General features: G+C 49.5%; 6 protein-coding genes across 6 annotated transcripts; 4 read left to right on the forward strand and 2 right to left on the reverse strand.

Moving 5' to 3' along the window:
* Positions 1 to 2,018: 2,018 nt before the first annotated feature.
* Positions 2,019 to 6,803, reverse strand: LOC136933445 (reticulon-3-B-like). The gene is made up of 7 exons (XM_067228841.1): positions 6,539 to 6,803; positions 4,861 to 5,068; positions 4,498 to 4,636; positions 3,750 to 3,819; positions 3,377 to 3,423; positions 3,239 to 3,297; positions 2,019 to 3,032 (listed from the first exon to the last, which is right to left on the reverse strand). The coding sequence occupies exons 1-7, from the start codon at positions 6,615 to 6,617 to the stop codon at positions 2,984 to 2,986; spliced, it is 651 nt and encodes a 216-aa protein (XP_067084942.1). The 5' UTR covers positions 6,618 to 6,803; the 3' UTR covers positions 2,019 to 2,983.
* A 259-nt stretch (positions 6,804 to 7,062) lies between these two features.
* On the forward strand, positions 7,063 to 20,230 carry map4k6 (mitogen-activated protein kinase kinase kinase kinase 6). Its single transcript, XM_067228795.1, has 31 exons — positions 7,063 to 7,503; positions 9,101 to 9,158; positions 10,254 to 10,344; positions 10,509 to 10,573; positions 10,765 to 10,820; positions 11,212 to 11,259; positions 11,586 to 11,628; positions 11,850 to 11,922; positions 12,008 to 12,139; positions 12,353 to 12,415; positions 12,553 to 12,634; positions 13,076 to 13,186; positions 13,372 to 13,450; positions 13,580 to 13,632; positions 13,829 to 13,875; positions 14,377 to 14,415; positions 15,714 to 15,747; positions 15,847 to 16,105; positions 16,208 to 16,302; positions 16,514 to 16,555; positions 17,027 to 17,111; positions 17,332 to 17,411; positions 17,620 to 17,680; positions 17,858 to 17,975; positions 18,147 to 18,205; positions 18,380 to 18,483; positions 18,626 to 18,881; positions 19,000 to 19,083; positions 19,160 to 19,230; positions 19,726 to 19,781; positions 19,883 to 20,230. The coding sequence occupies exons 1-31, from the start codon at positions 7,411 to 7,413 to the stop codon at positions 19,968 to 19,970; spliced, it is 2,625 nt and encodes an 874-aa protein (XP_067084896.1). The 5' UTR covers positions 7,063 to 7,410; the 3' UTR covers positions 19,971 to 20,230.
* A 266-nt stretch (positions 20,231 to 20,496) lies between these two features.
* hmgb3b (high mobility group box 3b) lies at positions 20,497 to 24,960 on the forward strand. Its single transcript, XM_067229068.1, has 5 exons — positions 20,497 to 20,524; positions 22,123 to 22,307; positions 22,484 to 22,635; positions 22,815 to 22,989; positions 23,242 to 24,960. Exons 2-5 carry the CDS (start codon positions 22,158 to 22,160, stop codon positions 23,383 to 23,385), a joined length of 621 nt encoding a protein of 206 aa, XP_067085169.1. The 5' UTR covers positions 20,497 to 20,524; positions 22,123 to 22,157; the 3' UTR covers positions 23,386 to 24,960.
* Positions 24,961 to 25,521: 561 nt separating this feature from the next.
* Positions 25,522 to 27,589, forward strand: LOC136933352 (mitochondrial ornithine transporter 1-like). Its single transcript, XM_067228664.1, has 6 exons — positions 25,522 to 25,594; positions 25,807 to 26,065; positions 26,283 to 26,423; positions 26,727 to 26,893; positions 27,197 to 27,355; positions 27,447 to 27,589. Exons 1-6 carry the CDS (start codon positions 25,522 to 25,524, stop codon positions 27,587 to 27,589), a joined length of 942 nt encoding a protein of 313 aa, XP_067084765.1.
* Positions 27,590 to 30,197: 2,608 nt separating this feature from the next.
* On the forward strand, positions 30,198 to 38,216 carry LOC136933353 (short transient receptor potential channel 5-like). The gene is made up of 13 exons (XM_067228666.1): positions 30,198 to 30,326; positions 31,107 to 31,358; positions 31,509 to 31,826; positions 32,325 to 32,528; positions 33,563 to 33,899; positions 34,308 to 34,447; positions 34,917 to 35,117; positions 35,293 to 35,414; positions 35,589 to 35,784; positions 36,793 to 36,999; positions 37,135 to 37,176; positions 37,275 to 37,364; positions 37,458 to 38,216. The coding sequence occupies exons 1-13, from the start codon at positions 30,198 to 30,200 to the stop codon at positions 38,214 to 38,216; spliced, it is 2,997 nt and encodes a 998-aa protein (XP_067084767.1).
* Positions 38,217 to 38,749: 533 nt separating this feature from the next.
* On the reverse strand, positions 38,750 to 51,782 carry alg13 (ALG13 UDP-N-acetylglucosaminyltransferase subunit). Its single transcript, XM_067229142.1, has 24 exons — positions 51,651 to 51,782; positions 51,185 to 51,268; positions 51,027 to 51,077; positions 50,635 to 50,681; positions 50,457 to 50,529; positions 50,172 to 50,253; positions 48,606 to 48,768; positions 48,456 to 48,525; positions 48,169 to 48,277; positions 48,011 to 48,075; positions 46,958 to 47,058; positions 46,756 to 46,871; positions 46,237 to 46,465; positions 45,872 to 45,979; positions 45,653 to 45,791; positions 45,347 to 45,467; positions 42,500 to 42,535; positions 42,350 to 42,405; positions 40,556 to 40,627; positions 40,269 to 40,452; positions 40,062 to 40,184; positions 39,918 to 39,958; positions 39,406 to 39,583; positions 38,750 to 39,287 (listed from the first exon to the last, which is right to left on the reverse strand). The coding sequence occupies exons 1-24, from the start codon at positions 51,768 to 51,770 to the stop codon at positions 39,031 to 39,033; spliced, it is 2,625 nt and encodes an 874-aa protein (XP_067085243.1). The 5' UTR covers positions 51,771 to 51,782; the 3' UTR covers positions 38,750 to 39,030.
* Positions 51,783 to 68,314: the final 16,532 nt, after the last annotated feature.

Consider the following 68,314-nt stretch of genomic DNA (forward strand, 5'->3'; position numbering starts at 1 on the left):
TGATGGACAGGAAACAGGAAATGGCTGTTAGGAAGTATAGAAGCTATACACTGTCAGAGCAGAGCCAAGGGTGTGGACTGGGGATTGAACCAGTGTTTGTTCTGCTAATCAGTCTCTGCCTAGTTATCCATTTCCTGCTCCTGAGATTCTGCTGAGTCATGGATTAAACGTTCACGTCTGACCCAGTCCATGATGAACTCATCTCAGCCCCCCTCACCACTCGCCCTGCATGTATGTGTGTGTGGTGGGTGTCATTGAGTGTGTGTGTATGTATGTGTGTGCATGTATGACTGTCTGGATGTGTCTCTGAGGGCATGAGGCAATTACATTTACATTTAGCAGACGCTCTTATCCAGAGCGACTTACAGTAAGTACAGGGACATTCCCCCCGAGGCAAGTAGGGTGAAGTGCCTTGCCCAAGGACACGTCATTTGGCACGGCCGGGAATCGAACTGGCACCCTTGGATTACTAGCCACCTGACTCCCAATTCATTTGAGATGTCTGTATGTGTGTGTTTGTCTAATGCCAGACATCCCAAGTGTCCCGGAAGTTCCGGGAGTCTCCCGCATTTCAGTACCGGCTCCCTGACGCCTGCAAATGCTGTACAATCTCCAGGAAATCTGGGATTTTGTATTCAGAGCGAGCGACTGTCCAATGGTCATGTATGGTGGAGACAGGTGCATATTGCACATCCAGAGTGGGGTGGGGGGGGTGTATGTGCTGGTTGAGGGGGAACATCATGCGTCTGGATTGCGTCCCGGGGGGGGGGGGGGGGGGGGGGGGGAAAGGGGATGTCTGTAATGCTGAAACGTCCCCCATGGTGCCTCCCTGAAGTTAAGCTAGCTGTATGTGTGCGCCTTGGTCTGTGAGTGTTTTCTGCGCGTGAACAGTTTTCTACAGCTGCCAGACGAGTCTGCATCATTCATTTGTATCATGTCTTCGGACAGAACTTACCACCTCCTTATACAATGTTAATCACACAAAGTCTTGGGCCCTAGTATTGATACATTTCAGAATGAAAGCAGAGGTCGGTGCCATTTCATTTTGACCATGTCGTCGCGTCTTCTGCACCTTCGCACTTCTAATGTCCAAGTTGTATTGGTCTTTCGTCATTCATTTTTATTACACCATGCTACTGTGTAAATAACTACGTGTGTACCGCATACGTGTGTGAAGCTAAAGAAGGAACCTTCATTCATCTCACAACCTGTGCTGTGCACACACCCAGCTGTGTGTGTGTGTGTCGGGGCTGTGAACTCATCCACACTTGTCTAAAATTGTTTGCACTGAACAAGACACTGATGCTACATTACGGTCTGTGATACCATGGTTGAGATATTGTTGCCGTGTGCCTGATAGCTTCCTCTGCACCGTGACACGTTACAGATCGTTCCCAGGTACAGAACGTTCCCTGACTTCCCACCGAAACACTATGCCCTTTTGACCCTTCATTTTACGCTGTGCTGAGAGCGAGACACAGGTGGGAGAGAAGGGGGTGGGGGGAAAGGAAGGTGGGTGCACGGGAGTCAAGGAGGACATGGGTTTACTCATAGAACGGGACGCAGAGGATAGAGGGAGAGGAAGGTAGAGGAGAGAGAGGGGATGGTAGAGAGGAAAGGGGAAGGTAGAGAGGGGGGAAAGAGAGGAGAGAAGGTAGAGGAGGGGAAGAGAGAAAGTGGGAAGGTAGAGAAAGGAGAGGCTGATGGTAGGGAGAGGGGGAATGTATGAGTCGTAGAAAGGGAGGCAGAGGAAGGTAGAGGGTAGAGGGAGAGGAAGGTAGAGAGGAGAAGGTAGAGAGGGGGGAAAGAGGAGAGATGGTAGAGGAGGGGAAGAGAGGAGAAGGTATAGAGGAGAGAGCAGGGAAGGTAGAGAGGGGGGAAAGAGAGGAGAGATGGTAGAGGGGAAGAGAGGAGAAGGTATAGAGGAGAGAGAGGGGAAGGTAGAGATTGGGTGGGGGGAGAGAGGAGAGAAGGTAGACGGAGGGAAGAGAGGAGAGAAAAAGGGGGAAAAGAGACAGTTCTCATGGTTTCCTTCTCTTTTATTTCAAGTTGATGAGCTGTTTTCCAAACCCTCAGTGCACAGAAGCTCCACCTCAAATCAACAGAACGACCACAAGAGTTCATCTCTCATACATATAAATTAAAAATGATCGTTATTTCCAAGACAATTTTTTACAAACTACAACTAAACTACCACAACAGATTGGTTGTCATTTTTTTTGCGTTTGTTTTTGTTTGTTTTTCCTCCACACACACAGACACTAAACAGATGAGTACAAACGTTTGCTTTGAGAGGCGCAACGGTAGTGGAACCTCCCGGGCCCAGTAGCCCGGTCACTTGAAACGTTGACACGCACACACAGGGCCCAGTTCACATGCTCTACAACTGCATCCGTTCCTCCCTCAATCCTCCGGGTAATGGTGTGAGGACAGGACAGGTAGCAGATGTGTGGTAGCACAGGCTAACACCCACCCAGTCACATTACATCAGAGGAGAGGAGGGAGCATGTGTACATTGCTTGAACAGGGCCCATGTCTGTAACAGTATTCACACTCGGTACATACACACCATCCAGGTAGCAGCTGGCAGACAGACTAGGCAGGCGGGCAGACAGGTAAACAGACTAGAGACACACACAGACAGGTAGACAGACACAGACACACAGACATACATATAGACAGACAGACACAGGTAATCAGGGAGACAGTAGTGCTGAGCTGCTATGACAGACAGGTGAGCTGCACTTTATACTATACTGGCTAGTTACAGACAGAGTTACACCGGTTCAAACAGGTTCAGACTGGTTCTGGTGGTTGACAGGATTCCAGTGGTGGATGGGTTGATCACTAGTATTATATTCTGCTGTTTCACAAGCATGGGGAGGAATGGGGGATGGAGGAGAGGGGAGGGGGGGAATTAAGGGATGGAGGAGAGGAGTGCAAGAGGAGAGGATGGGGGGAGAATAGGTGGAGGGAGGAGGAATCACTCTGCTTTAGTGCGCTTTATGGCCCCTGGGAGCTTGTCTTGAAGCCTGGAGGAGATGAGGAACACGAAGGAGCAGAATGTTAGCAACCATATAATCCAAGAATACTAAAAAAAGATCTAATCAATTACTAGTCAATTTACAAGTCTCCTAACCAATCACTGGGGAGACATGCGCCTCCCAACCAATCCAAAGCGAGACAGCTTTCCTAACCAATCACAGACGGGGACAGGGGGGGGGGGGGGGGGTCTTACTTGGCCATGGTCTCCTCCACCCGAGAGCGAATCAGATCAATGTATCGATCAATCTGGGTCTGGTAGAAGACACAGGGGTTAGCTAACAGTTTGCATGCGCACACACGCACACAGATAGTCATACGAGTATAATCATACCTTGTTCTTCTCATATATCAGAGGTGTGCTGAAAAAGATGATGTCAGCTGGGGAGAGAGACACATAGAGGGAGGAAGAGAGATCATGTTAAGGGAAACCACAGGGAGACCACTAGGTGCCGCTAGCCTATGTGGTAAGCAAATACTGACTGTTTCTTGACTCTTGATCCTTGATCTTCTGTACTTTCTATTTGCACTATTTGTGAGTTGCTGGATGAAAACCAATGCTAAAGGAATTAAATGTTCTGCTTTGTGTTGCTGGGGGGGCTGGCTAGGTGTTGCTAGGGGGTGGCTTGGTGTTGCTAGGGGGTGGCTTGGTGTTGCTAGGGGGCACTAGGGGAGGCTGTGTGTTGCTAGGCGCCGCCGGGTCTTACCCAAAATGAGGATGGTGATGCCATTGAAGACAGCTCCCACGTAGGTCATCAGCCACATCACACCTGCCAACTGGAACACACACACACGCAGCTCAGAACACACATTCCCCAGAAGTGCACGTATGGTTGGTAGGTGGACTTTGAGGGAGTCCATGTGGTGTTTGCATGTTTGAGTATAAGGTTATGTGTACATGTGTGAGAAGTGGTGTGTGTTTGTGAGGGTGCGTGTGCAGTGGTTTTGTTTTATTAGTTTCACGCAACGTGTGAGGGTGTGGTAGACACCTGTAATGGCTCATATGAAAAACCACACCCAAAAGACATACAAAAGGTTAAATATGAACATGCAAAATCCCCAATACATCCTAAATATTAGTATTCAAAAATTGCACACAAAAAAGTGAAGAATAGTACAAATTGCAAAGAAGCAGTTGTAATTGTAATATTCACATAATGAACAACATTTTGTATGTGTGATCATTATATACAATTCAAGTGTTTTGAAAGCAGGGCATCTCATAGACAATGACACGAGGAATCTGTTAAATGTGCATTGTCATTCCAGAAGATAAAGATAATAATAAAAGCAAGTATTTGATAGAAAATGGGACATTTTATACAAAGGAAGATGAAAAGGCCTAGCCTGTCTAGATGGTAACTAGTGAATTCTGAAGAAATTAATCACGTAAGAAAAAGACAAAGGTTTGAAGAACGTTGATGTCAAATTTGTGTGGTGTGTGTGTGTTCAGACCTTAAGGGAATCCACCAGGTCCTCCACTAGTAAGAGACGGCGTGCCTGTCTGGTGAAGCGGTTCACGTAGGTCAGCGACACATCCACTCCCTTCCGGAAGGTCTCCGCAGGGACGCTGATGTCACGCTCCATCAGGGCCCTGCCGCACACAGGGTTGAACGTTAGAGGGGAAGTCAAAATACAGCTCTATAAAATACAGCCCTGTTGAGTGCACTGGCCCTTTAAACAAAGCTCTAAAAAAGGTCCAGTCCACTCAAAACACAGCTCTGTAAAGCACAGCTCTGTAAAGGGTCCATCTGCTCAAAACACAGCATTTACATCCAGTACAGCGTGTATTACAAGGGGCAAGAGTCTGGCACCCACTTGAAGGGGTGGCCATCTTCAGACTTCTGCACGGCCTGGATGACAGACTTGTAGATGCGGAAGGTGATGGAGACGCAGAGGAAGGCCAGCAGCAGATAGGACACTACACTGATCACGCTGAAAGTCGCCAAGGAGACCAGCACCACTAGGGATAGGCCGAACGCCACCGCCGACTTCTTGGGGTCACGCCAGTAGACCAGCTCTAGGGCTGGATATGGACACACACACACACAGAGAGAGACACACACACCACACACACGGGATGGAGAGGGTAGGAGAAGAGGGGAAAGAAAGAACAGTTTGAGTGTTGATTGCTTTGAGAGCTCAATCCTTAAAATGGAACAAAATTGTGTCTATCCAGGCTGGTCATTTTTCTTTGGCACCACCTTCCATTAAAAATGCCACAAACTTAGGCTATATTCTAGAAATACTAATACATTCTACTTGAATTCTGTCCATTCGCTAAAACCTTACAGGGCACATAGTCACAACCGACTTGTCCCACACAAGCACACCGGCAGAAGTGCTACGTCATCGTGACAGCCATCTTGTAGTGACCAACAATGAACCAGCTAGTTTCCTCATGCGGCTCCAACCTCCATCCCCATCCTCACCTCTCAGCCTCCACTCCCTACCCCCCCCCCCCCTCCTCCTCCTCAGCCTCCACCCCCATCCTTCATCCCCTACCCTGAGCCTCCACACTCCATCCCCATCCTCAGCCTAGCTAGCAGGATAATCCATGTTACAACACAGGGGCTCACATACCTCAAAGACCACCCTGGAATGGAGTCATGTGTTAGGCCTTAGCAATTCTTGGGTAACCGACACAATAGAACCTCATAGTGGTCCATTATTTCCCGGTCACAAGCTCACAACAAGCTGCTAAACAGGCGCTCTACAACGGGCAATTGTGTCAGCATGCTCCGAGTGTGTGAGATATCCACTTGTTCGACTAGTCGAGGTTCATCGTTTATGTTAGTGGACTGTGACGGGATAGTGGTTGGGAGACAAATGCTCGTCAATATGATGAAGGTGGGCACATACTGCTTGAGCAAAGGAAACCAGAATTTGATGGCTGGCTAATTACAAATTGCCTTCTTAAAAACTCTCGCTAACAGTTACGATTTGCTACTGTACACCATCGCTAATGCAATATCAGAACGTACATAAATACTTTATAAAAGTAGAGACGTTAAACTGAACGTTACAGTGGGGATAATTGACCGCATTGAAAACACCTGCTGCTATATCCACGGCCTACGAAAGTGTGGTCCACAGCAGGATGTTAGTACCATTACCACAAGCACAGGCTGTTGGGTTAGCTAGACATCTTTTTTGGCCAAATAATAACGTCGGGTTCTTTCGTTTCGGATTATCTACCTAGCCGATGTGGGTGTACTTGCTACACATGCTAGTTAGCTAGCAGACATGTTCGTCAATCACTGTCAAACTGCCAAACCCCGCGCCCTGGCTCTAGCTAGCTGGCTAGTAGTAGCAGGTTAGAGCTAACCTAGCATTTGCATCATCCTGTTCTTCCGAAAGAATGATGCTGCTGAACGGGAGAAACCAGCAACGTAAAACATACTGTTGAAAATGGGTTTCGACATTAGTTTGACATATATGGAGTCCCCACTATACATTGAATTCAATTCGTTAATGCAGATGAATGAATACAGACCTGATAACGTGGATTCTTTCATCGCTGCTGCGGAGTTTTGAGAGGACGAGATGTGAGCAGACTGGGCCGTGGGGTCCATTTTTAGGATGATATCGCCTCGAAAAGCAAGTGAAAAAGAAACCCCCAAATTAGACAAATACTACAGACCTGTACACTCAACTTAAATTTGGGCAAATTCCGATTGATTACGCAAATCGTGATGGATGACTAGCTGGGTTACAACTAGTCCCGCCGTTGCTGTGAAAATTGTGTTTTCTCAGCACAACGAGGGGCGTGTCTTTGAGAGTGGGGGCTTTGAAGGTGTGGTACCCCATATTCCGTTAAAGTAATAGGCCACCTACATTTGAACCTTCCGAAATTGGAAGGGGGGGCGGGGGCGGGGGGGGGGGGGGCGTGTATGTGGACAGAAAAATACAAAGAAAGAATGTATGTTTGTTTGATGTATGAGAGACAGAAAGAGACAGGAAGAGACAGAAAGAGAGAGAGAGAGAGAGAGAGAGAGGGAGAGAGAGAGAGAGAGAGAGAGAGAGAGAGAGAGAGAGAGAGAGAGAGAGAGAGAGAGAGAGAGAGAGAGAGAGAGAGAACGAGAGAACGAGAGAACGAGAGAGAGAAAGCGATGAATGAGGGGGAATTCACTTAGACGCTTTAAATAACTTGTTGTGTTTGTTCTCAATATGCAATTCAGGCTTCTCATGCAATTCAGGCACTTCAGACAGCATCACTGCCCTACCGCTAGCTGCTGTTTTTTGGCTCCCCTGCACAGCCTGTGATGTTGCACGAAAGCTGTGTAGTGGACGGCAGCGGAGGAAGTGACTGATATTCACAAAGGAGTCAGCGACGAAACAACCCGAGCGCCTGCTCTTGCCGCAGCAATGGATGCGATCGGTGTTTCCTATACGAACCCGTTAGATGACTACGAGCTAATACGCCGAATTGGGAGCGGCACATACGGGGACGTCTTTAAGGTATTTCAATAACATCTTTCCTAATTGCACAAACGAACACGTTTCTACAACGGTTCAGGTTCCATTTACGGTCTCAAAGGGTGGCCCTACACCGAGGAAGCTGCAGAACCGTTTTTCCCCGTCCCAGGAGAGACACCTGTTGTTCCGCCGTGTTCCGTGACCGATTGCCGCGTCAGTTGGCCATCACGGCCCAAAATGGGCTTAGAACTAGTATTTTTTGCAGCTGTATTTGGTGTTAGTTTGTCAGTTGGCTATAGATTCACTTCTGCATCCATTTACACATTACATTGTATTCATTAACCAGACGCTTTTATCCAAAGCGACACACAAATAGAGCAGAAAGTACAGCAGAAAATCAGAAGTGCAGTTCTAACAGTATTTGTGGTCACACTCAAGGAACGTTGTGCATCCCTGTCTGTGATCACCTGTAGAGAGATTCCTTAGTGCAAACGTGTTGTGAGGTAAACTCTGCAACTGATAACCAGTTTGTGGTGCAGTCTAGTCATATTATTATTATCATTATTATTAGCCTAGGCAGTATGGTTGCATCAGTTCCAGACTTATGTTGTTGTTTATGATGATGATGCTGCCTGATTTATGTCAACAAGCCTGTGGGAACAGCATTGGCGGAAGCTAACTTCCTGTTCCTGTGCATGTTATATTACATCATATGATACCTTACACGTATAAACACTTATTAAATCTATTGAGCTGTTGTTATGTTCAGGGTTGGCTGGCAGGTTATGCGCGTCTGGGGAGAGCGTAGATGTGTAAACAGTTGATGACAATAAGCCAGAGAATTGAGAAAGTGAAGGAGGAAGTTAGTAACTGTGGATTTCTTAACTGGGTTGAATGAGGCCCTTTATACACAGACAACAACACAATCATGCCACATCGTAACCGTAGGAACCGTACTGTACTGTAACCATAACCGTAACAACCAGGCCTGAAGGGGCTGTGCTGGGGTCCAGGCCTGCAATAGGATCTCTGCTCATAGGAAGTCTCCCCCTCTACACACAGGAAACAGGAAGTGGGTACCGCTACAACGTAGTTCTATTTGAGAGTGTTATCATATCAGATTTTTTATCATCCTGACAGTTTTCATGTGTTTTTGCACCCTTATCCCATCCCATCATTTGTTTCCGGCAGTTGTTTGAACTCTCGGTCCTAATGATCTGATATGTAAATCAGACAGCCCCAGACCCCGAGAGCTTGCAGTCTCCATGGGGACCTGCAATGGCAATAGACATCCCTGTCCCACACCCACAGGAAGTGAGATTGAGATCTCCTGGTCGTCATAGAGACCGGCTTACTTCTGCATTCACGTTTCCTATCCCTTTTCTGCAGTTCTCGTTAAGTTATGCCACGTCTTCCACACCTGAACATTGTTATGGTGATAACCACTATTATTATCATCACTATGATGATGATGATTATTCACTGTATAATTGCAGTGCAGCTCTGTGGTAGAGCTTGTGAGTGCAGAGGTCAGACTCAAGAGGTCACAGGTTCAAATTCCCCCGTAGGTCGCTTTGTCTAAAAGCAGCTTCTGAATGAATCCATTGTTTCAATCTGTTTGACCCTCCTCCTCCTTCAGGCTCGGAACCTCCAGACGTCTGAGATTTCTGCCATCAAGGTGGTCAAACTGGACCCTGGTGAGTGCTCCTCATCCTCCTCACAGCTCCAGCTATTCTACTACCCTTCCAAACAGCATTGCCTCTCCCTGGCCCTCCAGACACCCTCCCTGTCCCTCCAGACACCCATCCCTATCCCTCAGACACCTATCCCTGGCCCTCCAGACACCCTCCCTGGCCCTCCAGACACCCATCCCTATCCCTCAGACACCTATCCCTGGCCCTCCAGACACCCTCCCTATCCCTCAGACACCCCTCCCTGGCCCTCCAGACCCCTCCCTATCACTCAGACACCCCTCCCTGTCCCTCCCTGTCCTGCCAGACACCTCTCCCTGGCCCTCCAGACACCCTCCCTATTCCTCAGACACCCCTCCCTGGCCCTCCAGACACCCCTCCCTATCACTCAGACACCCCTCCCTGTCCCTCCCTGTCCCTCCCTATCCCTCAGACACCTATCCCTGGCCCTCCAGACACCCTCCCTGGCCCTCCAGACACCCATCCCTATCCCTCAGACACCTATCCCTGGCCCTCCAGACACCCTCCCTATCCCTCAGACACCCCTCCCTGTCCCTCCCTGTCCTGCCAGACACCTCTCCCTGGCCCTCCAGACACCCTCCCTATTCCTCAGACACCCCTCCCTGGCCCTCCAGACACCCCTCCCTATCACTCAGACACCCCTCCCTGTCCCTCCCTGTCCCTCCCTATCCCTCCAGACACCTCTCCATGGCCCTCCAGACACCCCTCCCTGGCCTTCCAGACACCCTCCCTGTCCCTCCAGATACCCCTCCCTATCCCTCAGACACCCCTCCCTGTCCCTCCCTGTCCCTCCCTGTCCCTCCAGACACCCCTCCCTATCCCTCAGACACCCCTCCCTGTCCCTCCAGACACCCCTCCTTATCCCTCAGACACCCCTCCCTGCCCATCCAGACTCCCCTTACCCCCCCCCCCCCCCCCAAAACTCCCCCCTCACAGGGGTCATTACAGCTCATGATTGATTGACTTAATTTTTTTTATCGTTTTGGGGAGTGACAAAGAACCTCCACTGCACTGGATATAGGGGTTCTCTTCCCCTGCCGTCCACTGGTGATGACATCACATGTGCTCTGCTGTCCCCAGGTGATGACATCACATGTATCCAGCAGGAGATTACCATGATGAGGGAATGCTCACACAGAAACATAGTGGCGTACTACGGCAGCTACAACAGGTGAGCTACGCACACACTCGCTACACACACTTACTTCCCACACACATGCACCCACACACACTCACAGCACACACACACACTACACACACACACATTCGCACGCACACACATTTGCCATCCTTACTAGTGATGTTACTGACTGGTTGGTACGGGCTGTTTGTCAGGAACAACAAGCTATGGATCTGTATGGAGTTCTGTGGAGGAGGATCCCTGCAGGATCTCTACAGAGGTAAACCACTCTCTGTTCTCCCTTCACCTCCACCTCTTCCGCCTTCACCTCCTCCTTCATCTCCTCTACCCCCTCCGCCTTCACCTCCTCCGCCTTTACCTCCTCCAGCTCACCTCTTCCACCTCCTCCTTTAACTGGAGTTTCTCTTCTTCTCCTCCTCTGACTTTGACTTTGTTGTCTTGTATCCGTAGTGACGGGCCCTCTGAAGGAGAGACAGATAGCATATGTCTGCAGAGAGACGTTACAGGTGAGACCTGCCTGCCTGCCTGCCTGCCTGCCTGTCTGTCTGCCTGTCTGCCTGTCTGTCTGTCTGTCTGTCTGTCTGTCTGCCTGTCTACCATTTCAGTTAAGATGTGATTATTGTTCATCGTGCCTGGTATGATGTGGTTAATGTGGTTGCTTGGCACTGTGCCTGGTAAAGACATACCAACCAAAATACAGACTGTTCCTTGACTCTGACCAACAAAACACTGTTAGAACTATGCACTTCTGATTCTTGATTTCCTGCTGTAGTTTCAGTGCACCATATTTGTATGCTGTATTGGATTAAAGCATTTGCTGAATGAATAAAATGTAGTCTTATCATGTATAACTATATCCTGTATAACTGTATCCTGTTTAACTGTGTTTGCTGGCAGGGACTGCATCACCTGCACCAAGCTGGTAAAATGCACAGAGATATAAAGGTGAGACTGGAGTTGAATGAACTGTGTGTGTGTGTGTATGTGGGGGGTGGTGGGGGGGTACTTGTGTGTGTATGTAGTGTGTGTGTGTAATGTGTGTATATGTGTGTGTTTGTATCTATGCAGTGTGTACACGTGTATTTAGTGTGTTTCTAACTTTGGGTGGATCTTCCATGTCCTGTGAGGTCAATGTATGAGTGTGTGTGTGTGTGTGTACTGTGAATTCATCGTGTCAGAGTGTGTGTGTGTACTGTGAACTCATTGTGTCAGAGTGTGTGTGTGTGTGTACTGTACTTTGAGCTCATTGTGTCAGTGTGTGTTTCTGTCAGGGAGCCAACATCTTACTGACAGAGAGAGGAGACGTCAAACTGGGTAAGTCAGTACCCCCCCCTCCCCCTCCCAGCTCATTCCTCTCCACCAACACTGTCAACACTGACCATCTCAGTATCTCTGACTATCTCAGTCTGAGCACCTCCGCACTAATCTTAACCCCCACTCCCTAACCCATATCTCCCTAAACCCCATCCCCCCTTCCATTCCTCCTCCTTTCCTTCCCCCTATCTTCCCCTCGTCTCTCCCCCTTCTCCCCCCAGCGGACTTTGGCGTAGCGGCCGAGATCAACGCCTCAGTGGCCAAAAGGAAATCCTTCATCGGCACCCCCTACTGGTGAGTCCCCGAACCGCCCAACTTTTGACCATGGTGTTGGTCCTGTGTTAGCCCTGTGAACTGAAGCCATGTCCTGCCCTTGCAGGATGGCGCCCGAGGTGGCAGCGGTGGAGAAGAAGGGCGGGTACGACCAGCTGTGTGACGTCTGGGCGTTGGGCATTACGGCCATCGAGCTGGCTGAGCTGCAGCCGCCCATGTTCGACCTGCACCCCATGAGGTGAGCTATGCTACGCTAAACCAATGTAATGCTATTTTATGCTATGCTATGCTAAACCATGCTATGGTATGATGTTAGCTGCTATGCCATGCATGACTATGCTATGCTATGCTAGCCAATGCTATACAAAACCAAACCCTGCTATGTTAAGCTACCAACGCTATGTTAGGTTATACTATGCTATGCTGTACTGTACTCTGCTCTCTCTTCCAGGGCATTGATGTTGATGTCGAAGAGCAACTTCCAGCCTCCCAAGCTGAAGGACAAGGCCAAGTGGTACAGTAAACTACTTCCTGTCATGTGACGAGTGAAAGGTGCAATCCATGGGTTGTACCGGGATTGTGTGTGACTGTGTATGAGGCTCATGACTGCCCCCCTCCCAGTAGCATCTTTAGTAAAGTCCCCCCCCCCAGGTCGGCTGCCATGCACAGTTTTGTGAAACTGTCTCTGACCAAGAACCCTCGCAAGAGACCCACAGCAGAGAAGATGCTGCAGGTAGGAACTCACTTCCCTCCTGACCCTCCCTCCCTCACCTCCCACCTAACCCTCACCCCCTTCCTCCCTCCTAACCCTCACCTCCGTCCCTCACCTCCCTCACCTGGCTCCCTCCCTCTCTACTAACCCTCACCTCCCTCCCTCTCTCCTAACCCTCACCTCCCTCACCTGGCTCCCTCCCTCTCTCCTAACCCTCACCTCCCTCTCTCCTAACCCTCACCTCCCTCACCTGGCTCCCTCCCTCTCTCCTGACCCTCACCTTCACCCAGGGCCTTAATCATAATATATATTGGGGGGGACACAACTAAACGTAAAACGTTTTCAGGGGGGACCCTCAGACTCCCCAGCAGATGTTGTCCCCCCCCCTCTGAACTCCATGTCCCACCTGTCCCCATGACCTCTGACCTCCCTGACCCCTGACCTCCCTCTTCCCTCTCCCAGCATGTATTCGTGACCCAGCTGCTCACCAGGAACCTGGCCATCGAGCTGCTGGACCATGCAGGGAACGCTGACCTTCTGACCTCACAGACCATGGACGAGTCTGACCTGGAGGTACCTCCCCTCTCCCCCTCTCCTGTCTTCACTCTGCTCCTCTTCTGTTCCCTCCACCCTCCTCCTCTCCTCTCCTCTGTCATTTCTATGGCTTCATTTTTCCTTGTGTGTGTGTGTGTGTGGTGTGTTTATGTGCATGTGGTGCGTGTGTGTATGAGCGTGTGTGTGTGTGTGTGTGCGTGCAGACCTGCAGTGCATTCCCTGATAAGATCCAGTCATTGGTGAGACACCAGCCTCCCCAGAGGACACAGTCAGAGGAGAAGTGTGAGTGACCCCCCCCCCCCCCTCCACACACATTCACACACCCCACCACACATACGCACACATGTACCCTCACCACACACACACATGAGGTCCATAGTTGACTGAGGGTTGTTTTTGTGTGTGTGTCAGTTGGTCAGGTGCTGTTCCCCTGCCCTCTGAGGAAGGAGGGAGAGCCTGATCTGGTGGGTCACAACCCTGCTACCCCCCTCCCCCCAGCCTTCCCTTTTATGTTCCTCTCTCCCACTCCTCCTCTCCCTCTCTCTCTCTCTCTCTCTCTCTCTGTCTCTCCTAATACCCCCCTCTCCCTCTACCCCCCAGTCCCTCTGCTCCTGCCCCCACTCACATCAGCTAACATTCCCCCCCTTCCCTCCCCTCTAGGGCAGCTATGAGGACTGGTGTATGGTTGAAGAGGAGAGCAGCTCTCTGTAAGTCACTCCTTCTCTCTCTCCTTCTCTGCCTCCTTCGCTGTCTCTTTTCCTCGCTCTTTCCCTCTCTTACTCTTTGTCTGTCTGTCTCCTCTCTCCATTTCTCCCCCCCCTCTCTCTGTCTCTATCTCTCCCCCTCGCTCTATCTTTCCTTCCCACCTCTTGCTCCCTCCCTCTTTTCACTTTAACTGACTCCATGGGTCAAATATGTGTTTGCAGTCCTCCCGTTTGAATATGCTATTGTGCTATGGGGGTGTAACTGGTTGTTTTTAACACCCAAGAAAGGCTTTCAGAAATCAAAATCTCTCCCTCCCTCTGTCTCTCTCCCTCCCTCTGTCTCTCCCTATGCCTCCCTTTCACCTTCTCTCTCCCTCTCCTACTCCCTCTATCTGTTTCTCTCTGTTTCTCTCTTTCTTCTTCACTCCCTCTCTGCCTCCTTCTCCTTTCCCTCTCTCTCCCTCTCTCTCTGTCTCTCTCCCTCTCTCTCTGTCTCTCTTCCAGGGGTCTACTAGAGAGTGTGGAAGAGGCCCTTCAGGGCAGGTGAGCCTTTCTAGAACACAGTAACTTCAGCTGAATACATAACTGTGTGGTGTGTGCGTGTGGTGTATGATTGGGGTGTGCGTGTGTGGTGATTGTGTGTCTATGTGCGGCGTGTGTGTGTGGTGTATGTATGTGTCCCTGTATACATAACTAATTTAAGCTGAAGCAGATATTACAGTTTTTTTCAAATGCTTACACACATTTTTTTTTACTTGTCCTCTTTTTTTCTAAACTTAACACACAAATCCAAGAACTGCACACACAAAATGCAAAATGCCTCGCTTCTCTTGCAAAATGAAGCACTGCATTCAAAATATCACAAACACGTCTCAAAAGCAAACATTAGTCTAATGTTGCAAACATTTACCATTATATTACATTTTTGGATATATCATATACACACAGTTATTCAAAACCTAAAGCTCTTCTTTCATGAGATCCTTTGTACATTTCTGTACAAGATTGAAAGTAAATGGCAGAGATGATGAAAAATTCATGGTAAACACGAAAACAAGATTGAAACCAAACTTTTTTATTTACTATAAGCATTTGTGGTTGTGAATACAGTATTACACAGTACGAAAGAAAGAGTGTAGTAGGACAGAAACAAAACCTAATTTGAAAAAGGTATACAGTAATATATATTATTTTCTACAATATTGTCAGAATGTTTTCTTACAGTCACTGTAAGAAAACTGTACTGTTGCACAGTATGATACAGTAACCCACCAGACTGTGACCAATCATGCAGTGCACTGCAGTCAATGGATGCATGGGTGCTAAAATATATGTTTGTGTATAGTGTGTTTTGCTGAAACAGCTATTATATGTACATTAAAACATGTTTACACTACAGTAGATTGTTACATACCTGTTATCATTTCTACAGTAAAGGTTCAAATTATACCCACCACTGTAAATCGACTCAAATTAGGCTATTTATAGGCCTATACTAAAGCCATGATTGGTTGGTGTTGAGTAAAGCAATGCGTGTTTGCACGTGAGGAGTTAGTGTGAGGCACTGATGAATTAGTGTGGCATTTTGATTGTGTTTGAAAAAGGAAATCAAGATGCTTCACCTGAATTGTGTGTGTTACGTGTGTTGTGTGTTGTGTTTTGCAAAAAGTGTTTTATGAAATTGAAAACTGAGTCAAAGGCCAAAAATGTGCGTATGGTTTTGCAGATTTGAGGTGTGGTTCTGGTGTTTGAGTGTCAGGTTTCAGAAATTGTGTGAAAAGTAAGGAATTTGTGTGTGAGCGTTTGAAAAAAACGGTAACTTAGTTTGTGTTGTGTTGCAGGAGTCTGACCATGAAGAGAGCGCCCTCGGGTGGGGTAAGAGAGAACTTCAGACACACTCAGCCTTGCTCAGGCCACAGAGAAATACATCAAAAACACCATATCTGTGTGTGCATGGTATGTACGTGTGTGTAGGACTCTCCAGAGGAGGACTGGGGCGGCACAGTGAAGCGAAGCCCCGCCCCCTTGCTGTCAACCGTCCCCATTTACCCCCCCGAAGGTTACCCAGGTTATACAGACCCCTCCCCCTCCACTGGCCCCACCCCCTTCACTCCCACCAGCACATCAACAGACCAATCAAAATCCTTGTCATCAGACGCGGTACTCTTCAGCTCCTCCCTTTTTACTGATGACTCCATCTTCTCTGAGCTCACCCTGTCTGACTCCCCAGAAGGTACACACACACTCTTCCTCACACACACACATGCATGTACACTCACACGCACACATGCTCTCTCACCCCCCACACACTCACACACCATGTTTGTTCCTGCAGAGGGCAACAGTGAGGCGCAGGGTCAGAAGGCGGAGGAGAGGCCCCGCCCCCTCCCACCCCCAGCGTGGACCCTGAGGAGGAACACTGAGGACACGGTCAGACACACACACATACTCTCCTCTCTATCTCACACACACACACACATACTCTCCTCTCTATCTCACACACATACAATCTCCTCTTTCATTCTTACACACACATACTCTTCTCTCTCCCTCTCTCTCTCTCTCTCTCTCTCTCTCTCACACACACACACACACTTCTCAAAAAGTGGAGGACACATTATGTGATGCTTTTTTTTTCCAGGGGGAGGTTTGTCACGGACTTCCACCCACACCCAAAGTCCACGTGAGTACACGTCTCACTGTCAATCAGTCAGAACCAGTCAGTCAGTCTACTCTACACACCTCAAGATCAGAACCAGTCAGTCAGTCAGAACCAGTCAGTCAGGTTACATACCTCAAGACCAGAACCAGTCAGTCAGTCAGAACCAGTCAGTCAGGTTACATACCTCAACACCAAAACCAGTCAATCAGAACTAATCAGTCTAGGCAAGGCAAGGTAAGTTTATTTTTTATAGCACATTTCAACAACAAGGCAATTCAAAGTGCTTCACATAAAACCATTAAAAGCATCAAAACACAATGCAAAAGAAAACAAGATTTAAAAAGAATTAAGAACATTCAATAAGACATTAAAAACTGTCAAAAAGCAAGAAATAAAATCAAATTTGCGCACCTCATCTGACCACCAGAACCAGTCAGTGTAATCCCTCCCCCCAGCTTGTGAGTGCTAAGCTGTAAGACCTTGCCTCTCCAGATGGGGGCGTGTTTCTCCAAAGTGTTCAACGGATGTCCACTGACTGTCCACTGTGCGGCCACATGGGTTCTACCCAAGACCAAAGGTAGGATCAAGAGTCAGGCTGGGGTCAAATGGGGGTCAGGGGTCAGGCTGGGATCAGGTCGGATGTCTAGCATCAGGCTGGGAGTTGAGGATCAGACTGGGAGTCTGGGTCAAAGTTCAAGGTCATGGAAGGGATAACTTGATGCACCAGATCATTGGGATGTTCAGCAGCCAGACCCTGTGGTCCTCTCTCTCTCTCCCCCCCCCCCCCTCCCCTCCAGACCAGCACCTGATCCTGGGCACAGAGCAGGGCATCTACACCCTGAACCTCAACGAGCTCCACGAGGACAGCATGGAGAAGGTGAGGGACCACTTATCTGTGAAGCCATCTGTGGTATTGTAGGGCTTGGATAGAGGGCTATAAAAATAACTTTGATTTAATCATCATATTCACAACATATGCTGCATATATACTGATCCTTCTCTCTCCTCTCCTCCTGTTCCTCCACCTCCCTTTCCTCCTGTTCTTTATGTTCTACTTCTTGTTCCTTCTCCTCCTGCTCCTCCAGTTGGTGGCTCAGAGGTGTACGTGGTTGTATGTGATGAACAACGTCCTCATGTCTGTCTCAGGTAGTAATGGATGACATTGTTTACATCACTTTAAGGTTCGATTGTTTTGTTTTTACACCTTGTATTCTCTAGTCTACTTATCCAGAAATATGAAGCACTGGACTGCAAATGTAAATGTCTTATTGTATGTGACAAATGACGATAAACTAGTACGTGAAACGAGAACTTCTCTCTCAGGTAAGTCTTCTCAGCTTTGCTCCCAGCGGCTCACCTCCCTCTTCGACCAGCGCAGATGCAAGAGGCAAGGGCAGCTGTCAATCAACGCTCACCGCCTATCAGAGAGGATAAACTCCAGGTAGGCGGGCCCAGATGCACTACAGAGGGAGACTAAAAGACTGACCAGGAGTTACTGTATAAGTTGGAGTTTCTGTCTTTACACCCTTCCTTTCTCCCTCCCTTGATCACACCCCTCCCTCTCTCTATACCCCTCCCTCTTGCTCTCCCTCCCTCCCCCCTTTCTCTCCAGGAAGTTCTCCATATCAGGGAAGGTTCCAGACACTAAGGGTTGTCGGCGCTGTGCTGTAGGTGAGGAAGGCCGGAACGTTTAGGGAACGCGGAACGGGTGTTTTCTCTGTATAGCTAATGATCTTCTCCTCCCTCTCCAATTTTCCTCCCTCTCTGCCTCCTCTCCGTCTCTCATCCTTCCTCCATCCTCTCTGCCCCCCCCCACTCCTCTGCGCCCCTCCTCCTTCTCCCCAGTGCGTAGCCCCTACACAGACAGTGTGTTCCTGTGTGCGCTGGTTCCTACAGGCCTGGTTCTGCTGCTCTGGTACGAACCCCTGCAGAAGTTCATGCAGTTGAAGGTGAGTCCGATGGATGGATGGATGGGTAGATGGATAGATAAAATGAAATGTATTGATCAACGTCTGTCCACCCCCCATCTGCCTTCCCCCCCCCTCCTTCCCCTGCCCTCCTGTTGTTCTCCCCCCCCCCCCCCTCCCCCAGCACATAACCACCACCCTGCCAGAGTCTCCTCCTGTATTTGAGCTGCTGGTCAGAGAGAGGGAGGAGCTTCCACAGCTTTGTGTGGGCGTGAGCAGACGCCAGTCACCCGACTGCAGCCATGCCCCCGGACACATCAGCTTTCACATCATCCCTCTGGATGACTCTCCTCCGCTAACCCCGCCCCCAACATGGCCGCCGCTACAGGTGGTGCAGGTGACCCAGAGGGACAGGGACTCCATCCTCATCGTCCTGAAGGGTGAGGTCTACACACACACACACATGCACCACACACACAGCTGGACTGAGACTGTCATGGAGGGTGATGTCTACACAGATACAGAACAGGACCATTCTGATTGGTTGTCTCTGAGCAGACTCGGTGGAGGTGGTGAACTTGGAGGGCATGGCCAACCCAAGAATGACCTCCATGACCTTTGACTTCCCCATCCAGACTCTAGGTAAGACAGAGTCCTCAGCTGATTGACTGACTGACTGATTGGCTGACTGATTGACTGACTGTTTTTCTGTCTCCAGTGTGTTTGCAGGACAGTGTTCTGGTTTTCTGGAGACATGGCCTGAGGGGGAGGAGCCTGGACAGAGACGAGGTGATTGTCCAATCACACGCTACAACAGATATCAGTTATAACAGCCACAGTTATAAAAGCTACAGTCATCAGTAATAACTACATTTATAACAGCTACAGCTATCAGTTATAACAGCTACAGTTATAACAGCTACAGTTATCAGTATTGCTTCAGGTACAAATACAGTTATTAGTTATAACAGCTACAGTAAAAAAAAATACAGTTATAACAGGTAGGCTACAGTTATCAGTTATAACAGCTACGGTTATAACTGGTACATTTATCAGTTACAGCTCCCAGTTATAACAGCAACAGTTAACCGCTACAGCTACAGTTATAACAGCTACAGTTATAACAGCTACAGTTATCAGTTATTACAGCTATCAGTTATAACAGCAACAGTTATAACAGGTCAAGTTAACAGCTACAGCTAACAGCTACAGCTAACAGCTACAGTTGTAATAGCCACAGTTGTAACAGCTACAGTGTAACACAGGTGTGTCGTGCCCCTACAGGTGACTCAGGACATCACTGATGAGAGCAGAGTGTTCAAGGTCCTGGGAGATACCAGGTAGAGTAGCATCAGACTCACACACATACACCTCTCTACTGACCTGACCAGACACACCTCTCAGCTGGCCTGCTGGGTTAACCACCCCCCTACCTCCCCAGGGACATAATTCTCCAGAGCACCCCCACCGAGGACGCTTCCTCCCCCAGCAACCTGTACATCCTGACTGGACACGAGAGCAGTTACTGACAGGGATCCAGACCATGACCAGGACCTAGGACAAATACCAAGACCAGAAACAGTACCCAGACCAGTTCCAGACCCAGTTCTAGACCCAGTACCAAGACCAGACCCAGGACCAAGGCCAGAACCAGGACAAGATGGCTGTCACTTCCACCCTGGTTTATGAATGCTTCTCAGCCAGGACTATTAAATGTTGCAGCTGTTTTTTGAATCAATTTGGGGAAATAAACGTCTACATTTATTTATTTATTTTATAAATAATCATCCCTCAGTGTCCTGTGTCTTTCTATGTCGTACACCCGACCTTACACCTATCACTTTCAACAGAACTATCCTTGAGCCGAGTATTAGCCTGTTACTTTAGCAGTAGCACTGTACAGTGCAATATGACTATCCTTTTAAAGGATGCTGCCCGGAGCCCCTCGTAGCAGCTGATTCAGCTGCTGCGCGCTTGAGCCAATCACGCCAGTCTCGTAGTAAGGTAGCGCGAGCCTGAGTAGAGAGCTATTAAAGGAACCGAGACCGTGTGACCGGCTGCTGCGCTCAAACAAACAACTCAGGTAGGCGACCGAGCGGCCTAACAAAAACAATTGTTTAAAGTCTTAATCTTAACAGTAGTTTATTATAATATGTAATACTCTTAATGGTTGTATGGTTATATTTTCCTGAAAATAGATTATGAGTGATGTTCATTTGTAGGCTAAAGATGAGAATGTAAAAAAAAAAATCTCAATTGGTTGATTAAACCGTGACCCACTTACATTAGAACATTATTACATTCGTGAAATTATTTGATGCAAATCAGTTTAATGTTTTGTGTAGTCGGCGTATTAAGATGGCTGGCTGGGCGCTAAGCCATTCTAACCGAGACCGTCCATCAGATGTCAAATAACCGCTACAAAAATAATCATTACTTCAAGTTTAAAATTGTAATTGTTTTCTTTCTGTATCCGCTACAAATAAATATTTTTCGAACTGGCATCTATACTTTAGTTTGCGCTTTGTTGGTCTGCTGACTCGCCTCCATACCAGTCCTGGCTGGCTCATACAGCCTTCGCTTCTGACTGTGGCTGCGCGATACCTCGCAACTTTAACAAACTGCATTATTGTGTGCTATATTTCAGACACGTCGTTGAAAAGGACAGAGTTTGTAGTCCACTTTTATAAATACGATCTGAATATGTATTGAGCGTTGACACTGGTCTAATGTTGAGTGTAATCCAAGGCTGTGTGTCTTTGCGCTCAACTATAGAAGCTTACAACAGCGAGCTGAAGCCATTTTACAGCGCGTAAGCTCCTATTGCCTCAACCCCTCGCTTTAAAGTGTGCTCGTCAATTCATAGCTTTGCGATCGCGTCATGAAAGTGAGTTCAAATATACCTCGCATCGTCGCTTTTTCAAAGAGCAAGGGGAGGATTTAAAAACATAGTTAAAATTCAAGGGTTGTTTCTGTCATGAGAAGACATTTCACAAAATGGAAGATAATTAAGTCGCAAACTCGGACAAGGATGTGAAATAGGTGACTACTTGATGCCATAGCTTTCGTGGACGTTGGACACGTTCATGAGGTCTAGTCTCATTCTTCATCACTTCAATACTCAGGATATCTTATCAACATAAACGAATGGATAACAACGTGGGTTTAATCATATTTACCGTCAAATAGCCTTATTAAACTCTTGTTGCATGAGGGATAGGCTAAGCATATAACGGCCCAATTAGATGAATAGTTGTATTACCTGTGGCTTATGCACCTCTAAAGTGGATATTACAGACATTAGTTGAGTGCAGTAGGCCAATCGTAAAGCTACTGTGACCTTGGGGCAAGTTCAATCATAAAAACGGTGCATAAAAATCTGTTACGGTTTCTGGGTTAAAGGACACGTTCCTTCAAAAACGGCGAGCAAGGACGTCACGTCTGGTGTGTGTGTGTGAGGTGTTACCCAATCAGAAGCAACCTGTAGATATAAACATCACAATATTAAGAAGGCCGTGCGAAGCTGGCAACGTTTCACACTGGGGGTGTTCAACACAAACAATTCTTTCAATGTTTTGCGATGTCTTATCAGGCTTGTATGTTCCCCTGGTCTTACAGGAAGTGTGACCCGCTGTTTCCTGGTCTTGCAGGAAGTGTAACCAAGTGTTTCTGGTCCTACAGGAAGTGAAGAGAGACTGCATCAACTGCTACTCAGGATGGCCAAAGGTGACCCTCGGAAGCCCAAGGGCAAGATGTCCGCCTACGCTTTCTTCGTTCAGACCTGCCGTGACGAACACAAGAAGAAGAACCCAGATGTCCCGGTCAACTTCTCAGACTTCTCCAAGAAGTGCTCCGGAAGGTGGAAGGTGAGAGAAGCATCTCCTATACACACACACACACACACACACACACAGGGCCTCGTCTACTCCTACACACAGCCTGCACCTATACACACACACACACACAAACACACACACATAGGGTCTGTTCGTAAACGCACACAGCCTGTCCTTACAGTCCTGTGCGTGTTGTCTTCCTGTAGACCATGTCTCCCAAGGAGAAGTCAAGGTTCGAGGACCAGGCCAAGCAGGACAAGGCTCGCTTTGACCAGGAGATGAAGGGTTACACACCCAGCAAGGGTGCGGGCAGGGGCAAGAAGGCTCGGAAGGACCCCAACGCCCCCAAGAGACCCCCGTACGTTTACACCCTCTCTGACCTCTCACTACGGACCCCCATAACACAGAGCCTAAACACTGTCCGTGTACACTCTGATCCTCTCTCTGTCTCTGTTTCTCTGTCTGTGTTTCTGTATGTCTGTCTCTTTCTCTCTCTTTCTTTCTTTCTTTCTTTCTTCCCCCCCCCCCTCCCTCCAGGTCTGGGTTCTTCCTCTTCTGTGCTGAGCAACGCCCCAACATCAAATCCCAGAACCCCAGCTTTGGCATCGGGGACGTGGCTAAGAAGCTGGGCGAGATGTGGAACAACCTGTCCGACTCCAGCAAGCAGCCCTACGTGGCCAAGGCCAACAAGCTGAAGGATAAGTACCAGAAGGTGCATAGTTCTAAGAGTGTTTTGCGGTCTGTGTTTCACCTGGCACAGTGCACAGGAACCACATCTCAGCTTCCAGGCACAGTGTAATAATAACCACGTCAGCTACCAGGCACGACAGCCGAGCTAATTGCTGAGAGTTACTGAAGTCCTTCTTGTTGCAATAATGGCCGCCATTTTGAGGAGGCAGTAAGGTGTTTGTTTACCGGGCTGTCGAACTTCCGGTTTCTAAGACACTTCCTTCCTGTCTCGCAGGACATGGCAGACTACAGAGGGAAAAGCAAAATGGGCGGGGCGTCCGCCTCCAAATCGAAGAAGGCTGCGGACGACGACGACGAGGACGACGAGGAAGAAGACGACGAGGAAGACGACGATGACGACGACGACGACGATGAATAACTGTCCGTTTTCGTTCGTTTTCGTTTTCTAGACACAACTTATTTTCTTTTTCCGCCCTTCAAATGTTTCGGGGGTTATGAAAACACTGGCTTTAAATTTATACAGCATCACCTTACTGTAAGACCACCGTAGCACGTTCAGAGTCCCAGCTCTGCAGCCCGTGGAGGGTCTTGTTCCTTGTTGACATCTACAGAACCTAAGGGTTTCATGACCTGTGACGGTTCCCCTTTCTCTGCCGGCCAGTGTTCTCCTGACCCCTCCTTCTCCAGACAGCCCTGTCTGTGCTAGTAGGATACCTCCCCTTATTTAGGATTTGTGCTGTGTATATATTACGGTGTTGGAATAGATGTAGGGCTTGTTTTATTTAGGACAGCAGGTGGAGTGAGAGGCCATGGTTTGGAGGGAAGAAGCCCTGGGAGGTCGTGACCCTGACCTGTAGGGAGGGAGGGGTTTAAGACGTCAAATGTTTATAACCCCCCCCCCTCTCCCTGACCCACCCCCCCTGCTCTCACCTTGCTCTCCCTAGTCTCTCCCTGGTCCTCGCTGGGCTCCCCCTTGGTCTCTCCCCAGTTCTCCGCCCCTGGGGGCTCATTTATAAAACTAGTAGTAGTAAATTTCACTTAAAAACGTTGCGTACGAACAAAGTGCGTGCGCACAAATATATTCTGATTGATAAAACACATGCACATTCCACTCAACATGCAAGTTTTCCTTTATAAATCACAACTTACTGGAAATTAAGCGTACGTACGCAAGCGTCTTGTCCCACCCAAGTAACGCCCATAATTGCCTATAAAGGGTCAATGGCCGGCCCCAAATTAATATTAATAGGTTTAGGGTTAGTAACACTTTCAGGCATTTTCATTGACAGTTATGCGCAACGAACATGTGAAAACATATATGACACTGCATTCCTGACTAAAGCAACAGCATCAGTTTAAACCAAATTCGTCTTTATGTTCACCGAATTATTTATGAGAATACATTTCATAACATGCAAGAAGTGTTGACTGATTATTGATCCAATCAAATATTATTCCAGATTAAACCGTACAGATATTGGAGGAGTCTTTTTGCATCAACAGATATCTCGTTTGTATTTATTGGAAATCATGTATTTTGTGCGTGCACTCCAGTGAACTCTTCATATGTAACACGTGTGAGGTTATATTTGGATTTCTTTTTCACAATGTTATCAACTTGAAGGCTTGTCTCGAGTTTCATCCTCCTGCCATCGGAGTTGCAGTTTCCCATTTCTCAAAGTTTTGTGCATACGCATGGGAAACAGTGTGCGTGGAGGACTCACGTGAAGTTTCTTTTTTATAAATCCCAAAGTTTGCCGTACAAACTGGTGTTCGCATTAATTTGTGCGTACGCAACGTTGATAAATGAGGCCCCTGGTCTCCTCCCTGCTGTCTCTTTGCTCGGTCACAACTATCAGGTCTGTGTTTTGAATATTTCGTTTGGATGGACAGCTTTAGGTTGAAGTTAACCTTGTGCTAATGAACGTAAGGTTTTGACACCTGTAATGAATTTTATGTTTAGGGTGGTTCCAAATAAAGTACCAGATTTTTACATGTGTTTATTAGCATTCATTTTTTTTTTACCTGATGGCATAACAGCTGTATAAGAAAACTTGGGTGGGGGGGGGGGGGGGGGACCAGATCAGGGTTTGGCCTGACTAGACCAGGGTTAGGCCAGAGTACACCAGGGTTGGACCAGACCAAGCCAGAATTAGTACAGACCAGGGTTAGACCAGACTAGACTAGGGTTAGACCAGACTAGACCAGGGTTAGACGAGACTAGACTATGGTTAGACCAGACTACACCAGGGTTAGACCAGACTACACCAGGGTTAGACCAGAACAGGCATGACATGTGATCATCTGCCAAGAGAGTATTCCTACTGTGTTTAAATTCGATTGATTGATTGATTATTGTGGAGAGATAGCTCTATCTAAGAACGTCATTTCCCCAGTGGCAGGGACTAAGCTATCAGCCAGCCAGATGCATCAACACCGAGACATCACGGGTCCAAAGGGCAATCGTTTACAGCGCATCTATTACAGGCAGACTCATTTTGCGTGTTTTGTGGTGCCGGTGCCACTTACCTTTGTGTGTATCATCTTCGGATCTATGGCGGCGGAGGAGAGATGTTCTCTGCATTCTTTTACCGGCACTGTCATTGACTTCATGGCCGGGGCTATGGGCAAGTACACTTTTAAAACTTTTTTGAATTTTATTACTTGGAAAAGGCTACTGATAAATATTACGTAGCCTACTGTAGGCTTACAATGTTTGAAAGTTCCGTTTTACGGTATATAACAACAAACCTCAAGCGTTGCAAACAGATACGATGTTTATTAGAAGAACATATAGACTAAGTACGATAGATAAGGACTAATCAGATTTATTGATCAGGTGGTGTCGCGTGCGTGCTGAGCGGCCAGCCGTTCGACACGGTGAAAGTGAAGATGCAAACATTCCCGCGTATGTACCGAGGCTTCCTTCACTGCAGCCTGCACAGCTACCGACAGGACGGGCTGCGCGGACTCTACCGCGGCACTGCAGCCGCGCTTCTCTCTAACGTGGCGGAGAACGCCGTGCTGTTTGCGTGCTACAGCTCCTGCCAGCAGGTCACCAGAGTCGGGTTCGGTCTGGATGAACACGCCCCGCTCAGGTGGATTCCTCTCCCAGGGCCGGCCCTATGGTTTTGGGGGCCCTAAACAAAAATAGTGTAGGGGGCCCTTTGATTGGCAAAAAAAAAATAAAAAAAATAATAATAATAATTGCCAATCAAAGGGGAGGGGGGAACCAATCGCGGGGCCCTAAACAAATGTTTAATTTGTTTATTAGGTCGGGTGTAGTCTAACCCCAGACTCCTCCCCCCTCCTCAGTGATCTCCAGAGCGCGGTGGCTGGCTCCCTGGCATCGGTTGCCTCCTCCCTGGTCCTCAGCCCCACAGAGCTGGTCAAGTGTCGCCTTCAGGCTCTGAGTGAGCTGAGGGCGCTGGGCAGAACCAGCATGGAGACACACGTGTAAGTGTGTGTGTGTGTGTAAGTTTCATATCCAAAGGTCTTTTACAAGCTATGGCAAAAAGGGCTTGACACTTGCCCACACAACTGCTACACCAACCTAAGCCCTCAAGGAAGACAAGGAAAAACTCACAGGAAAAAATATAAGAAAACAAATAAAAACACTGAAGGAGAAATTCAGGGAGGGATGCCCTCCTCTAGAGTCAGTGTGTGTATGTAGGTGTGTGTGTATGTGAGTCAGACAGGTCAGATTTGTTCCTCCATCCATTCAAAGGAAAGTGTGTGTGTGTGTGTGTTCAGCTCCAGCTGGACCGTGGCGAGGGAGATTGTGAAAGCGGAGGGGGGGCGTGGCCTAATGCAGGGTCTGACCAGCACCTGGCTGAGGGAGGTGCCTGGATACTTCTTCTTCTTCGGTGGCTATGAGACCTGCAGAACCCTGCTGACCCCTGCCGGAGGACGCAAGGAGGACCTGGGTGACCTCTCCTCTTTTCTCCTCTCTTTTAGAGCCTCTCGTCTACTCTTTCTTCCCTCTTCTCTCATCTCTCATCTCTCCGACAGCCTCTCCTCCTCTTGTCTCTCATCTCTCCTCCTTAACTCGCCTCCTCCTCTCCTACACCACTCGCCTCTGTCCTCCTTCTCTCTTACTCTCCTCTCCTCCTCCTCTCCGCCCTCCTCTCCTCCATCTCTCCTCCGTCCTCAACTCTCCTCCACCTCTCTCGTCTCCTCCTCATGTTCATCTCTGGTTGTGTAACTGCCGCTTCCTTCTTCCCGGTCAGATGCTGTGTCTCTATTGGTGAGTGGAGGAGTGGGCGGGTCCTTGTTCTGGTTGTCTGTCTACCCAGTGGACAGTGTGAAGTCTCGTATCCAGGTGCTCTCCGTATCCGGTCCTCAGCCCGGCTTCCTGCGCACCATGGCTACCATCCTCCGGACAGAGGGTAGGCCACGCCCCTCCCATCCCACACGCGTGTTCGTGTGTGTGCGTTCCTGGTGTGTGCGCGTGCTCACGTGTGTGTGTGTGTTTTGCAGGTGTGTGTGCTCTGTACTGTGGTCTGACCCCCACCGTGCTCCGAGCCTTCCCCAGCAACGGAGCTCTTTTCCTGGCCTACGAGTGGACGAGGAGGGCCCTGCTGTCCCTGGCCTCCACACACCCAGCCCCACCTGACCCCTGACCTCCACCCAGCCAGCTACCCCCCAGCTAACCAAAATATGTGGCCATAATGTAACTACAACATAATTTGATGACCAAACATTCGTCACCGCAATGTAACTGTATTACGTTGAGGCAACCAGAAAAGGGAAAGTCCTGGATTTGGAACAACAAGGTAATTTGGTTACGTTTGGTTAGGCCTCCACCCAGATTCTGAGGGTTCTTCATGTTTCTGAAGTTTTAGATTGATTATCGATGCTTATCTGTGGCTCTCTTTGAAGTCATTATACTTTGCTTCCTAAAAGAGCTAAACACCAAGTTGATTTCCTGTCCACTGGGGAATTACAGTAACAACCGATGCTCCCTGCCTTGTTGTATATATTTGTGCTTAAGATAAACCCACTATGCCAAAGATTTCCATTGTAATAAATGGTTAACCACTGCGTGAGTGTCTTGACAGAACTGAATAAATGTTCGCCTCTGTTCCTAACTTCTTGTTATCAGCCCAATGTCCATCAGAGGGCACTGTTCCTCCCTTATGACTGGGGAATAATACAGGAGCAGACCCACAGGAGGTCTGTGTGTGTGTCTGGTGGGGTGGGGGTGAGGGGGTGGAGGTGGGAGACTATGAGTGGTGTGTGTGTGGGGGAGTTGCTGTAGGTGGTGTGGGGTGGGGGGCTGGAGAAGGTGTGGGGGGAGGCTGGTGTGTGTGTGTGGGGGGGGGGGGTTGCTGTAAGTGGGGTGTTTGTGTGTGTGGGGTTGGAGGTATGTGTGAGGGTGGGAGTGATGGAGGTATGTGTGTGTGTGTGTGTGTGTGGGGGGGGGGGTGTTGGAGGAGGTGTGTATGTGTGTGTGGGGGTGTGAGGGTGGTAGGGGGGTCGCTGCAGGAGGTGTGTATGTGTGTGTGGGGGTGTGAGGGTGGTAGGGGGGTCGCTGCAGGAGGTGTGTATGTGTGTGTGGGGGTGTGAGGGTGGTAGGGGGGTCGCTGCAGGAGGTGTGAACCCCACGCTGCCACTCCTAGCCTGCAGGGAGGGTTAATATTTCAGCGAGGACTCTGGAACCTCAGGGGATGAATATTTCATCCCCAGTCAGGAACACGTCCTCGCGGCGATGCTGAGATAAAGCCCGCTCACCTCGTGAGACAGCAGCTCGCGCCTGGACTGGAAGACAGCATCTTTCTCTGTTCTCTGACACCATGACAACCGCGGCAAACGAACACCGAACCCCCCCGGCTCACGCTACAGCAACACAAATCCGGTGAGTGTACCTCAGCGCGCGCAGTGTACGGTACTGTGTGCAGTAAAGCGCGCAGGAGCGCTTCAACGTCGCTGCTCACTGACATACGCCACATTCAGCCGCCTCTAACCGTGGAGAAGATAAACCTCTCCCGCTCCAGGAGCGCTGGACACCGACACCTACTTCAGATTACCGGCTGCTTTCCCTCTCAAGGCAAATAGGAACGAAGATGGGAAAGGTAGGAGACAAGCAGAGCTTGCGGCGTGGATAATTCTTGAGCTTCGTTATCGGCGGTAGAGCCACAGACAGTAGAAAGAAACAGGACCGCTATCCTGACCGGACGGTCAACCGTCTCTCTCTCCTGACCGTACCGCGAGGCTGACGGGGTGACTAACAGAGGATTCCGAAACTGTGAAGCAGGTAAACAAGCTGTCGATCTCCATGTATGTATTCTGTAAACCACACGGCGGCTGTAGTCTAACTCCAACAGCTGCCTTTGAGGTAAAGTCATATTGTTAATTCTGCTCGGTCGCCACGCAGTTTTAGAGGTAAAGTCTTTTAGTCTATTCTTCGGTTGAATTGATGAGACTCCATTTAGAACATTTACCCTAACCCTCACATCTGGCTTAGTGTGGATGTGTGTGTGTGGTACAGTACGAATGTGCGTGTGTGTGTGTCTGTGTGCAAGACAGAGAGAACAGGGGTGTAGTACAGTCTGAAAGTGCGTATGTGTGTGCTGCCTAGGTTGGGGAGAGGCTGTGGTTGGTGGGGGATAGGAGAGAGATATGAGAGTAGACGAGGGGAGTAAGAGAAAAGGAGAGAGGGGAGGAAAGGAGGCGCTTGGAGAGAGGAGAGGAGGAGAGAGGAGGAAAGGAGGGGAGAGGAGGAGGAAAGATGAGAGGAGAGAGGGATAAACAATCAGTGAAAAAAGTGACTGATGTCTACTATAACATTGTTTTCTGGTTGATTCCACTTCAAGAGCAAACACTCGTACACACGCACACACATACACACATACACACACACACAGGACGTGAGACAGTAGGATAGTTACATCACATCTGTGTGAACAGTTAGGCTGTGTGCTGCAGTGCATTGTGGGTGTGTTCCCTGGGCAGCATATTCGTACGTCTCTTCAGGTGGGCTTTCATGTCACACCTGCGGCCTCACACCTGCGACCACACACACACACACACCCACACACCGTACACACCATACACACACACACTGTATACACACACACACACACACACACTCCCACAACAGCTGGAGGAACTAGGAGAGACCTACTGAAAGTCTGTGTATACTGCTCTGTCTCTCCTAACCCATATGGTGTGTGTGCACGCATGTATATGGTGTGTGTGTGCATGTGCCTGTGTGTGTGTGTGTGCAGCATGAACCCCCAGCTGTACTACAGGAGGAGTGGCAGGGCTCCGTACCGGGACCGTATCCCCCTGCGTGTGGTCCGGGCCGAGGCAGAGCTGAGCCCTGAGGAGAGGGCCTACCTCACCGCTGTGGAGAAGGTGAGGACCTCCCCCCCCCCCCCTCACCTCTCACCTCCCTCCTCCCGTCTGTCATGTCCCCCCTCTCAACTCCCGTATCCCCCTTCCCATCTCTGCTGACCTCTTCTGCAATCGGCTGACCTCTACTGACCTCTGCCGCAATTTGACATTGTAAGTGTGTGTGTGTGTAAATATGTATTAGGGGTGTGACTAAATGGCGACTAATGACTAAATGGGTGTAAGTATTCAGTATACACATATTTTTATATTGAACTGGTCAGTTCTCTACTCCAGGACACACTGGTAGGCACGCTACGCTAAGCTAGCTCGTTGAGAATGACTATCTGTTTTGGTTTTACATGCTGCTAAGAATCCACCCCAGAGATGAATCAGGTTTAGTTCCATCATTGTTCAAAGTAAAAACATACCCTACTTTATGATAGGAGGTAATAAAATCAAGGACATTTTTCTGGCAGGTCTACTTTTTTTGCTGAATCGAAAACCTTACCGAACCGTGACACCACTGTTGCGCTTCAACCGAACATTGAATTCTGTGAACCGTTACACCATGACACAGTGTGTTTTTTAATTATTATTTCACCATTATTTAGCCAGATAAGCTAGTTCAGAACAAGTTCCTATTTGCAACTGCAACCTGGCCAGTGTGTGCACTGTGTGTGTGTATAATGTGTGTGTGTGGTGTGTGTATGGTTTTTGGGTGTGTGGTGTGTGTATGGTATGTGGGGTGTGTGTATGGTGTGTGTATGGTATGTGTGTGTGGTGTCTATGGTGTGTGTGCAGGGTGATTATGCAGGGGTGAAGCAGGCTCTACAGGAGGCAGGGATCTATTACAACATCAACCTGAACTGTCTGGACCCTCTGGGGCGCAGTGCGCTGCTCATCGCCATCGACAACGAGAACCTGGAGGTCATGGAGCTGCTGCTGGACCACGGCGTCGCCATGGGAGACGGCCTCCTGTACGCCATCAGGAAGGAGGTGGTGGGCGCCGTGGAGATGCTGCTGTCGCACAGGCGCCCCTGCGGAGAGAAGCAGGTGAGGAGGGCGTGTGTGTGTGTTTGTGTGCAGGGAGGGTGTGGGGTAGATGTGTGTGTGTGAGAGACACGACAAACTGTCTAGTTGCTCCTTCTCTGACCTAAAGGGGGATTCATTGCCCCCTCTCCCTCTCCCCCCTCCGTTCCCCAGGTCCCCTCCCTAATGATGGACAGCCAGTTCTCAGAGTTCACCCCGGACATCACCCCCATCATGCTGGCGGCCCACACCAACAACTACCAGATCATCAAGCTGCTGGTCCAGAGGAAGGTGGCGGTGCCGCGGCCCCATCAGCTCCGCTGTGACTGCGCCACGTGCGTGTCCAGCTCCGAGGTGGACAGCCTGAGGCACTCGCGCTCGCGCCTCAACGTGTACAAGACCCTGGCCAGCCCCTCGCTCATCGCCCTCTCCAGCGAAGACCCCTTCCTCACCGCCTTCAAGCTGGGCTGGGAGCTCAAGGAGCTCAGCAAGGTCAGGGGGAGTTATGATACGTTCATGTCAAGTTTATAGTCAGCTATAGCATGTTCATGTCAGGTTTATAGTCAGCTATAACATGTTCATGCCAGGTTCATAATCAGCTATAACATGTTCATCCCAGATTCATAATCAGCTATAACATGTTCATGCCAGGTTCATAATCAGCTATAACATGTTCATGCCAGGTTAATAATCAGCTATAACATGTTCATGCCAGGTTCATAGTTAGCTAAAACATGTTCATGCCAGGTTCATAGTCAGTTATAACATGCATGTTCATGCCAGGTTCATAGTCAGCTGTAAAATGTTCATGCCGGGTTTATGTTCATACCGTTAATAACCAGTTATAACAAGGCTACACCAGGTGAACAACCATTTATGTCATGTCTGTACCAGGTTCACAACCAGTTATAATGTTTGTACCAGGTCAATAACCATTTATAACATGTTCATACCAGGTGAATAACCAGTTCTAACATGTTTACATAACAGGTGGAGAACGAGTTCCGTCAGGAGTACGAGGAGCTGTCGCAGCAGTGTAAGATGTTTGCTAAAGACCTCCTGGACCAGGCCCGCAGCAGCAGGGAGCTGGAGACCATCCTCAATCACCGTGATGACCACAGCCAGGAGCTGGACCTGCAGGAGAGCCACGACCTGGCCAAGCTGAAGCTGGCCATCAAGTACCATCAGAAGGAGGTATACACACACGCACACACCACACACGCTAACTCTAACTCCCCCCTGGTCTGCTGCCTCTTCCTCTAACTCCACCCTGGCCTGCTGCTCCTCCCTTTAACGCAATCCTGGCCAGCTGCCCCTCCCTTTAATTCCACCCTGGTCTGCTGCCCCTTCCTCTAACTCCACTCTGGCCTGTTGTTTGAATTTCATCTGTCTGCTGTTTCTATTCTGCAGTTGTGTCCTTCTGAAACTTTCATGGAGAGAGAGGGAAAAGAGAGGGGGGAATGCGAGGAATGAGAGAGCCGTGTGCGTGTGCAGCAGAGCATGTACATGTTTAAACCGATCTATATGAACACACAAATCAAAAATTCTTCCCAGGAGAATAGAGATACAGAGCCAAAGAGAGGCAATGAAAGGAGAGGGCACGAGAGGAGTGGAGGGAAGACAGGAGGAGAGACAACGAGAGGAGAGGGGTGGAGGAGAGGGGTAATGTGGAGAGGGAATGAGAGGGGAGACCATGAGAAGAGAGGAGGGAGGAAAGGGGGGAGGAGAGGCGGGGAGTCTTTGGCATGTTGCATGTTGGGATAGGTAGCACGGCAGAGTTGAGCTCAGTGAGAGCGAGCTGCTGTATCTCCACAGTGCGTGAGTAAGAATAGCACTGGGCTCTCCTTTATTCATGCTCCTCACCTGGGCTGACAGCAGAAACCGTGGTAACGCAGACGACCCTCTGATAGGCTCTTTGCTGGACGCTGTAGTCTGGAGGGGACGCATACTGAAGCTCTCCCTCCCTCTCTCATCCCTTCCTCTCTGTCTCTCGCCCCCCCCTCTCTCTCTCTCTCCCTCTCTCATTCCATTCTCTCTCTTATCTGTCTCTCTCATGTCGCTCATCTCTCTCATCCCTCTAATAATAATAATATTAATAATACATTTTATTTGTATTGCACTTTATATGTCTCTCTTTTATCTCTCTCTCTCTCTCTCTCCCATCCCTCTCCCTCATCCCTCTAACGCTCTCATCCCTCGCTCTCTCTCCCCCCCATCTCCTCCTCTAGTTCGTCTCCCAGCCCAACTGCCAGCAGCTGCTGTCTACTCTGTGGTACGACGGCTTCCCCGGCTGGAGGCGGCGTCACTGGGCCGTCAAGCTCCCCACCTGCGTCCTCATTGGCCTGCTCTTCCCCGTCTTCTCATTGGTCTACCTGCTGGCGCCCCGGAGCACCCTGGGAGCGTTCGTCAGGAAGCCCTTCATCAAGTTCATCTGCCACACGGCCTCCTACCTCACCTTCCTCTTCCTCCTCCTCCTCTCCTCCCAGCACATCGTCAGGACGGACCTGCACGTGCAGGGGCCGCCCCCCACCGTGGTGGAGTGGATGATACTGCCCTGGGTGCTGGGTAGGGGTGTGTGTGTTGGGGTGTGTGTTGGGGTTTGTGTGTGTATTGGGGGCTGTGTTGTTGGAGTTTGGGTGTGTATTGGGGTGTTTGTGGAGTGGATGAAACTGCCCTGGGTGTTGTGTTGGGGTATGTGAGTGTGTTACGATGTGTGTTAAAGTTTGTGTGTGTATTGGGGTGTGTGTGTGCCCCACCCTGTTGAGGTGTAAGTTAACTTATCAACGAGGAGGGGGCTGAATTGGGCCTGGCCTGCCCCCCCCGGACCTTTGCATGGGCCATCTGTAACCTTTAACCCCCCTGATGGCAGGCCTGGGTAGAGGGGTATGTGTTATCTCACTAAACCCAAGCCTCTGTGTGTGTTTGTGTGTGTGTATGTGTGGTGTATATGTATGTGTGTATGACTGTGTACAGGGTTCATCTGGGCAGAGATTAAGGAGATGTGGGATGGAGGCTTTACTGAGTACATTCATGACTGGTGGAACCTGATGGACTTTGCCATGAACTCTCTATACCTAGCTACCATCTCCCTAAAGATGGTGGCATACTTCAAGGTGAGGAGGGTGTGTGTGTGTGTGTAAAGATGGTGGTCTACTTCAAGTAGGGGTGTAACAACATATTGTGGCACAATATCTCGCAATGCAAAAATGTTACACCGTGTTACATTGTATTGTGAGCTGAGTGTATCGTTACACCCCTAACTTCAAGGTGTGGAACCCCCCCCCTCTCCCTCCCTCCAGCATCATCATTTTTCTTCCCCCCCAGTATAAACCCCAACTCCCCCCCCCCCCCCCCAGTCTAACTCTCTCCCTCTCCCTCCAGTCTAACTCTCCCCCCTCAGTCTAACTCTCTCCCCCCTCTCCCTCCAGTCTAACTCTCTCCCCCCTCTCCCTCCAGTCTAACTCTCTCCCTCCTCTCCCTCCAGTCTAACTCTCTCCCCCCTCTCCCTCCAGTCTAACTCTCTCCCTCCTCTCCCTCCAGTCTACCTCTCCCCCCTCAGTCTAACTCTCTCTCCCCTCTCAGTATAACTCTTCCAGGCCCAGGGAGGAATGGGAGGTGTGGCACCCCACCCTGATAGCGGAGGCCTTGTTTGCCATCGCCAACATCTTCAGCTCCCTGCGGCTCATCTCCCTGTTCACGGCCAACTCTCACCTGGGGCCCCTGCAGATCTCCCTGGGGCGCATGCTGCTGGACATCCTCAAGTTCCTCTTCATCTACTGCCTGGTACACACACACACACACACACCAGGGGACATCAAGTTCCTCTTCATCTAATGCCTTATACACACTGTCTCTCTCTGTCTCACACACACACACTGCTTGACTTCCATAAGTTCCTGCCTGGTGCACACACACATCTGCTGCTGTCTAGTGAAAGTGTGCTTGTGTGCTTGTGTAGGTGCTGCTATCCTTTGCTAACGGTCTGAACCAGCTGTATTTCTACTATGAGACCAAGGCTGCAGACGAGCCCAACCACTGCAAGGGCATCCGCTGTGAGAGGCAGAACAACGCCTTCTCCACGTAAGAAGTGTGTGTGTGTGTGTGTGCGTGCATGCACGTGTACCAGCGTGAGAGTGTGTGTGCGTCATCCGCTGTGAAAACAACTGTGATTGGTGGAGAGCTGTTCCCTCTGTCTTGTTGGAGTTCTGTCGGTGTAACTTTGCATCCCCCCCCCCCTCCTCCTCACCCCCCCAGGTTGTTTGAGACCCTGCAGTCTCTGTTCTGGTCTGTGTTCGGCCTGCTGAACCTGTACGTCACCAACGTGAAGGCCCGCCACGAGTTCACAGAGTTCGTAGGAGCCACCATGTTTGGAACCTACAACGTCATCTCCCTGGTGGTGCTGCTCAACATGCTGATCGCCATGATGAACAACTCCTACCAGCTCATAGCTGTGAGTACTGGTACCAATACTGATACTACACTAAGAGTGTAACAATGCAGTAGTACTAAACACCAGTACTAATTCTACAATAGCACTAAACTAGTATTCTAATTTGTTGTACTACACTAATACTATTTATGTAGTCACAGGGCTGCCAACTCTCACGCATTGGCTGTGTGACACACGCATTTCAACCAGTTCACATGCTCTCACACCACACCTTGTATTTCTCACGCGGAGAAGGCAACGCCAACCAAGTAGTCCTGCTAACGTTGTAAACAGTGATGGACGAGGCGCAGGCACACGGAGTGAAGCAACATAGACGTGCGAACACTCTTGCAAGGTCATCTCGGGGGGACTGCAAAATCTTGTACGCAGCAACATTTTGTGAGTCAGGTGGCTGAGCGGTTAGGGAATCGGACTAGTAATCAGAAGGTTGCATGTTCGATTCCCGGCCGTGCAAATTGACGTTGTGTCTTTGGGCAAGGCACTTCACCCTACTTGCCTCGGGGAGAATGTCCCTGTACTTACTGTAAGTCGCTCTGGATAAGAGCGTCTGTTAAAATGACTAAATGTAAAATGGAAATGTCAGTATAACATAACCCTAAATTAGCTCAAAGCTAAAAGAAGCTAACTGTCGCTCCTTCATAATTTTTTTTATGACTTATTAATAGTAAACTGATCACACAAATAAAAACATATTTGATGTAGTGAAATTATACACGACAAACTACTTTGCAGACGTAAATCCAGGCCAAATGCAGCTAATCTTGCCATCCACCGCAATGCATTGTTATCCAAAGCTGAATCCATAATGGTGTCAGCAACCGACATCCCCAAAATGAGAGGAGGCGGGACTAACTGGAAGGAGAGTGGGTGGGGCTAACAGGAAGGAGAGTGGGTGGGGCTAACAGGCACAGAAAGTGTGTTTGAATCTTTGTGATACTGAGACGGTGTGAAGGCAATCAGCCACCAGACCAGAGGGTCTACTCATCCAACCACCTCTGCTGCCCCCAGGACCATGCAGACATAGAGTGGAAGTTTGCCCGCACCAAGCTGTGGATGAGCTACTTTGACGAAGGGGGCACGCTGCCCCCCCCCTTCAACATCGTCCCCAGCCCCAAGACCCTGTGGTACCTGTGTGTCTGGCTGCAGAGATGGCTCTGGGGGGAGAGGCACCCCCCCCACGACGACACGCAAACACGCAACCTCAGACAGTTCACGGTATGATAACCGTGTGTGTGTTGGGGGGTTGTCAGTGTGTGTGTGCGGATGTGTGCATGTGTGAGGGAGTGCAAGGGTGTGTGTGTAGGTGTGTGTGTTGGGACACAACAATGATCGTCCTGTCTTCTGGTTCAGGAACGTCATGCTGATCAAATGATTCAAAACCAGCACTATCAGGTATGGACACCACAGCCCTCTACTCTAGCAGTAACAGCCCCCAGAACAGATACTGTGACGGTAACAGAGTGTGTGTGTGTGTGTGCGCGCGCGCGCAGGAGGTGATCAGGAACCTGGTGAAGAGATACGTAGCAGCTATGATCCGCAGCGCTAAGACAGATGAGGGGCTGACAGAGGAGAACTTCAAGGTAGGCAGAGATACTTCACAGTCCTTTAGACAAGGAGTGTGCTGCCTTCTCATTTCCTGTCCCCCCCCCCCCCCCCCTCCCCCCCTCCTCCAGGAGTTAAAGCAGGACATTTCCAGCTTCCGCTACGAGGTTCTGGATCTCCTAGGCAACAGGAAGCCCGAAAGGCGGACCTACTCCTCCAGCAGTGAGGAGGGGGGCGGAGCCAGGCCAGATGAGGTGGGAGAGGCTAAAGCCAGGGGCGCATCCTTCAGCCCATCAGTTGACCAGAAGGGCCGGATGGACTCCGCCTTCAGTGGGTCTGCCCTCTTCAGCTCCATGGCGAGGGAGAAGGGGGCGGGGGCGGAAGAGGGGGAGGGAGCCGGGGAGAAGACGAGGACCATCTCCCCGCTGTGGTGGGGGCGTCTGGGGGGAGGGACGGGTGGGGGGGGTCTGCAGCGGTTCTCCAGGTCCAAGAGAGACTCCATCAGACGCCTGGGGCTCCTCTTCTCACGCATGAACGGACACATCCCTGCCCCGCCCAGGCCTGCCGCCCCTCCTAGCATGACTCAGCAGCAGGACGCCTACATCATCTCGGATGGAACGCTCGGCCAGCCCTGCCCCGCCCAGGCCTGCTGCCCATCCCAGACCTGCGCTCAGATTCCAGAGGACTTTAACAGGCAGACCTCCCACTCCCAGCACCCCCAGCCCAAGCCCCCCCACTCCCCGACCCCAGTTCCCCAGATTCCCCACCCCCAGCCCAGCAGCAGCCTCCAGCTCCCAGCCTCCTCCCTGGATGGGACAGAGGCCGGCTGTGATGACCCAGGCTCAGAGGGGAGGGCGGAGCAGGACGAGTCCATTACCACAAAGCTGTAGACCCCATCCCAGAAATGGAACATTCCATTGGAAACCAGCTGGAAGACAACAAGATCCAGAATACCCCCGCTTCTCTCTGAAGATGGAACAGTCCGCGAACCCTCTATGTAGTGAGGAGAACGACGAGTCACTGCTGTTTCCTGCACACTCTCACTCATATATACACACACACACACGATAGCAACAATGCAAGCTGTATCTTTTCTACTGCCATATGGTTGCACGATCCTCTACTACCCTCTAGTGGTGGCATTTTCCCACCAGGTAATAGAAAGCACGAGATCTACATGATTTACTTTCTAACTTATTTGACCCACTTTTATGCAACTCCTGCACACTGAGCCATGGTTGGCTGAAAGCATGTAAACCAGTAAAAATTATTTTATTAAGATGCTGAATTATGTGTTAGAAAGGCTGTGATTGGTGGCTGGGCAGTGGCGCGAGGCTGTGATTGGAGAAGATGGACCAGGCAGTGTTTGGAGGAACACAACTCTTTTATTATTTGAAATATGAAAAGAGAAGAGAACACACGATGGTACAAACAACATAAAGACATCCCTGTTAACTTAGAAGGGAACCAACATGGCTACTCCTGGTCATCCCGCTCCCTAACATGGCCACGCCCACCCTGAACAACTGGGCCGCAGGTAACTAGAGACATTCTGATTGGAAACAAAAGACTATCTGCTACATGAGGTAGATTAGTGTGTACCTGTGTGTGTGTGTGTGAACGTGCGTGTGCACGTGTGAGCATGCGTGCATGTGCCTGAGTGCGGTGCGTACCTGTGGATGGCGTGAACGCGCGTGAAAGTTTCTACATACTGGGGGGTATGAAGTGGGTGTGGTGAGTGGGCGGAGCCGAGACGTAGGCCAGGTGGGAGGGGCAGTAGGAGGAGTGGGGGCGTGGCTGGGTGTGGCTGGGGGCGTGGCCAGCCATCCAGGGCGGGGCTAGGTAGTGGTAGGACAGCATGCAGGAGTCGTAGGGTTGGACGTGGGGCGGCTCCTGGTACACTGGGTACAACACAGCAGGGGGGGGGGCGGCCAGGGGGGGGTCCACACCCAGGGGGGGGCCTGGGGGACAGGGGGAGGAGAGGGTGACACAGTGATGCTGTCCGTCAGAAGGGTCTGACCTGGTCAACTGTCTGGATCTATACCGGTAAGTGGTGTGTGAGAGAGAGAGTGCGCTGACCGTGGTGGTGTCCGTCCCCCTGGGCCTCGGGGGCAGGTCGGGGATTGTCCGGGGGGTAGGCTGGGGGGGCGGGAGGTTCCTGGGGTGGGGCAGGGTAGGCTGGCTGGTACTCAGCGCTGGGGGGTTGGAACACCTGCTGGAACTGCATCACTGACTGCCAGTAGAACTGCTGATACCACTGGGGGGGGGCAGAGAGGGATGGGAGGAGGGAGAGGATGGGATGGGAGACAAAAGGAAGGAAGGGAGAGGAGAGGAGGGGGGATTGGTTATTCTGGGTTACACCACATTCTCACTACAGTGTGTTTTTACAAGCTGCGTTTTAATCCTTATGTACCAGTGAGCTTCATTGTAAAGGTTCAAAATGGCATCAGATATTTTGCCGTCTGTAATACGTATGGATACGCAGGAACAATCAGGGCACAGATGTTTCTCAACTCCTGCCCAGTAGTGCAAGTCCATTAAAATTTTAAATGTGTCCATTGTCATGGAAACGCTGGGATGTGTAGACTCACCTGAACTCCCAGGTTGAAGTAGTACTGCAGAACCTTAGAGTCTGGGGAGACACAGACACACACCATCAGACTGGACACACACTCGCACACCATCAGACTGGAGACATTCACACAACACACAGGCTGGACGTGTGGGGGTCTGACCTCGGGGCAGGTCTTGGCCGTGGGGGTCGTAGGAGCAGGGGGGGGGGGGTGTGGCCGTGCTGATTGGCTCGCCCATCTCGTTCACCAGCCAGGGAGAAGGGGGGGGCAGCTGCATAGACACAACTGCACACACACACAGACAGGCAGCAGGGCAGGTGTGTGTGTGTGTCTAGTTAAACATGTGTGGTGTGTGCGCGTCAGGCATACCTGGTCTGCCAAGGGCATGAGGGGGCAGCCCCCCCCCCTGGGTGTGTGGTGGCGGGGGGGGCTGGGTGTCAGGGGGGGTCTGGGAGGAGGAGGAGGAGGAAGAGGAGGAGTTAGAGGTGAAGATGGCTGCTGGGGCAGTGTTGACTGCCTGGGAGGAGGAGAGGACTGCAGACTTCACCACCACCTGGAGCACACACACACACGTCACAGTTTCTATCCTGCTGTCATAGAGAGTGTGTGTGTGGTGTGTGTACAAGCATGTGTGTGTATATATAGATTGTGTGTACCTGTTGCGAGTAGCTGTAGGTAGCAACACCCTCCTGTGGAGATCCAGCACGAGAGCCTCCCTCCTGGATGGTCTAGTAGAATAACAGGGTTTAGTAGTAGCAATAATAATAACTAGAGAGGATACAATTTCTGGGGAAATTGTAGGGTGTGCTTGCTTGCGTCGGTTGTACAGGGATTTTAATGCCATTTTTACAACTGATATTCCTGTATATTTTATATAAAAATGCATAGGGCCTACTTATTTATAAATATTACATAGATTTAAAAGCATCTTTTTTTTGCTGCTCATTTACAACTCAAAATACGAGTGAAGTGTAGAATGAAATATGATGTCTTCTCATTTCCCCTGCAAGAGTCAGCCTCATAGCTGAATCAAAACGAATACATTTGGCAGACCGGTGTAAAAATGGACCTAATCTCTATGACTTAAAAGTCCTTTTAAGTTTTCCCTTCTCGTGATATTTTCAGGCATTTAGCCTACTCATATTGCATTCATTCATTAATAAAGAACCCCCTTTGAAGATTATTCTACGACGTTACCGGCAGACGATAGAATCGCGATTCAAACAGTACCATCTGCTAACTGAAAATATGCCCCCAAAAACGTAAATAAGCTTGACATGTATTTAGTGGAAAATCGCTCATTCATAAAAAGCTCACTGGTAGCGATCATTGTCAGTAACAACGCAAAATGCGATATAGCCCTGTGTGGAGAAGCTGCCCCGGTAAATTCTACTACTACAGTACAGTAGACTACTGCTGTGTTCGTCTTGGTAGCGATTGCGTTGGTTGAATTCGATTAAACGTTCCGTTGTACGGTTTAGGCTGAAATTAATTATTTTCATGAACAGATTGACAAAGTTTAGGCTGTGGCAATGAAGTTCAGGTTAGTAGTCAGATAGTTTCCCTATTGAAAGACTTTTGAGTAAGGGGAGTGCCGAACATGTTCTGTCGCCGTTTGACTTAAACAGCTGAGGAGTTTTTGTTAGCTACTCACACTAGTGTCTCGGGTACAGTAGGCTACAGCGTTGCAGTGAGCTACACTGGTTTGAAATCACCGGTAATGGTAATTTCACCAACAAATCGTTTACTAATGTCAGAATAAATCATACAACGAAAATGTATATGTGAGGAATGTTTATTTTAACGATTGAAAACAGATACGTCATAGACCACTGTAGTATGTGTTGCCCGGGAAACACAGGCTAATGTCATGATGCTAATACTTCAGTGAAATAGTAGACTACTGTTTCCGAAAGTAGATGTACTTCCTTAATAATATCAGCTTATATTGTACATTACAGATCACAATTGTGTGTCATATCACAAAGTAAAATGAGTAAATAGTTATCACCCTGGCCTCTTTGCTTGTGGCGTTTCTGCAGCTGCCTTGCAGTAAAGCTATAGTTAGCCTAGCTATCCCCCAAGTTAACAGATGCTAAACGAATGTTCTGCCAAAGGTAGTCACGCATGTTTTCGTGACGTTAGTGACGCAGTGACGTTAGTAACGTCAGTGACTGTGGCTAGCAAATTAGCCACCGTTAGCTTCACTTTTCGCCACAAAAACTTAACTGAAGCCTAAACCATGCAACGGAACGTAAATTCCAATAGAAGCAACTCAATCGCTACCAAGACGAAACTTTTGACACCTACGTTGTCTATGTAGGCCAAATATTGACTGAGTTTTAGGGGGGCAAAAAGAAATAAAAATAATAATATATATGTGAGAGAACAAAGGTTGTGCCCTTGCCGAAGGCAAAGCACACCCAATAATAATAAACAATAATGTTTACCAGGTTGGCTGTAGATTCAGTGGCAGCATAGACTGAGGGGCTCTGGAAGCCTGTGTCTGAAACACACACACACACACACACACACACACACATCACAACTAGTCCACCAAGTCCTTTAGAATGTTCCAAGTCTGGAAAACCTCCACTCACCTTGAGCTGCATAGATGTACTCCTCAGAATAGTCACCTGACAGCGTGTTACACAGACAGGATATAGAAAAGATTACAGAGAGACAAGGTTCCAAACTAGGTGCATGAGCTGTAACAGTATACATTCCATCTAGCTGCTTCCTCCCCCTGGTCTAGCTGCTTCCTCCCCCTGGTCTAGCTGCTTCCTCCCCCTGGTCTAGCTGCTTCCTCCCCTGGTCTAGCTGCTTCCTCCCCTGGTCTAGCTGCTTCCTCCCCCTGGTCTAGCTGCTTCCTCCCCTGGTCTAGCTGCTTCCTCCCCCTGGTCTAGCTGCTTCCTCCCCCTGGTCTAGCTGCTTCCTCCCCCTGGTCTAGCTGCTTCCTCCCCTGGTCTAGCTGCTTCCTCCCCCTGGTCTAGCTGCTTCCTCCCCCTGGTCTAGCTGCTTCCTCCCCTGGTCTAGCTGCTTCCTCCCCCTGGTCTAGCTGCTTCCTCCCCTGGTCTAGCTGCTTCCTCCCCTGGTCTAGCTGCTTCCTCCCCCTGGTCTAGCTGCTTCCTCCCCCTGGTCTAGCTGCTTCCTCACCTGGTCTAGCTGCTTCCTCACCTGGTCTAGCTGCTTCCTCCCCCTGGTCTAGCTGCTTCCTCCCCCTGGTCTAGCTGCTTCCTCCCCCTGGTCTAGCTGCTTCCTCCCCTGGTCTAGCTGCTTCCTCCCCCTGGTCTAGCTGCTTCCTCCCCCTGGTCTAGCTGCTTCCTCCCCCTGGTCTAGCTGCTTCCTCCCCTGGTCTAGCTGCTTCCTCCCCTGGTCTAGCTGCTTCCTCCCCCTGGTCTAGCTGCTTCCTCCCCTGGTCTAGCTGCTTCCTCCCCCTGGTCTAGCTGCTTCCTCCCCTGGTCTAGCTGCTTCCTCCCCTGGTCTAGCTGCTTCCTCCCCCTGGTCTAGCTGCTTCCTCCCCCTGGTCTAGCTGCTTCCTCCCCCTGGTCTAGCTGCTTCCTCCCCCTGGTCTAGCTGCTTCCTCCCCCTGGTCTAGCTGCTTCCTCCCCCTGGTCTAGCTGCTTCCTCCCCTGGTCTAGCTGCTTCCTCCCCCTGGTCTAGCTGCTTCCTCCCCTGGTCTAGCTGCTTCCTCCCCCTGGTCTAGCTGCTTCCTCCCCCTGGTCTAGCTGCTTCCTCCCCTGGTCTAGCTGCTTCCTCACCTGGTCTAGCTGCTTCCTCACCTGGTCTAGCTGCTTCCTCCCCCTGGTCTAGCTGCTTCCTCCCCCTGGTCTAGCTGCTTCCTCCCCTGGTCTAGCTGCTTCCTCCCCCTGGTCTAGCTGCTTCCTCCCCTGGTCTAGCTGCTTCCTCCCCCTGGTCTAGCTGCTTCCTCCCCCTGGTCTAGCTGCTTCCTCCCCTGGTCTAGCTGCTTCCTCCCCTGGTCTAGCTGCTTCCTCCCCTGGTCTAGCTGCTTCCTCCCCTGGTCTAGCTGCTTCCTCCCCCTGGTCTAGCTGCTTCCTCCCCTGGTCTAGCTGCTTCCTCCCCTGGTCTAGCTGCTTCCTCCCCCTGGTCTAGCTGCTTCCTCCCCCTGGTCTAGCTGCTTCCTCCCCTGGTCTAGCTGCTTCCTCCCCTGGTCTAGCTGCTTCCTCCCCCTGGTCTAGCTGCTTCCTCCCCCTGGTCTAGCTGCTTCCTCCCCCTGGTCTAGCTGCTTCCTCCCCCTGGTCTAGCTGCTTCCTCCCCCTGGTCTAGCTGCTTCCTCCCCTGGTCTAGCTGCTTCCTCCCCTGGTCTAGCTGCTTCCTCCCCCTGGTCTAGCTGCTTCCTCCCCTGGTCTAGCTGCTTCCTCCCCCTGGTCTAGCTGCTTCCTCCCCCTGGTCTAGCTGCTTCCTCCCCCTGGTCTAGCTGCTTCCTCCCCTGGTCTAGCTGCTTCCTCCCCCTGGTCTAGCTGCTTCCTCCCCCTGGTCTAGCTGCTTCCTCCCCTGGTCTAGCTGCTTCCTCCCCCTGGTCTAGCTGCTTCCTCCCCTGGTCTAGCTGCTTCCTCCCCTGGTCTAGCTGCTTCCTCCCCCTGGTCTAGCTGCTTCCTCCCCTGGTCTAGCTGCTTCCTCCCCCTGGTCTAGCTGCTTCCTCCCCCTGGTCTAGCTGCTTCCTCCCCTGGTCTAGCTGCTTCCTCCCCTGGTCTAGCTGCTTCCTCCCCCTGGTCTAGCTGCTTCCTCCCCCTGGTCTAGCTGCTTCCTCCCCCTGGTCTAGCTGCTTCCTCCCCCTGGTCTAGCTGCTTCCTCCCCCTGGTCTAGCTGCTTCCTTCCCTGGTCTAGCTGCTTCCTTCCCTGGTCTAGCTGCTTCCTCCCCTGGTCTAGCTGCTTCCTCCCCTGGTCTAGCTGCTTCCTCCCCTGGTCTAGCTGCTTTCTACCCTGGTCTAGCTGCTTCCTCCCCTGGTCTAGCTGCTTCCTCCCCTGGTCTAGCTGCTTCCTCCCCTGGTCTAGCTGCTTCCTCCCCTGGTCTAGCTGCTTCCTCCCCTGGTCTAGCTGCTTCCTCCCCTGGTCTAGCTGCTTTCTACCCTGGTCTAGCTGCTTCCTCCCCTGGTCTAGCTGCTTCCTCCCCTGGTCTAGCTGCTTCCTCCCCTGGTCTAGCTGCTTCCTCCCCTGGTCTAGCTGCTTCCTCCCCTGGTCTAGCTGCTTCCTCCCCTGGTCTAGCTGCTTCCTCCCCTGGTCTAGCTGCTTCCTCCCCTGGTCTAGCTGCTTCCTCCCCTGGTCTAGCTGCTTCCTCCCCTGGTCTAGCTGCTTCCTCCCCTGGTCTAGCTGCTTCCTCCCCTGGTCTAGCTGCTTTCTACCCTGGTCTAGCTGCTTCCTCCCCAGGTCTAGCTGCTTCCTCCCCTGGTCTAGCTGCTTCCTACCCTGATCTAGCTGCTTCCTACCCTGGTCTCCTGCATTGCTGCCCTCCTCCAGGTCCTCCTCTGAGGAGTTGAGGGTGCGTTTGGTCTGAGGGGGCAGCGGGCTGGGTCCTCTCTGGACCCAGTAGCTGGGAGAGGACTGGGCCTGCACACACACACACAATGCACGCGAACATCCCACACACATTCAGATTACAAGTACAGTAACAAAAAAAGAACTAATAGGAAACGAATGTTCAAAACAAAGTTGTCTACTTGCAGCTGAAGGTAAACACTACTTAGGTCGCTTGTGTGTGCATGTGTGTGTGTGTGTGTGTGTGTGTGTGGGACCTGCAGGGCAGGGAAGGCCTCCTCTCCCTCCTCCAGCTGGTAGTATGTGATGGTTCCCAGGTCCTGGCTCTCCTCCTCCCCTCCCTCCGAGGCGTAGCTGAATTGACACTCCTTGTTCAGGGACTGCCTCCGACTGCGACTGGAACACACAAGAGGAGTGTGAGAGGAGAACGTGTGTGTGAGGAAAGTGTGTGTGAGAGAGAGTGGTGTGTGTCTCACCGGGACCTGAAGGAGTAGTTATCGTAGGTCTGGTAGCAGCGTTTGCCTGGGTGAGGGTAATACATCTCTGCACCAATCAGGTGAGGCCTGTTCAGGAAGCGGGCAGAGCTTCTGACCAGAACCCAGGAAGAGATGACCCACACGCCAAACATACACGTGCAGACAAGACACGCACGCGCACAAGCAGACAAGACACACGCGCCAATGTACACACACATCAACAGGAGAGAGTCAACACCAGTCTCAAAACCCATCATATGCACCTTGTTTGCATCTTCCTCTCCTGGGGCCTGTTCCATACAGAATGTTGTGAGGTAGCAGGAAAACAAGGTTGCCCTGGGGTGTTCCAAGGCAGACACACTGACCTTGGGGGGCCGTAGCCCCGGGGGGTCCGGGAGGGAGGGGGGTGCTGGTGGTAGGGGTCGTAGGGCAGGCTGCCGGGCGGGGGTGGGGGGCCAGCACGGCCGGGTGGGATACCTCCAGGCTGGAAGCGAGGAGGGAGGCCGGGCGGGGGGGGCCGGCTGTACGACACCATCAGCATCTCCTTCCCCCTGGGCCTCTTGAAGAACCTCCTCCGCCCGCGGCCCTCACAGTCTGGGGAGGGAGGAGGAGCAGTAGGAAGAGAGGACAGGAGCGGGAGAGCAAGAGGGGAAGGAGGAAAGGAGAGAGGGAGATGGCCAAGGCGGGAGGAGGAGAGGGTGGAAAAGAGGAGTGGACTTTAACATGGGGTGTTTTGGGTTCTCCAGGGTTCTACGGCTACATACCCAGTTCTCCAGGGTTCTACGGCTACATACCCAGTTCTCCAGGGTTCTACGGCTACATACCCAGTTCTCCAGGGTTCTACGGCTACATACCCAGTTCTCCAGGGTTCTACGGCTACATACCCAGTTCTCCGGGGTACTGTTCTGGCCGGGTGTAGGAGGAGCCCTTGCGGCTGGGGGTTATGTTCCACGCTGGGACAGGGTTAACTGGCTTCAGGTTGGTCAGAGAGACCAGGTGTCTGAGCATGGAACAGTGCATACATGTATATACAGTAAGTGCTGTAAAAGGCGTTTATTAAGCAGTTATGAACGGTGGTGTTCTCACTTCTCTCCGAGCTCCTCGATGAACACGGTTACAGCACTGGTGTGGGTTCCCACTTCCTGGATGAAAGCGTTGTAGAACTTCCCCTTGGGGTCCAGACGGACCTGAGGACCACAACACGAGGTTCTGACCCAACTCCATAGTGATGGGCGTTTTGATTCCTTTCAAAGAATCGAATCATTGGATTCCATTCACCCAAAAGATTTGCGGAGATCCAGTGATTCGTTCGCAAACGATTCGTTCTTACATTGGATTAGTTCAGTGAGTCCTCCCTGTAGCCATGTGTGATATGCCAACTGAGATTTCACTAAAACATAATAATAACTTTTTTAATCTTATTTTGATAAAGAATTGAGTTACAACACTGACCAATGCCTTGGAAAAGTTAGTGAAAAAAAAGCAGTCGAGATCTGGTGATTCATTCTCGAACAAGAATCATTAAACAAATCACTGAACGATTCTCTCGTTCGCGAACATCCGGTGATTCTTGTAAGCGAACAAGATCCAGTGATTCTCTTGTTTTCGTTTGTGAACGAGTTAGCGAAGAACTGGCAGAAACGGTTCTAAGTGGCTTAACTTCTTTTAGCTCCTTCAATTCGCCAAAAGCATAACTTAGGCAGAGAATAAAACGAACAAATCTTTTTGGGGGAGGATTCAGTTTGTTCACTTTTAAAGATTAATTAAAAAAGAACGAATCATTCGCGAACCACCCATCACTAGTTCTGACCCAACACCACCGAGGTTCTGACCAAACAGCAACACAAGGTTCTGACCCTAAAGCAACACAAGGTTCTGATCCCAGCACCCTTGAGGTTCTGACCCAACACACTAGAGGTTTAGAGCATGCTGCGACTGGGGCCATTTGCTTGTCCCAGTTGGAAAGGGGAGCAGGGACTTCAACAGAGCAGGTGATACCCACCCTTCATGTTACAGTACAGCAGTGATACCCACCCCTCATGTTACAGTACAGCAGTGATACCCACCCCTCATGTTACAGTACAGCAGTGATACTCACCCTTCATGGTACGGTAGGCGTGTTTAGGAGGAGAATGTTACCTGGCACTTGTCTCCTAGGAAGTACTGTCTTCCAGCAAACACCATGTAGTCGCTCTTCTGCATCTCTGGTATACGCACACAGGGCACACATTCACACGTGTCATTAAGGTGTCCTTCGGCTTCCTAGGTTGGCCCTGGCGTGTCTCCTTCTGGTTTACCTTTGCGGCCGTCGTGCCACACATCAAACTCTACGTTGCGGTACATCTCGGTGTCCAGGGCCTTCAGCACCTTGTAGGGAAGAGACAGCCTGGAGGGGCCCTCTGTAGCCTGGGGGGGGGGGGGAGAAATTTTTCAGTAAAACACCACCCTGGTGGACATGGTGCTTTTAATGACGTAGCAACGATGATTCCTGTCCTGTTAAGTCTTAAACGTCACTGAAAGGCTTTCTTTCTCCCAATCAGAGCAGCCGTTTCATTCTTCCCGCTGTGTGATTGGTCCTCCTCACCTTGGGTTCCTCTACCCCGGTCTTGTTCTTCTCCTCTGAGCCCCTCTGCCCCCCCAGCTCCCAGTCCTCCCTGCAGCACAACAACATAGATCAACAACAACACTTTTGAAGTTTGGAGTTTCAGATGTTAGGTGTAGTCGTCATAGCAACCTCTGGGCTCTATCCTCTGGAGTGTCGTAGCCTGCATCCTCGCTGCACACCGATAGGCTGTTCCTATAGCGACGGCCTCCGCCCCGGAAACCCTCCAAGACAGCCTGTAGCTCGGCCTCCTCCACGCCAAGCACACGCGTGTACAGCAGCTCGTACAGGATCGCTGTGATTGGGTGGATAGACAGAGGAGTTTGCTTGCCCTCTGGTTGCCCTTTGGTTTCCTTTGCAGGACAGTGGGGGGGAGGAGCCTGGAGGCTGTCAGGGTAACCTGGGCTTGTTCTATTTAGGCTCTCAGCCTGATTGAGAACTCTCTCCCTCTCTATGAGCTGTTTGTAGCTTGGTGGGCCTTTGGTTTATGTTAATAAACAACCGGTAATCTTTGAACCCCTTGTGTGGACTCCCCTTTCTGTCATGGTCCTAGAGTCAGTCATCGCACTGACAAACTAGAGCTATTAGCAAGCATTTAGCTTGGTCTTGACTATAGATGGGTAAGGGTACTGTCAGTGTTAGGGGCAGGAGTACATTTACATTTAGCAGACGCTCTTATCCAGAGCGACTTACAGTAAGTACAGGGACATTCCCCCGAGACAAGTAGGGTGAAGTGCCTTGCCCAAGGACACAACGTCAGTTGGCATGACCGGGAATCGAACTGGCAACCTTCGGATTACTAGCCCGATTCCCTCACCGCTCAGCCAACTGACTCCACAGTAAAGTTTGGAGTAAGGGCTGGGGTCAGGTCTGGGTTAGGATCAGTGTTAGGGTCAAAGGTCAGTATTTGGGTTGCAAAGGGGTGGAAAATGTTCTGGTCATAAGGAGACATGCATGCAAACATAAAATACACATTTTGAAATATATATATATTTCAATCGAAAACCATAATCTGGTTACTTTAACCAAGATTATGCTGCAAGATGTTTTTTTAAACTACATTTAAATTCCCTGTATTAGACTAACCTGCAATTTTGTACATTTCCTGTTAAATCCCATGGAAAGGTCCGTATGAGTCAGTGTTGGGTTTAGGGGTCAGTGCTAGGGGGTAATGGTCAAGTCTGGGTCAGCATTAGGTTCAGGTCTGGGTCATGGTTAGTGTTAAGTGGTCAGTGTAAAGGATCAAGTTTAGGGTTATGACTCAGTGTCTGGGGTCAGGGGTGTGAGGACTTAAATTTACATGACATTTATGCATTTAGCAGACACTTTTATCCAAAGCGACTTCCAAGAGAGAGCTTTACAAAAGTGCATAGGTCTCTGATCACAACGAGATAGCCCCAAACAGTGCGGGTAGCCAAAACATGAGCATACATTGTGAAAAACCAAATAAGTGCCAAAAGGGAAGAACCATAAGAGCATGCAGTTAAACAAGTTACAATTAAACAACATGAACCTCAAAAAGTGCAAGAGTGTACCTGTAGAAAAGCTATCAGTCAAATATTTCACAGCGAGTACAAGAATTTAAATCCGTTACAACTAACCAACGAGAGCAAGAAGTCTCTCAATAAGAGTCATTGTGATCCTGGAGGAAACTAGCATCAGGTCCAGCAAATCATTCCTAAGTACCGTTGTACTTACACTGGCAGAGAGCTGCATCTATTGGGTAGTTCCTGGGGTAGACAATGTCATAGTGGCCGTTGTTGGAGCAGCACAGCAAGATCTGGACACACACCCCTGCAGGTTAACCATGTACACACACACCTGGTCTACCCACACACACACACACACACACACACCTGGTCTACCCAACCACACACACCTGGTCTACCCAACCACACACACACCTGGTCTACCCAACCACAGACACCTGGTCTACCCAACCACACAAACCTGGTCTACCCAACCACACACCCACTCCCTCACCTGTTCTACATAGTCCTCCTCAGTGATCTCTGTTGGTGGCTTCCCAGGATACCTGTATATTAGGAAGCACCGCCTGGTTCTCACACACACACACACACACACACACACACACACAGTAAATGGCCGTGGGCCTTAGACCAACAGTAAGAGATTGTTCCCTGCTCCTTCTCCTACACACCTGTACAGCAACGAGAGAGCCTTGATCTCCACCTGTCCAGCCGTCTCCTGAAGAATAGCAGAAAAGCACAAGCATAATAACATGACAGTTCTGTCCTACATATATATATCTTGACAGGGTTCTAGGTTGACTACAGAACATGACAGGGTTGTAGGTTCTGTGGAGAACATGACATGTTTCTACTTTCTACCTAGAGGACAGGACAGGGTTATATGTTCTGACACAGTAGATATGATATGACAAAGTTCTATGTTCCGACTATAGAACATGACAGGGTTCTTAGTTCTGACTGGAGAACATGGCCGGGTGCTGGGGATGACACATCCCCTAATACATGCAGGAAAAGATGCTGGTCCAGGAGCGTGTTCTCTTGGTCTACCAGGCAGACTTACCTTTGGATCTTCAATACGTTCCAGGTACTTCTCAAATGAACCTTCGACATACTGGAATAATTTCGAAAATTATAGATTTAAGTAACACATTTAACTCAGATTCAATACTCATTTAGTACTGAATTAAAATTGGTAGTGTAGCAGTGGCAGTTACTTACTGGTTCGAAGTTGCAGCGGTTTGTCCTCATGAAGCTGACGCAGTCCTTCCGTATCTTGCTGTGGTAGTTCTGAGAGTAGTACAGCTGGAGAGAGAAAACACTGTCACCTTGACTCAGACTGCACCGGTCACCGAGCGAACACCTGACCTGCTAGACACGGGACCGGTCAGTGACGTCACCTCTTATATTAAAACTTGGCAAGCGTGGCGTGGCGAGCAAATCACAGCTGCACTCAACCGAAACTCTAACCGGAATTTTCGGTCGACAAATTATGATGAGTTGTTTAACTTAAACGTGACTCAGGTTTTCCGATGCGGGATGCACGTTACCTTTGTCTAACCATAACTTCTACCGTTTAAACAACGAAAAACAATAAACAGCATTTAAAAGGTTGTGATAGTAACATCAAGTAAACATTCATTTTGGAGAAGTTTGGAGACGACATGGCTAGGATAGCATAGCTTACCTGCTCAGATACAGCTCGAAACAGACAGGACGCGTCTCGTGCCATCATTTTCCGGTAGAGACCGATGCTGGCCAGATACTCGTCCATGTTAACGAAATACTTCTTTAGCGCTTTTTGCATTTTAAAGAAATTGTAAATAAAAAACAATAAATATGCTAATCTTCATAGCTTTCCGCGTTAACGACAAAGAACATGAAGTTCGAAAGTTTCCTTCCGAGTTTGAGGAAGGAGACAGCTGCTACAAATGACTTCTGATTGCGGTGTGCCACTAGCCCGTCACTCACTCAGGTCTGTCATAACTCTTAATTGGGAAAATAATAGTTTCCAGAGCTTTGTACGCTTGAAATTGAATCACCCCCTTATCTGCCCATTTTCCGTTCGTTTAAGCTTACTCTCTGCTTTAGTCAAGTAAAATGTAGATAAGATTATAACTTTAAACTGATTCGGGGGAAATACCTCAACAATCTATGCACGAAATGTCTTGCTGCTCTCCTCGTGGGCCTTGCTTGTGTTCTGGCTAGGGTCGTAGGGATTTCAAATGTTTTATAGCCTAGCTATACGTGTAGGATAGGAACTTTTTCTCCAGGTATGATAGATAATAATGCTGTAGGCCTACATTATATAAATCATGAGGTAATCAACTCTGCTATCAATAAGTTTGTGCATATTATTCTCCATATTTTGCAGACCCCATACCACCTACTAAAATTGAAAAAATCCTACACTCCTATAAAGAAATCCTACACTCCTATAAAGAAATAAAAACGTTTATTTGTCTATTCAAAACAAAATTCTCAATACTTTTCTTTAACAGTCACTCTTCTTTTACCAACTTTTCTTTCAAATTTCTTTAGAATTTCTTCTGCCATTTTTTCTGTCCACTTCATAACTGTTCTGATAAAAATGACAGACTGGTTGAAGCCGCTTTGCTTCAAGTTACTTCAGAACCAGACCATCAGTCTTCCTGAAGCACTGAACCTCCCCTCTGCTTCAGCAGAAGAAGCAGGAACCACCATAAAACATCTAACAAGTGCTTCTACCTTGTAGAAAAGACTACAAACTGAACAAGACTACAAACTGAAGCGATCCAAAAGAGGATCGCTTCAGTACCTGTCCTATACTGGTGTGGTGGTGCGTTTTGAACACAAACAACAGCACTGGGTACAAGACCAACAGATGATGATTACCACTCCTGAGAGGTGATTCCAATCCAGCTTGTCGAGCTTCTGTGGGCCAGCCTGATTGAAGCGCTCGTTCAGCTACACTTCTACAGTGCGAAGCCTCTTGGAAAAAAAACATTTGAGGAGAAGTGGAAGAAACCTGGATTTCGGATGTGAGGCATCTGAAAGTGTTTTTAATTCAACTTTTCGATCATGTCTATGGCTCTGCCATACATTTGTTGAAATGTTTCCTCCGACCTACAATATTTTCCTGTAACGTGTACCTGGACACAGCAAGCATCCCATCAGCTGTAGCTGTTCTTTTCTGTTATCTCCTATGCAGACATTTCTCCATGACATCAGAGGCTTAAATGAGTCCCAGGACTGTTTGCCCTCTCAAGAAGCCCTCCTGCTGTTGTTGCTGTGTCTTAGCCATCAGATGTAGCTAAGGCTTCCAAGATGTGCACTACAGACTCACACTGACCTATCACTGACTCACACTGACCTATCAGATACTCACACTGACATATCACTGATCTATCACAGACTCACACTGACCTATCACACTGACCTATCACACTGACCTATCACACTGACCTATCTCACAGACTTGCACTGACCCATTGCTGCAGCCCTCACAGTCCACCTGGTTGGACATTTTCCTTCCCAGAGTTTTAAACAAGCAGTCATACATCTGGCAACATCTTTGAACATGGTTTTAAATGATTCTGCTTGACTACAAGGGCAAATATCTGATGTCAATTTTGGAGGGCACAATTACATTGACATTTTTTCAAGAACAGTTCCGGGGGGGGGGACAGACAGACAACAAAAGTCGTGCTGTAACACATAGCCTATGTTAAACTTAAAAAACTCTTTAAGAATTTGCCTTAATTGCAAATGATTAGTCTTGAAATGACTTAGTTCTGACAAATCATATTTTTCCAAGGATTGGAGGGGTTGTGTCTCCCCTCATCCCCCCTGGGACTTCCACCCATGAATACAGACATCCCAACCTCCTAGTGTATCCACTGCAGAGTGCTACATGTCAGAGAGGAGGATGTACAGGCAGCCTGTGTCACAAGATTTATACAGTGAGGGCCACAATGGACATAAAGATCTAGTGGCTATTTTCTCTTAGTATAGCTTGTGTTCCTGTTGTTTTTCCCTGACATATTTACTGCACCATCATATGTTCAGACCTGAGAAAGGTAGATTCATGCGCAGCACGACATCCATTGCAACTTTTGTCCGATTCTGTAAGGAACCTGCATTTTTTCTCCTCTGGCCAAGGATACGTGTCATAATCCAACAAATGCTCAACATAATTATTGTTCTTTTCCTGACATGTCATGCATTCAATCTGTTTTAATTAAGTATTACATAAGCCGTGTTAGATTGAGGACTGTACTGGCAATGTTTCTGACAATGCTGATGGACAATAAATGTAAAATTTCATTCTGAACTTGTGGGCTGGAATAACCATGTTGTCAGCCATGCAGAGAAAATGGGGTCATCCTCAGATCTCATCATCAGTGCAGATATTTACATTTAGTCATTTAGCAGACGCTCTTATCCAGAGAAACTTACAGTAAGTACAAGGACATTCCCCCGAGGCAAGTAGGGTGAAGTGCCTTGCCCAAGGACACGTCATTTTTCACGGCCGGGAATCGAACTGGCAACCTTCAGATTACTAGCCCGATTCCCTAACCGCTTAGCCACCTGATATTTCAATTTTTGTCTGAGACCAAAACCCTGTAGTGCTGAAAGCTGCACAGTAGCCACTTTTTTTGAGAGGTAGTCGTGCTCTCTCTTGCTGGAGAGCTCTGACTGGGCACATATTTAGGTTGGGGGTGGGGGGTTACTGCCTGGACCGAGGAAAGGGGCAGACATTTTAGTGTGGATGATTCAAAGCTTTTGGTGTCATTCTGAAGACAGTAAACAGGAGGCTTGATGTAGGGCAGTAAAAGTTACTGCAATTACGTTACACCTAGGGAGTGTGTGTGCGTGTGTGTGTGTGTGAGGAAGAGAACAGGACGATGCTCAAATAATTTAGGTCGATGACTGACTCATAGTTAAAAGTAAGTGTATTAATTATACTTGTTTTCAGACCATATCAAATATAATTTGTATATCAGACAGGTGCGGAAAGGGCTCATTAAAGATCAAAAAATGTTTCTGTAAAGGTTCTTACAAAATATAGTTTGTAATTATTGTGTTTTTATGGGACCTACATAGCAGTCCATTACCGTGCTACATGAATTTGTTTTACATAAGTTAACGATTGTAGCCTATGTCCCACAGATCTGCTTGATTAGCACGCAGGCTAATTAATGGAGAAAATTCAGTATATATGGTCCTTTGAACTTCAGCCCGTCAATACCGCGCTAACAAAGTTAAAAGCCTAACGAGGTCTCCTAACACCGTGTACGTTCCGGTTGTTCTCCAGGGTCCACTCGTAGAACGTGAGAGGAAAGGACGGTTTCTAGTCCTTCAGTTAGCCTAACAGTTATTTCTGTTTGGGTCACGTATTCATCCTTTGACAACATTTAATGCATTGTAAAATATTGATTTATCATTCCAGTGCACGATACGACACAACAATTTCCATTCATAATATGTTACAATATATTACCCTACACAATGAATAGCCTACAATAGGCCTATATTTGTCTAAAATAAATCCATTACTTATGAAATTGTGAAAAGAATCATGTTGGTATATCGTCACAGGTTTCACGAAAAGCTGTGTGTATCCAGCACGAGGGGGCAGTAAAGCTCAACACAAGCTCGAGAGCCAGGGTATGTTCTCTCGCGCTTTTCCGTCGAGGAGCCGGTATCCGCGTGCCGGGAATACTTCGCATAGCAAGGCTGTAGAACTTTTATTGAAGAGGCTGAACCGTTGTTTTGATCGTATCTATTTAATAATTCTCTAAATTACCTGGAGTATAGCCTAATAGGCTAACGGCACATCTCGGGTTGAGCCAAGATCAAAGACTAATTTTGCATTTTATATCCAGCCCTTATATCCTAATCACACCAACGCCCTAATCACGGTATGTCAAAAGGTAGCCTACATACAGTAGGCTATATGTAGGTTTCGCGTTCCTTAGGCTATGGCCTACATGTAGGCCTACTGTCTCACGTAGGTTTTATAGATTCACTGACAAAGCCGTCCATCCGCACTGAGTTCATGTCTGATTGTGATATCTGTACAGGCACTACTGCATAGGCCTGTTTCTCCAGTTATGATATTACGCCGTACACCGGTGAAGGACTGTCTAAAAACTATGTGACATGGAAAGTTGTAGCTTCGTTCGTCTGCTTGGTTTTAGAAAGCGCGGTTGGAAGTGGACATTGCGTACCACCTTAGTTCAAGGCCATACCATGTTTGGTTGCAGAGACACACGCACACAACAAACTCTCTCTTTCTCCTCTCTCTCTCCCTCTCTCTCTACTTTGGAACCGTGTCCCAGCGGAGGTCTCGCGCAGAGAATGGCCTAATCATTTTTCTTTGCTCTGATAATGAACATCTGGCGCCAAGGTGCTTAAACCAAACCACGGAAGAAAATGAGCACGAAAAAATACAACGCAATAAAACTTATGCCCCTTATTTTTTACGGCCTCAATATTAAGTTTGTAGAATTTAGCCTATAGCGCTTCATAATCAACAAATGCAACGGATACAGTCGTGTACAGTTGAACTGAACCCATTTCCTTTCTGCTCAAACAATTCGTTTGCTTAATTAGACCTCGTTCTTTGATGTGGAAGTAAAAAGGTCTAATCAGTTTCCTTATTAGAGGTTAAATGTTTTGTTTGTGGATTCAATTGTCTCAAGATGCGATGGAAAATCCGAATCCCTTATGCACCATGCAGTATGCACGCTTGGTAAATGTAATAAAGAGCAAAATAATTGTTGGAAAAATATCTTTTATCTTCCGACTTAAGGAGGCTGATTAAAAAACATGTTCTCAGATTAAAGCGTTTCCCGCCACTTTATCTGATAGTAATGCGGAGGAGCTCGCGGCTGTATTATAATCACTTAATCGGGGGCTGCGTTAACGGAGCTGTGTTATAACCGGGCTGCGGTAACCGGCCTGTGTTGACGGAGACGTTTCAATTCGGGGCTTTCCATAAATCAGATGTTTTTAGTTTGGGCTCAGGATGTCTGGGGAGGGGTGTGGAGGGGCGGATGGCGCTCAGCGGGAGATGACTGGCTTAACATGTCACACGGAGACGGAACCGGTTCAGTAAATTATGAACCGATTTTAATAAAGATTTTTTTGAGGGATTTAATACAAATAGGAATTAAATAAATGTGTAAATTAAAAGAAATATAGCCTGTACAAATGAATAGGCCTGCATTTCTGGAGGTAGGGCCTAAGTTTCACAAAAAAATACATAATTGTTTAGAATGCAGGTATAAAGGACTCTTTTAAAAAGGACATCATTCATGAAGTCAGCGGACAAATTGCACAGCCTCTAAGATCGTTAAATTGGTGTGTTTTTTCCTCTTCCAGCTTCCTCAAGATTTTCCTATCAGTAGGCTACGCTGCCTCCTCGTCTGCCGCGCGTGGGAGCGCGGAGTGATTGGAGTGCACCGGGCCGGTGGTGTGATGCTGTGTATTTGCCTAAAAGCCGTAGGCGACGTGCGGGCATCACGGTAGCTTTCCCGCCCCCTCCCACCTAATGGATAGCGAAACACTCACACACTCAATTCTTTTAATGAAAACACTGCATTAATTTTATTTTGTGGCGTGTCATTGTAATTCAGGAGATGTTTTTAATCTTCAGATTGCCCGGGAACAACTAGCCCATCTAAAGAAAAGCTGGCACCGGCCCATCACGGTGAGCGCGCGGCCAGTGGCCGTCGTTATTGAATGCAGTTGTCGAACACGGTAATAGGGGCAGTCTTCACGTGACACTCTCCAGGTGAATAATAAAGTATTTGGGTTTTAAACCCATCTGGGGGTGGAGATACGGGGGATAATAAACCCACAGTAATGCTTCTTCATCTCCTATAGGCTACTGTCTCTCAGGACTAAAATATTGCAACAGACAGACTGACTGACTGACTGACACAGAAAAGGGAGACAGGGAGATAGACAGACAAGCAGACATGATCAGAAGAGAGGAGAGAGAACCAGAACAGCTTTACTTTAGCCTAACCCAACCTTAACCCACAGAGACAGAACTCAAAAGGACATTATTTTTCAAACAAAGGGATGTTGTTTTTTAAAGGCCAGGTACTTTTGAATTATTCACATTGCGGGAACACACACACTCTCTCTCTCTCTCTCTCTCTCACACTCACTCACACACACACACACACACACACACACACACACACACACACACACACACACACACACACACACACACACACACACACACACACACACACAACCACACACACACAGAGTGGTCTGTATTTATACCACTCATGTACTTATTGGTTTCTGCAGTAACAGCTGTACCATGCTGTCACTCATCTTGTCCATTTCAGGCCTCTTGGTTTGGGTCTTCTGTACAAATAACTTATTTAAGACAAATTCATCATTGCCACAATCCCTCTCGCTCCCTCTCTCTCCCTCTCTCTCACCCTCTCTCACCCTCTCTCTCTCTCTCTCTCTCGATCTCAATGTTTCTCCGCTTTCTCTCTGTCTCTCTACCTCTCCACTCTGTCTCCCCCTCTCTTTCTGGGTGACATGTGTGAGTATTGCTTTTATCCTGTCCCTAACTCAGTGCTGAACAGACACTTTTCCCTCTCCTGCTGGTGAATATTTTAAGTGTGCGTGGTGGCGCTCCAATGCTCTGGGTCTAGATGGGGGGGGGGGGCGCAAGGGTGGAGGAGGGGGAGGGGAGGAGGGGGCAGAGGGTGGAGGAGGGGGGTGGGGGATAGGGGGCAGAGGGGCAGGACAAATGGAGCACGTAACAACACAGGCTGGAGAACAAGACTCCATTAGGATTTTAGAGGAGAAAGCGGATTTAACTGGCTGCCAGACACACATACATACGGTAACACCATGCACTCACACACACACACCCACACGCACACACACACACACACACATACACATACAGTAGACACAAAATAAATAACTCCAGGCACTCATACACAGACACACACACACATATGCACATACAAAAACACCATGCACTTAGTCACACACACACATACAATACACACATGTACGTATATATTCAATAACACCATGCACTCACAGTCACACAGGGTGATCAGGCAGGCCAAAGAGAGATGAAGATTGAGAGAGGGATATTCAGAGAGGGCAAAAGTAAGAGATAGAGAGAAGAAAGAGAGCGATGCAGAGAAACAGTATAAGACAGAGAAGGAGGGGAGACAGGGGCCTAGACCAAGTCCTAACCCAGACCTAAAACAAGCCAGACCAGGCCAGGCCAGGCCAGACCAGGCAAACTTCGAGACCCAGCACAGTTCAGGCATTTATTTACCCTCTTACACTTCAAAGAGTAGGGAAAGAGGGGAGGAGGAGAGCGAAGAAGAAAGGGGAGGAAGAGAGGGGAGGAGGAGAATGGACAAGGAGACGGGAGAAGGAGAACAGAGGAGGAGAGGAGGAGCAGTAGAAAGAGGATGAGAGGAGAGGAGGGCTTTGTCCCCTATTGGGCCTTGTTACGGGCGTGTTAGGAGTGTGTGTGTGCGCGCTAGGCGTATGTGTGTGTGTGTTAGGGGTATGTGTGTGTGTGTGTGGGGGGGGGGGTGTACCTAGACAGTGTGTAGTAGAACAGTAAAAGGGACTTCAAAGGAGGGCTGTCTGTCTGGAGGGGCTGGCTCTAATGCTAGGAGTTCCTCAGCCTTAATTAGGACTAACCTGAACACCAGCCCTCCACCAGGGACTGGAGCCTGTCTCACCCTCTCCCCTCAGCACTGAGATCATCTGTCTCACCCTCAGCACTGAGATGACCTGTCTCACCCCCCAACTCACATTTACATTTAGTCATTTAGCAGACGCTCTTATCCAGAGCGACTTACAGGAAGTACAGGGACATACCCCCGAGGGAAGTAGGGTGAAGTGCCTTGCCCAAGGACACAACGTCATTGGCCTGGCGGGGAATCGAACCGCCAACCTTATGATTACTAGACCGATTCCCTAACCGCTCAGCCACCTGACTCCCACCTCCCAACTTCAGCTCTGTGATGACCTGTCTCACCCTCTCCCCTCAGCACTGAGATTACTTGTCTCACATTATCCACTAAGATCAACTGTCTCACTCGAAGCACTGGTATCACCTGTCTGACCCTCTCCCCTCAGCACTGAGACAACCTGTCTCACCCTCAGCACTGAGATAATCTGTCTCACCCTCAGCACTGAGATAATCTGTCTCACCCTCAGCACTGAGATGACCTGTCTCACCCCCCAACTCACATTTACATTTAGTCATTTAGCAGACGCTCTTATCCAGAGCGACTTACAGGAAGTACAGGGACATACCCCCGAGGGAAGTAGGGTGAAGTGCCTTGCCCAAGGACACAACGTCATTGGCCTGGCGGGGAATCGAACCGCCAACCTTATGATTACTAGACCGATTCCCTAACCGCTCAGCCACCTGACTCCCACCTCCCAACTTCAGCTCTGTGATGACCTGTCTCACCCTCTCCCCTCAGCACTGAGATTACTTGTCTCACATTATCCACTAAGATCAACTGTCTCACTCGAAGCACTGGTATCACCTGTCTGACCCTCTCCCCTCAGCACTGAGACAACCTGTCTCACCCTCAGCACTGAGATAATCTGTCTCACCCTCAGCACTGAGATAATCTGTCTCACCCTCAGCACTGAGATGACCTGTCTCACCCCCCAACTCACATTTACATTTAGTCATTTAGCAGACGCTCTTATCCAGAGCGACTTACAGGAAGTACAGGGACATACCCCCGAGGGAAGTAGGGTGAAGTGCTTTGCCCAAGGACACAACGTCATTGGCCTGGCGGGGAATCGAACCGCCAACCTTATGATTACTAGACCGATTCCCTAACCGCTCAGCCACCTGACTCCCACCTCCCAACTTCAGCTCTGTGATGACCTGTCTCACCCTCTCCCCTCAGCACTGAGATTACTTGTCTCACATTATCCACTAAGATCAACTGTCTCACTCGAAGCACTGGTATCACCTGTCTGACCCTCTCCCCTCAGCACTGAGACAACCTGTCTCACCCTCAGCACTGAGATAATCTGTCTCACCCTCAGCACTGAGATAATCTGTCTCACCCTCAGCACTGAGATTACCTGTCTCATCCCCCATCTTCAGCACTGAGATTACCTGTCTCACACTATCCACTAAGATCAACTGTCTCACTCGTAGCCCTGAGATCACCTGTCTCACCCTCTCTCCTCAGCACCGAGATCATCTGTCTGTCCATCTGATGTTGTGATTCAAGTCCTGTCCTGCTGAAGTTCTTCTTCATGTTGTTATTGGTGCTGTTGGTGATGTTAGACATGGGGCCCATAGTTACTTTCTACATTTACTATTTGAATGTCTCTGTGGTTGAAAGCATTTGCTAAAGTCAGGAAGTGGTGTTAGTCAACCTGGGTTTTTTATTGGAGCAGAGTCAGGAAGTGATGCTTTTCACCCTGGGTTTTGATTGCAGCAACGTCAGGAAGTGGTGTTAGCCATGAGTTTATATTGGAAAAATCAGCAACAGGCTCCATATAGACCTGCAGGGTTGTCATGTCAGCCCACGGACAGACCAGGATAGAACAGAGGGTCAGCGGGCAAACATCCCATAATAATAGTAGTTTAATGGTTTTTGGATACGCAGATAGATATCATGTTTAAACACTCCGTTTATAGGCTTTCCTGCTTGGTCACATGACATCATCATGAGGGGATGCTCACTCATACAGCCAATCAGAAGCTCTCTTCCAGACATGACTCACACTGTCCATTCTAGTTCAGGGAGTGGGTGTGGTCTCCAGTGAGGACTTCCTGTTTCCTGTTTATAAATGTGTTACCTTCCCAGTAGAGCTGCTCCCAGCTTTGCTTCACACAGGATGTTACCCTGAGCTAACTAGAGACCTACCTCTCCTCTCCCCCCTCCTCCTCCTTCCCTCTTCTCTTCTCTCCCTTTCCATCCCCTCTCCTCCCCTTTCGTCCTCTCCTCTTTTCTTCAGTCCTTTACACCCCCTTCTCCCCCTCCTCCTCCCTCCTGTATTTTTATACATGTCGTGTGAGAGTGTGTTGGAGTAGTAATGTGTTTCCATGATTATCCTGATGGAGGGAGAGACATGAGGACCAAGACATGTTGCCTTTCTGTCTGTCTGTCTGCTTGTCTGTCTGTCTGCCTGGATATCTGTCTGCCTGTGTGCTTGTCTGTTACTCTGCATGTCTGTCTGTTCGTCTGTTTGCCTGTCTGTCTGTCTGTCTGTCTATCAGTATGTAGTTATTCTGTACAGGCATCAGTGTGGGCAACTGGAGGGGTCCTCAGGCTGAGCCTGGCTGTGATTGGGTGTGTCAGGCTCCCTTTGGGCCAGATGGCTCTGCCTGCGTTCACAACAGCCCAGTAACCCACCCTGACAGCCTTGCCCTCCCCCTCCTCCCCCTTCTCCCCCACCCGTCCCTCCCCCTTGTCCTCCCACCTGTCCCATGCTTGTTAGCATACTAGCCCGTACAGTACCAGGCAGCTGGTTAGCATGCTAGCCCGTACCAGGCAACTGGTTAGCATGCTAGCTCGTTAGCATGCTAACCTGCTCCAGGCAGCCTGTTAGCATGCTAGCTCGTTAGCATGCTAGCCAGTACCATGCAGCCTGTTAGCATGCTACTCCGTTTCAGCCAGTCGCCTCCTTGATCAATAATGAATGGAGCCTGTCAATGACAGTCTGTTAGGACTCAGCACCACAGAGGGAAAGAGGGGGGAGAGAGAGAGAACAGAAGGGAGAGAGAGAGGGGGGGAGGAAGAAAAAGAAAGACAGGGAGAGATCAAGAGGGAGAGAGGGAGGGAAAGAGAACGAGAAAGAGAGGATGGGAGAGATGGGGGAGAGAGAGAATAAGAGAAAGAGAGAGAAGGAAAGAGAAAGAGAGGGGATGGGAGAGAGAGAAGGAAAGAGAAAGCCGCTGTGTTGTGTTATTTCTGTAACCAACCATCTCTTCACCTCACTGGAGACAAATCAAACACATCCATCAGCACACAGGAGACAGCAGTGATGCACACGCACCCACGTATACCCCCCCCCACACACACACACACACACACACCCACGCACACAACCACAACCACACACACACATTCACACCCACCCACGCCCACCCACCCACCCACACACACACAGACACACCAACACCCACCCATCCACACACCCACACCCACACCCACCCACCCACACCCACCCACCCACACACTCAGCTCGTCAGGCCAGAGCACCAGAGAGGGGGGAGGTCGGTCTTCATAGGTACGTTTAAATCAAACCGTGTCTTCGTTTTGTGGTGAGCAGGAGAAGAGAGAGCCCTGCTGAGTACCAGACAGAGAGCAGACACTCTCACCAGAGGAAGAACCACAGTGTCTTCTTAGTGACCTGTGACGATTTGCCGTCACACTCGCATACATGGACACACAGTCATACATGGACACACAGTCATACATGGACACACAGTCATACATGTACACACATACACATGGGCCCATCTACACACACGCAGTCACACGACTACACAGTCACACACACACACACACACAAACATGCCTCACGCACATTCCCACACAGTTCCACACACACAGAGCCACATATATGCCACATATACACACACATGAACACACAGTCACACGTACACACACTCACAGTGCCCCCCCCACACACACACACATTACGGAGGCAGATCTTCTCATCATCACCCTCATCAGCATCATCATCATCACCACCATTGTCATCAGCATCATCATCAGCATCATCATCATCACCATCCTCATCAGCATCATCATCATCACCACCACCATCATCATCACCACCAGCATCATCATCATCATCATCATCATCATCATCATCATCATCATCATCATCATCATCATCATCATCATCATCACCACCACCATCATCATCATCACCACCATCGTCATCATCACCATCATCATCATCATCATCATCATCATCATCACCACCATCATCATCATCACCACCATCGTCATCATCACCATCATCATCATCATCATCATCACCACCATCATCATCATCATCAGCACCATCGTCATCATCACCATCATCATCATCATCCTCATCATCATCATCACCACCACCATCATCATCACCACCATCATCATCATCATCATCACCACCATCATCATCATCACCACCATCGTCATCATCACCATCATCATCATCATCATCATCATCATAATCATCATCATGCAGGTATGTTCCAGGTAAAATACAACTAAAGGAGAAGATTTCATTTAACATCAAGATCCTCTACAGAACTGAACCTTCACACTAAATACTTTCTCTCTCCTATCTTTCACTTCCCCACTTTGTCCTCCCACTCTCCTCCCCCTCTCCTCCCATTCTCTCCCCCTCTCCTCCCACTCTCCTCCCCCTCTCCTCCCATTCTCTCCCCCTCTCCTCCCACTCTCCTCCCCCTCTCCTCCCATTCTCTCCCCCTCTCCTCCCACTTTCCTCCCCCTCTCCTCCCACTCTCCTCCCCCTCTCCTCCCATTCTCTCCCCCTCTCCTCCCACTCTCCTCCCCCTCTCCTCCCATTCTCTCCCCCTCTCCTCCCACTTTCCTCCCCCTCTCCTCCCATTCTCTCCCCCTCTCCTCCCACTCTCCTCCCCCTCTCCTCCCACTTTCCTCCCCCTGTCCTCCTGCTCTCTCCCCCTATCCCCCCTATCATCCTCCTCCCTCCTCCCCCTCCTCCTTCCTCCTACCCCCCTCCTCGCCCCTCCTCCTCCCCTCCCTTACCCCCCTCCAGACTGCTGACCAGCCTGTTATCGCCTCCAGACATCTCCAGGCCAGTGTGTATGAGTGTGTCTGTGTGAGCTTGAGAGTGTGTGTGTTAGTGTGCTGGTTCACTTCAGAGGACTGCAGCCTGTTTGGGTTGCTGTTGATGATGTCATCCATCACATGGTGACAGACTGCGTACTGTGCTGGGAACCTCCCCCTCCCCAATTCCAAGCCCCCCTCCACAGAACCACCCGCTCCCCCAGTACCAAGCCCCCCTCCAATCCCAAGCCCCATATTACAGAACCCCCCCCCCAACACCCCTCCTCCACAACTCTCCACATCCCCTAGACACACCACTAGTGACAGGGAGAGAGGTTAGGGTTAAACAGAGAGAGTTGGAGAGAGAAGTTTTAAAGAGAGAGTGAGAAGTAGAGAGAGAGAGGGAGGAGCAGGCCATTCCTCCAGGCCTCTCAAGCACAGCAGAGAGTGGCACATCCCTGCGCAGACACACACACGCACACACATCCTGTACACCAACACTGTACCAGCTCTCTCCCTATCTGTCTCTTAGTTTGATTGGAGAGTAAAATTGTGAAATTGTAAGTGAAATTCGTTTGTTTGAATAAGAAATGGCTGGTGTGGTGAAACTGCTTGGTTAGCTGGCAGTTCTAACTGCCCAATAAAGGTATCTTTAAAGTCTCCCTATCTCTCTTTCCCTCTCTCCCTCTCTTCCTGTCTCCCTCTCGCTCCTTCTCTCACCCTCTCTTTCTTCCCAATCTCTCCCTGTCTTCTCTCTCTCTCTCTCTCTCTCTCTCTCTCTCTCTCCCCACGTTCTGTAACAATGCAGACATTAGAACACCAGAGAAACAATGTAAACTAGCAAGGACACCCCCCCACACACACAAACCACACCCCCCCACACACTCTGACATGTAGGCCAGGACACAGTCTAGAGACATACAGTGTGTTCTGCTAGCGGAGCTAAAACTGCAGAAAGGTCAACATGCCTGCCTCCCCTGTGAAGGTGCGAAGGTGTGTGTGTGACATAATGTGTGTGTGTGCGTGTGACATAATGTGTGTGTGTGCTCCATGGCAGGTGTGTGTATGCATGCGTGCCTGCTTGTGTGTGTATGTGTGTGTGTGTGCGAGTGTGTGTGAGTGTGATTTATGTCTGTGAGAGCGTGGAGATGCCGTGTGACATTTTCCTGCTGTGGTCCGTCCCAGTTCTTGCTCCACGCTTCATTACAGCTGCGCCCCTGAGAGGGCCGCCCGCTACAAATAACCCAGCGCCCTCAAACCTGACAAACTAGCGTTAGCCCAGTTCACCTGCCCTTTGCCTCGCTCACCTCTCATACACACACTCATACTGTCAACCCAGCACACTCACACACTCACCTCTAAAACACACACTCATACTGTCAACCCAGTACACACACACACACCCACCTCTCATACACACACTCATACTGTTAACCCAGCACACACACACACTCACCTCTCATACACACATTCATACTGTTAAACCAGCACACACACTTACACACCGGGCTAAACAGAGGAGAGAGAGAATCCGGCTGAACACATAGAACCAGTCTGAACATGAAGAACCAGGCTGGCCAGAGGAGACAGAAAACCAGGCTAAATGCATTGAACCAGGCTGAACACATAGAACCAGGCTGAATACATAGAACCAGGCTGAACACATAGAACCAGGCTGAACACATAGAACCAGGCTGAATGCATAGAACCAGGCTGAACACATAGAACCAGGCTGAATACATAGAACCGGGCTTAACACCTAGAACAAGTCTAAATGCATTGAACCTGGCTGAACACATAGAACGAGGCTAAATGCATTGCACCAGGCTGAACACATAGAACCAGGCTGAATACATAGAACCAGGCTGAACACATAGAGCCAGGCTAAATGCATTGAACCAGGCTAAACACATAAAACCAGGCTAAATGCATTGAACCAGGCTGAATACATAGAACCAGGCTGGACAGATGAGAGCAGGAATGGAAGAAACAGTAAAAGTGAAAACCGAGATACACCTGCCCTGCCAATTCCCCTCTCCCACCTCCCACCCCTCTCCTCTCCTTCCCCTTCTCTCTCCTCTTCTACTCCCTCTCCCCTCTTCTCCCCCTTCTTCTCTCCCATCTTGTTAGCTTTAATCATATTCTGTGTTTTATAATGAAAATAATGCAAATTTTCAATTTTAATTCCGCTGATCAAATATCCCTCCTCTGTGCTAGTGTTTCCATCAGGGCCTGTCATTAATGAAGTATCTGGACTGCTGGGGGGAGGGGTGGGGGGGGCGCTGGGGGGGCACATCAAACGGACACGGCCTAATTGAAGAGTAAAAATTCTCTCCTCTGCCTCCCCAGCTTCTCTAACTCCCCTGCATTCTAACTTTTCTCATTCCACCTTTCCTTCTCTCCTTCCTCCTCTTCTCCTCCCTCCCTCTTCACCTCCTTTCTCCCTCCTTACCTCCCCTCCTCCCTCCTCTCTCACCTCCCCTCCTCCTTCTTGTTCCCTCCGTCCCTCCCTCCCTCCCTCCCTCCCTCCCTCCCTCCCTCCCTCCCTCCCTCCCTCCCTCCCTCCCTCCCTCCCTCCCTCCCTCCCTCCCTCCCTCCCTCCCTCCCTCCCTCCCTCCCTCCCTCCCTCACTCACAGACTACAGACAGACAGGTCTGAATCTAGATCTTTATTGCTAAAAACAAACCACAGATGTAAAACAGGTTTCAGAGAGTAAAAGGGTGTGTTTTATTCTTCAGTGTGCAAGGCTGTGATTCATCTTCTAAAACACCGTCAACATGGTTGCTGCCCACTGTTGGATTTGAGGCCGGGGTCGGGGCCGGAGCCAGGACCAGGGCTGGGCCAGGGCCGGGGTCAAGGGTCATGGGTCAGGGGTCAGGTATATAAAACAGACCAGCAGGTATGGTCTTCACCAGTGTCGTATCTACAGGCATGCTCACAGCTCCAGATCATCTTAAGTTCTCTTTTTCTTTTCACTAAAAATGTTTCCACTTTATTACGACGTCAGAAAACGCTAAAGCATTTATACATGTGTTAAAAAAAATTGGGAAGAGGAGAGGACGAGAGGAAGGGAGGAGAAGAGGAGGAGAGGGAGGGGAGATAAAGCATGTATACATATAGTCTAAAACTGATGAGGGGAGCAGGAGGAGGAGGAGAGGAGGGAGATGGAGCAGGGTCAGGGGTGAGGAAACAGGGTAACTTTAGGGATAAGTCTCTCCTTATAACGCTGGAGTAGAAACACAATAGAATAAAACATTAGAAACGCAGTAGTACACCGTATAATAAACCAGTGGAACACAGTAGAAACAGCAGAAACACAGCAGAATAAAAAAAACACATCTGGCAGAGTTGGGGAGGGTGAAAGACGTCGCCATGCCAATGTATGACACGCTCCCTCCCCCCCCTCCCCCGCTCAAAGCCACGCACCCCTCTATGCTGCCAGAGATCTGATTGGCTGTCCCTCACCTCGCGCCCTCACCCCGCCCTCCCCACCCACACACACAGGGTCTTACAGGAGGGCGACAACTTAATAAAAAATAACAACAACAATAATAAACAA

This window comes from Osmerus mordax, chromosome 25 (genome assembly GCF_038355195.1).
Source record: "Osmerus mordax isolate fOsmMor3 chromosome 25, fOsmMor3.pri, whole genome shotgun sequence".
In the NCBI taxonomy this organism is placed as follows: domain Eukaryota; kingdom Metazoa; phylum Chordata; class Actinopteri; order Osmeriformes; family Osmeridae; genus Osmerus; species Osmerus mordax.

What these genes read in the sequence shown, in the direction of transcription:
- LOC136933445 (XM_067228841.1), bottom strand. Translation starts at nt 6,617, where the DNA reads ATGGACCCCACGGCCCAGTCTGCTCACATCTCGTCCTCTCAAAACTCC. An exon ending in GAAGATGGCCACCCCTTCAA is followed by an intron (nt 4,637 to 4,860) that starts GTGGGTGCCAGA and finishes TGTGTGCGGCAG; the next exon opens with GGCCCTGATGGAGCGTGACA. An exon ending in ACCTGGTGGATTCCCTTAAG is followed by an intron (nt 3,820 to 4,497) that starts GTCTGAACACAC and finishes TGTGTGTTCCAG; the next exon opens with TTGGCAGGTGTGATGTGGCT.
- map4k6 (XM_067228795.1), top strand. Translation starts at nt 7,411, where the DNA reads ATGGATGCGATCGGTGTTTCCTATACGAACCCGTTAGATGACTACGAG. An exon ending in CAGCAGAGAAGATGCTGCAG is followed by an intron (nt 12,635 to 13,075) that starts GTAGGAACTCAC and finishes TCCCTCTCCCAG; the next exon opens with CATGTATTCGTGACCCAGCT. An exon ending in CACCCACACCCAAAGTCCAC is followed by an intron (nt 16,556 to 17,026) that starts GTGAGTACACGT and finishes TTGCCTCTCCAG; the next exon opens with ATGGGGGCGTGTTTCTCCAA.
- hmgb3b (XM_067229068.1), top strand. Translation starts at nt 22,158, where the DNA reads ATGGCCAAAGGTGACCCTCGGAAGCCCAAGGGCAAGATGTCCGCCTAC. An exon ending in AGTGCTCCGGAAGGTGGAAG is followed by an intron (nt 22,308 to 22,483) that starts GTGAGAGAAGCA and finishes GTCTTCCTGTAG; the next exon opens with ACCATGTCTCCCAAGGAGAA. An exon ending in TGAAGGATAAGTACCAGAAG is followed by an intron (nt 22,990 to 23,241) that starts GTGCATAGTTCT and finishes CCTGTCTCGCAG; the next exon opens with GACATGGCAGACTACAGAGG.
- LOC136933352 (XM_067228664.1), top strand. Translation starts at nt 25,522, where the DNA reads ATGGCGGCGGAGGAGAGATGTTCTCTGCATTCTTTTACCGGCACTGTC. An exon ending in AGGACGCAAGGAGGACCTGG is followed by an intron (nt 26,894 to 27,196) that starts GTGACCTCTCCT and finishes CTTCCCGGTCAG; the next exon opens with ATGCTGTGTCTCTATTGGTG. An exon ending in TACCATCCTCCGGACAGAGG is followed by an intron (nt 27,356 to 27,446) that starts GTAGGCCACGCC and finishes TGTGTTTTGCAG; the next exon opens with GTGTGTGTGCTCTGTACTGT.
- LOC136933353 (XM_067228666.1), top strand. Translation starts at nt 30,198, where the DNA reads ATGAACCCCCAGCTGTACTACAGGAGGAGTGGCAGGGCTCCGTACCGG. An exon ending in GATACTGCCCTGGGTGCTGG is followed by an intron (nt 33,900 to 34,307) that starts GTAGGGGTGTGT and finishes GACTGTGTACAG; the next exon opens with GGTTCATCTGGGCAGAGATT. An exon ending in TCCTCTTCATCTACTGCCTG is followed by an intron (nt 35,118 to 35,292) that starts GTACACACACAC and finishes GTGCTTGTGTAG; the next exon opens with GTGCTGCTATCCTTTGCTAA.
- alg13 (XM_067229142.1), bottom strand. Translation starts at nt 51,770, where the DNA reads ATGCAAAAAGCGCTAAAGAAGTATTTCGTTAACATGGACGAGTATCTG. An exon ending in ATCGAGGAGCTCGGAGAGAA is followed by an intron (nt 46,872 to 46,957) that starts GTGAGAACACCA and finishes TTCCATGCTCAG; the next exon opens with ACACCTGGTCTCTCTGACCA. An exon ending in AACTACTCCTTCAGGTCCCG is followed by an intron (nt 45,792 to 45,871) that starts GTGAGACACACA and finishes TGTGTGTTCCAG; the next exon opens with TCGCAGTCGGAGGCAGTCCC.